General features: G+C 48.0%; 2 protein-coding genes across 2 annotated transcripts; both read left to right on the forward strand.

Moving 5' to 3' along the window:
• The first annotated feature begins 3,393 nt into the window (after window positions 1-3,393).
• LOC8030683 lies at window positions 3,394-42,282 on the forward strand. Its single transcript, XM_040498868.2, has 9 exons — window positions 3,394-3,576; window positions 7,963-8,085; window positions 12,293-12,594; window positions 13,605-13,723; window positions 14,420-14,631; window positions 15,798-16,003; window positions 21,110-21,230; window positions 41,160-41,299; window positions 41,866-42,282. The coding sequence occupies exons 1-9, from the start codon at window positions 3,409-3,411 to the stop codon at window positions 42,050-42,052; spliced, it is 1,578 nt and encodes a 525-aa protein (XP_040354802.1). The 5' UTR covers window positions 3,394-3,408; the 3' UTR covers window positions 42,053-42,282.
• Window positions 38,712-39,389, forward strand: LOC120850795. Its single transcript, XM_040223471.3, has one exon. It carries the CDS (start codon window positions 38,755-38,757, stop codon window positions 39,289-39,291), a length of 537 nt encoding a protein of 178 aa, XP_040079405.1. The 5' UTR covers window positions 38,712-38,754; the 3' UTR covers window positions 39,292-39,389.
• Window positions 42,283-71,438: the final 29,156 nt, after the last annotated feature.

The raw sequence follows: 71,438 nt of genomic DNA on the forward strand, positions 1-71,438 counted from the left end.
CATGCACTCTAACGAGGCGCGCGGATCAAGCGGGGAGTTATCAGCGTGGTTAGTCGATTGATATATTTGGCGCAGCGGCTTTTGCGTGTTACGTTTTAATGAGAGCGACTCGATCGGAGTTGTATTTTGTTTGGAAACTTTGATGGGAGGGGGGGGGGGGGGGGCAACACAGTTCAAGTACACGCACTGCAAGTCCAACTGTAAGCTGCAGAGTCTGAAACGTCCTTTGTGCGTGAAACGTCATTATCTCTTCAAAGGCAGCGAATTATTTGGACCGAGTTGATAAAAACAAAACAAAACAATAAAAAAACACGCCGGTGTTGTTGTTCGTTCACTCTTAAACAACACGTACCGCGCCTTGGGGCGCATTTAACGAGGTCGTAAAAGTTTTACAGTTGCTCGTAAAAGCCTGTATCTTTTTCTTTTTCTTTCGCGAGACAGCGCGGTAGTCTGCAGTGTTTTACCGGTACTGGATGGTTGTAATTCCGATTACAACGACCCCGTATCGCCGACGCTGGCGATTGATTTTCCGATTCGCTGTGACGACACTGTTTGGTCTGTTACACTTGTTAAGCCGGTTAGCGGCGCTCGCGAGCACGTGGTGTCGTCGATTCGAGCCCCGAGGCCCTCGGTTGGAGGCCTCGGAGACTTCGGAGTTCTCATTTGCCTGCTGCTTCTTCGCGAATGTTCGGGATGTTTACCCATTCGTAGCTCGTCGATAGGTTCTCGAAGTCCAATCCCGCGCGTGCATACTATAGAACCGATACCACGCGCGCACACACAGGACGACCGTGCGTGTGACCGGTGCCGGTTCTCGCACTCGGGCGCCCGGCACGATGTTGATTCAGACGGGACGGCAAGGTGTGAAGGACTGAGGAGGACGGAAGAATTCGCATCGAAGCTACGACGGCGAGGTTGGTAAAGCAGCACGATTCGAGACCGAATCCCGAGCTCGTATAGACCTTTCCAATGTTTACAAATCCACAGCTCAGCGTGCGATCTCCACAGCTCAGCACGCGCGTGTGCGTCGCTTCGGAAAGCGAGCGAATCACGCGCGATAGCCACGAACACTGAAAATGAAACCGGCCAGCAGCCCTTTTCTGGAAAGGTCTATAGATTTGGCGGTTGCTCCTGCCGCGAGGGAGTTCGTGCAGCCGTGATGCGTCCTTGCGCGCTTGTGGATTTAAGAGTACAAACTGTGCAACACACGATCCGAGTAAAAGAAGACATGCCAGACGACTTCGCTGTAATACCCTACACTCGGCACCAGCTATTTTGCGCTACGTTGTCGAAGCTATGGGTTAGCTTGCACGGTGCTCCAACGCTGCCCAAGCTACTTGCGCGAGCTCGTGCGAACGGGATGCAAGTCGAAGCTTCGTAGTCTCGCAGCCGTGTGGCGCTACAGCACTGTGCAAGCTGCGCTAGCCAGTGCTGTATCGTAGTACAAAATATCTCACGTTGAGTATAAATATTGATAACATGTTGTTAAGGTGAGAAATCGCATGTCCCCTCGTTGTCGACATGGCTTGTTGCGGTGATTCACATGATGCACCTTGGCCGACCTCTTGTCTCTTTTCTGAATACCTCTTTCTGTCACTCCGTATTTGGCGTGGGGTGTCTTGCAGATACATTTATTCGAGTACTTTAGATACTTTTTTCGTATTTCCTGTGATCTAACAATTATATCAGCGAGTAATAACCGAAAAAAAAAATCGTTCGGAATTCGTCTTGTAGGCGGTGTGCTGGTTTGGTGTCCATATCAGACTCCCGTATTACTCGACCGCTTCAGATCTTGGCTAGCTGTGAATGTAATGAGACAAAATATCAGAAATGATCGTCTCCAAAATATATTCGTAACTCGAGCACCAAGAAAGGGATATCGCGTAAAGAGAGCGGCCTCTTTGTGTTATCCTCCAGGATGCGCCATGGCGAAACAGGTCGCAATAGTTTTTGGCAGACTAACTTCCCGTAATATAAACATTTCTTCGATCTATTTTTATCTCGGATTTCGCCGAAGGCTAGAAAAGTCAGCGGGATCTGGCACAAGTCGAAGCGGGCCAAAACAAATGCCCGCTTTGTCCGCATTGTCGAAGAGCATGCGATGATTCGATCAACTGCGTCCAGTCAACGACCAGGCGCAAAAGAACGGTTTGACCCGAAAATGGTTAAACCGTTTTCGGTTTAATGAGGATGCCGAAACATATCGTTAGACCAAAATACGCAGTCTGAGTTGCGACATTAAGCAATGCAGGCGTGACGTTTTGCAGTGCTTCAGGTCACAACTCAGACTGCTCTTTTTGGTATAAACATATATGTCTCATGAAAAAACAGTTAGGGCGCAGGCGAGCTGGTGTAAGTTTACCATTTTTGTAGACCACCTGAGACTGGGTGGAAGAAACACGACGACGTCTAAAAAGTGGTTAGCTGTGTTTGAGACGTCGTCCTGTTTCTTCCACCCATTCTCAGGTGGTCTACAAAAATGGTAAAATGATATATGTCTCGGCATCGTCATTTGCTGAGCTGCCTCGGTAAATTGCGGTGATTGGCTCTCCGATTGTTGTGCGGGAAAGTAGACCCACGGGCTTTTTGTTTAGAGTGAAGGAGCAAAACAAAACGTCACGCTCACCGGGCCTGTCCACATTTCGTGCACACATTCGCTGGATGCGATCCGTCGATCGCAGTTCATCCACTCAACAGGATGCGCAGAAATGTTTTCTGTACTCCGTTTCACTTTCCGTTCGATCGCAACCCACGATCCGATCGATCCAATCGAGCCGGGCACCGAAAGTGCGGCGCCACGGCTCTCGATCACTTTTTGCGTCTACTAACACTACCTTCACCAATCACGCACGCTAAATGCGCCGTGATACTGTTTTTTTTTTTTTGTATGTTATTGGTTTAGCAGGCGGTAGGCAGACCCCCAGAGACATGGAGGTGGGAAGTTTCTGGAGGCGAGGACATGACACTGTGGAGGGACACGTTTCCCACAATGACCAAAACCAATAGACGCTATTGGACGAAAGGGAGACTCGACTTGGCGCCAACAGCTGCTTTGGTCACCCTCGGGAGGGTGACCAGAGGGTGACCGAAGCGGTTGTTGTCACCTTTAGTCAGCTCTACTTTTCGTCCAATAGCGTCTCTTAGTTTTGGTCATCGTTGGGATCGCCTCCAGAAGCTTCCTACCACCATGTCCAGAGACACCGAGCGTCGTGACGGTCCACTTTTTGGTGATCGGCGCCCTCGCGCCGTCGGCTCCGGCCGGACTTGGAAGTGAACCGGAGTTGTTTCCGCGAGGTGTCGCCCGTGGGATGAGCTCCGTGTGTGTATCCCGCAGGCGGCGGCTCCGATTCAGCCCCGGGGCAACCCTTCGGGGGAGGCCCGGCCTGCCAGCGGGCTGGGCGTCCCGGGATGGCGCTGCTGTACCGGTTCACGCGGCTCAACGACCGCTCCAACACGGGCGTCTTCACGTTCATCGCCACCCGCTCCGTGACCCGGGACCTGCACCGGGACGCCACGACCAAGGACTTTCCCTTCGGCTACCACCGATGGGCCGTCTCGTTCGTTCGCACCGACAAGGTCTGTCTCCCTCCAGCAGCCCTTTCGCAACGACGCCCGCGAAGGGACACTCGTTGCATGCTACGTTCCGATACGAGCAGTGTTGGCAGCAACGCGTTGCCAGCAATGCCGTTACCTGTAACGCCTTTTTTTTTTCCGCGTACTCACGTACGCGTTACTTTTCAGAACAGTAACAGAGAACATACTTGCGTTACTCGCTAACTCTTTCTCCTAAGACTTCAAAAAGTACGCTTCAATATTTTTTCCGTGTTTCTAGGCGCGTTTTTTTCTCGCGAGTATTTGGGTGGCACCATAAAAAAGAATAAGATAATTATGTTAAATGTTTACGTACCTATAATGTTTCTTAAAATATGTCCCTTATGCATACCTCTAACGCCAGAAGAGTAAAACGTTTTAATTCATCGATAAAAAGTAACGCAAAAGTGACGTGCGTTACGTTTGATCGGTGACGATTACGCTTTCCGTTTATTTTGAGGTAACGTCGGTCCATAAGGCGTTCCTTTTATTTGCAAGTAGCGAGTAACATATTGCGTTAGTTTTTCCGTAACGCCTACAACAAGTTAAGAATGCGCCGTGTGAAACTCCCCACGTACAGGCCGCGGCATCAAATCGCTCCGCCGACCAACCAGAAAAGGCAGTAGCCACGACGAATTACGTGACGTCATTTCAAAATGGCCGCACCCTCGATCGACACGTGGATTGCACGTGACTTCATCGCACCGGCCTGGTGGTCGTCTCCAGAGCCGTATATGTAGAGAGTTTGGCCATTCGTTGGGAAGTAGAGAAGGCAAATGAGGAGGCATCATTGGCCGAAAGCGGGCTGGGCGTGTTTCAGGGTGTCTTCGCAAATTCGAATGTGGCCAACCAGAAGCCGGAAATAATACCCTGGTGGTGGTCGCGAGAAACAAACTTAATAAGTGCGTCGGAGTAACTCTCGGTCGCTGCAAATATGGTGCACGTGATGTTTCAATTACGGTCATCCAAAATCACGATGGAAGAGTGCGACTAGCGAAACGATCGGCATAATCCGTACGCCAAGCGCCGAGGGCCGAAAATCTGCCGTCCGAGCGGTCACGCTCTGTCCGAGTAAAGCAGAGTTGAGCGGCGGATTCGTTTCTTACATCTTTCTGGATGATCATGATCGAAACATCACGTGCACCCTATTTTCAACCATGAAGGGTTACTACACCTCACTCTTACGCGCTAATTAAGACTATATACCAACATATACATTTGATTAAAATAGTTCCTTGCTGCCACCGCTAGGGGATTCTTTTATTTTTCTGGTTGGTCAAGAGAGCATGCCAAGCCCTAGAGCCACTAAATGAGCTGCGCTTAGAGTATCGGCACTCCGTTCCCCGGCATTGTTGTGGGCGCCGCCATTTTGGCTCGTATGCAGAGCAGACGGAACTGCCGATCGTCATGATTCAAAAGTGCGACTTCCTCAGCATTAGATTCGGTTGTGGAAAGGTCACGCAATATTGCTTTGCTCTGTCACGAACTATTTCAACATTTGTGGAGGGCGGAAAGGCGTTTCCTGTGAATTCAGATAAAGCTTCAGATAACTGGCAACCATGATTTTACGACACAAAATGGCCAAGTGGCGTTACTCTGAAGCGTAGCTTATTTAGTGGCACTACCAAGCCCCATTTCCGAGTCTGGTGCACGCCCTGCCTCTGCCCGCGCCTCCCATTGACCAAACTCTCTGGTCCTCTCTATTTGCTCTTTTCGTGAAAAACAAGGTGGGTGGTGCGAAGTGTGTGCTCCAGGAAGTGATCGCTCGGCAGCAAGGCCACCGCAATGGCCGCTGACGTGACGTAAGTGCAAGCCATGCGTGCGCAGTAGACTCGGTTTAAGCAGCTTTGTAAGCGGCTTGAAAGCAGTTGCCATAGCAACCCGCAAAACGATTAACGTCGCAAGCCGTTGCAGTCGCACTCGGCTGGACTCACGCGACTGTGCGAACCACCCTTTAGCAGCCTAAATGTTCGTCGCTTGCGGAGTGAACGAGAAACGTCAAGACGATGCCCAACGGCCGAGCAGCGATGGCTGCGGACTCTCGTCGAACGCGCAATTAAGACGTCTGTCTGCCATTTTGGGTTATCCGCGCTCGGGGAAGCGTCAATTGTCGTCGAACAGATTACGTAATCGGCAAACACCTTTTTCTTTCTTTCGTTTTGTGCGCTCGTTAAAAAAAAATGCTAAAGAAGTTTTCGAAAAAAAAAAAAAAAAAAAAAACAGCTAGAGCTGAATTTTTGAGTATTTCTATTCCGGGGAACATGATTATCACGTTCGTTTTCCCCCAAAATGTAACTCAACGCGAGAAAACGCAAAGAACCTCCGACCAATTGTTGCGTCATAAAAGGATCTTTCGGCCGCCAAGCGCGTGTCGGTCGTGTGGGCAGCGCGTGCAATCGCTCGCTTCCTAGGTATCCCCCCCCCCCCCCCCCCCACACACACACACACACACACTGACACCAGTCGTGACGTCTTTTTTTTTTTTTACCTTTTTAAAAATTACAAGAGTGCGCGTGCATAGCTTTGATAAGCGTTGAAGATGCGCGAGAGCGGAGATTCCGAAAACTCCATTTGTGACGTCACGCTCCGAGAAGGAGGGGCTTCGGCGGTACCTTGAAAATTATTTTCTACAACCCCCGTGCACGAAATCGAAAAATAATCTCGATATTCGTGATCCTGGTGGCCAAATGATGACAATTTAGGTGTTTTTACTCAAACACAGAACCGCTTCAGTTTTCCTTTAAAGGAGCTGTGCAACAATTTTTGTACTCTGCACAAATACCGCTTAAAACGGATCCCTAACGTTAATGACCTATGAAACACGCGTTCGTTTTTCACCCCACGCAATAGAAGTCCCAGAAAAAAAATTTAAGAAAAACGAGTAGCGTTCACCCCCTCAACTCGCAGCCAGAACAAGCGGCCACGTGATCTGGAGCCGATTATATGCCGCCAATGTTGATCATAGCCACGCGCTGGGGTTGGCAAAGCGCAGGACACGCGCTGAGTTCCAGACATTGTTATGGCTCGGCTGTTGTCGTCGTTGCAGCGATTGGACACGGGCCACTACCCGAACGCTTCTCGAGCTAGTAATTATCACGAGCCTAAGTCGAGTGCCCACGCAATGCTCGGGTCCAATCTATGAACCGCATTCAAATATCGTCACTTGGGTGTACTGCGATCCCCGAGTTACGTCATCAAATTTTGCAAGGGAGAGATTGAATGAAAATAATCGCTTTTGTCCTTGAAATTACACCGCAACAAAGGAGTTTCTTGGCCAATGGCGTTGCGTGTGAGTATCCTTGAGTCCCAGGTGTGCCAGTAAGCTCGTGTAGAGAGAAAAACATTCCAATTGAATATCGTTGCACAGCTCCTTTAAGGTTGACTAAGATCGAAGAGTGCACAACCTCAGCCTACCTGCCGAACTCTGCCGGTATAAATGACTCTCTGGGTGTTCTAGCAACCCTGATCACCTATGAAACCAATTTCCGTCATGTACGTCGCCATGCACTATAGAGTGACTGACGACGCACAACACAATACCACGGCCACCGACACCCGAAGACACGCAATGCTTGCTGAGTCTCAAGCATCTAATAATAACTCAACGTCCTACTGAGATTGCGTCATAGGCTAATAAGAACGCCGAAGAACACATCACGGAGCAAGAAGGGTGTGCGATAGCGGCGAGATGTTTCGGTGGCGCCCTCCTATGGTTCCCCTTTGTGACGTCATTACCTTGCGAACAACAAGTTCGATGGTGTTTGTAAATAGCATGGTGGAAGCCTGAAATCATTGCGCTCTCAAAGCAACACGGCCAACACCGTCGAAATTAAAGTTCTTTCATTCCTCTTATTTCCGTCGATGGTATACCCTTTCCGACGTCATAGTCAGCTTTTGGGCCAATCGTGGAAGGCCGACCACAGCGACGCTTTCGGTCGCGCACGTCGCCAATACGGCCCTTGTAGGTTTAAACGATTCTCGATTTGTTGATCCCACCGATTTGGCTGTCCTTGGCTTCGTATTTTCTAGTGTGTGTAACGCGCTCTTTTATCCCGCGCGTCTACGTTTCCGCCAAGCGCTTGGGAGAGCTATTCGCTGCAATCCACGGACGAGGCTGATGCGACATTTAGACCTAAAAATGAAGTCTACGCTGCGATGCTCGTGCAGCGAAGGCTGTTTATTTATTTTATTTTATTTTAGCTCTAAACTCGTTTTCAGTTTCGTCATTCGCCGTGGATCGCAGCGACTGGACCTCCCAGCTGCTCTGCGGGAAAATAGGTGCATCAGATTTCTTGGAGCGAAAGGCTGCGCGGCGCCGGTCTCTGTTGCCCGTCGCCCAGTGTGACGTTGTTCTGCGCACGCGCGAAACAGGTGCTGGGAGTGCTGCTGAGGATCCGCAACCCGGCGCCGGGGTCCAAGTGCTACCTAGACTTTACCTTCACCCTGCTCAACCGCGAGCACTTCTCCAAGAACGAAGCCATCTCCGAGAAACAGGTGCCCAGTTTCCCTCGGAGCTCTTGCTTTGTCTCGCCAGCTGCACGCCTCGACAACCTAGAGTGCCGCGGCGCACGCCAAGCGCGCGCCTGGGGGAGCGCTAACTGATTGCGGGGATTTGTTGTAGAACTCGAACGGGAGCAAACGCTTTGCTTTCCCCTTTTTTTCTACTTCGTTTTGTTCTGTTGTGGAAACAACGTATAGTAGTAAGTTTGCGGATCCACGTTGAACACAAAAAACTGATATTCTACTCGATCGCACAAATTTGTTTCAGCGCTGCGGCAAAGGTGCGGACTCGACAGCGTGATTCCGCAAAATTCCCGAACACTCGCGCATAGAAAGCGCTTTCGAAAACACCCGCTGGCGGCCGCACCTTTGCCAGCGTGAAAGCTATAGCTTGCAAGCTACAGTTAGGTGCACGTGGATTAGAAAACACTACTCCGGGTGCAGTGACGCAAACGCTCTCGCATAACCGTACTTCGTTCTCTTACGAGTCCGGCCGCATTCGAAGGAACGGACACATACGACCACGAAACACATACTAAAAACGCGAGTCATTAATTGGGCCTTCCCTAGATATAATTGGTCTAGCGATGCTAGAACACGCTCAGAAACATGACAGACACCGTGGCGTTGCGCTTTTGAGGCTGTTCGTTAGGTCCCTAAAATTCCTTCATCCGAGAAAGAGGAAGGCTTCCTTTCTTTTCTGCGAGAGTAGCTGAGAGCAAGGCCGCCTCGGGATATCGCTGATGTGAAGGCATGGCGCGTGGAGATGCTGTCGTATAGGCAAGTTTCTGTTGACACGAGCGAGAATTATTAGTCAAAAAAGTAATTTAGAAATCACGGACGGTCTAGGAAACAAATTTTATGGCACCGGAAACAATTGGGTGCCGCGGAACAGCGCAGAAATCTAGACAGTGCGAGTGGATCTGCCTGCGTAGGCGCGGGTTTTATTGAACCAGGCGGGTTTTATCAGCTAGAATTATTGATATACACGTCATTTGACCTAGACAAATGTAAACATGCAAATTATTACGCCATATAATTATTGACGTGCAGTGTGAAAACAAGTAATATATATATATATAAAGATGCCTCGAGAAAGATGCGTTTGTTTTTAAGCAAACCATTTTAGCGGTGTAAACATTGTGTGGAAAGACGGATGTTTTATAAACAATAATTCCCATGAAACGGGAAGACACAGAGTGATGTTACGTAACATAGAAAAAAGGTTTCCAGTTCCTAGTAACAACGTAATGAATACAGTACCAAATGATCATGGAAAGTATTGCCTACAAAAACAAAACCGTATTTTTCAGGAATTCCGTCTTATTTTCTAGCCAAAAAAAAAAAAAAAAATACCGAAAACGCAAAGGTTTTTTGCTAGAGAGAATGAAACGAACGGCGGATAAAAGTAGCAAAAGTTTCTCTATGAAAGAGTTGTTATCTCTCCCCGTCTTCCGTGTTTATTCTTTCCAGTTAATCAGTCACAACGCGCCTTTACTAAAGAGACATGTTAACGCTTACAATTTTTGTCACTTATCTTTCAATAAAATATTTTTGAGCCAAATGGCTAGTTTGCACCGCCACCGAAATATCAACAGGAGAACAGCAAACCCTTCATAAGCCAGTAACTCCGTCAAAAGTCGGAGACCTTAATAAAGATAAATATACGGACGCAAAAATAATTCTGCCCCAAAACCTATCTTCCAATTGCAATATTCTACTCGCGTACTGTCCCATACGACAAACAAAAGTCATAAGAAGTTCTTACCCACTAAAGACATCCATGCGATCAAGCCCGCGTCCTGAGTAAATTTGAGAATTACCATCCCAGACAACGGTCGCTTGATGCCTCTTGAAACCTCTCAAAACTCCTCGGGATGTCTTTCACCGCGGCCGAAAGATAACACGGAAGCCGTAGCATAAAATGATCACAGACGAACACGCACACACGACATTAACAAAACAAAAAAAGGAAGTCACAATCCTCTGTGCAGCGGAAACTACTTTGGAAGCCGACCGCGCGTTGCATAACCGAAGACGTCGTCGTCGTCGTGCTCAAGCTCGTCCTCGTCGGTTATTTTATGGATATCCTCTTCTTCTGCAGCGTCTCGACGTTCTTTGTAGACACTCGAATCTCACGAACACAGGAGAAAACGCCCAAAAGAGAGCGATTTAATATCTCGAGTCGATACGCACATGTTCATCCACCTCCCGAGGCTATGAAGGCTATGGCCACTGCACAGGGCGTCACAAAAGAAAATTTACACAGTCTTTTTTACCGCAAAAATAAACTAGGCATCGCCGAACGCTCATTCTCCGCCCAAAGGTAGCGCTAGAGGTCACAATCAGATGCCAAAGTTTCAGCCCGATCCGTCACCTTATTCAAAAGTTATAAGTGATTTTCTGAAAATTTCAATGGAAAAATGGCGGCCGACGAAGTTTTCGAACACATGGGGCTCTATCACACCAGAAACCGAAAACGGGCAAAAATGGGTTCCATTTTTCCCATTGAAATTTTTAGAAAACCACTTATAACTTTTGATTAAGTTATCGGATCAGGCTGAAACTTTGGCATCTGGTTGTGACCTCTAGCTCTACCTTTGGGCGGAGAATGAACGTTTGGCGATGCCTAGTTTATTTTTACGGTAAAAAAGACCGTGTAAATTTTCTTTTGTGACACCCTGTACTTAGGCAGTGATGCGATGACAGTCGCCCTCTGTTCGCAGGCGGTATTTTCGTATCTTTTGTTGTAGAGATAATATAGAAACTTGCAATCCCCAACCTCAGAAATTCATCAAAGATATATAATGTTTTTATTAATATAAAGACGCTTAATTTTACAAACGGGTGAATTTAAAGTGGCATTTGGTAACATTTTAAAGACGGCACTACGACGTTCAAATAGCTGATTGTCCGGAAACAAAGAGCGAACAAGTCCTGGGACAAGCCCAACTTCCAGAATTGCATTTTCCCCCTGGCGTTGCTGACATCATACCTTCGAGCACTCCAGCCTTGCCTCTTGGTGGTGCTGCTCAGAGACCAGCGCTCCTCTGAGAAAAGGAAGGGAGAAGTGTGCGAGAGGGAATGAAGAGAAGGAAAACGGGAACCGGTTTTCTGTCGGCAGAAGACGATACACTGTCGATCGGCCTTTAAAGGGGCACTGACACATCAAAATCATATTTTTTTTTATTATCCGAAACGATTGAAAACGATGCCGGGACATTACCCTCAAAATTTGAAATTTGGGAATTCAGTATTTGTGAAGTAAAAAAACAATTTCCAAATACCGCATTCGAAGTTCCCGCGCGATCGGCGCCGGTGCCTTGACGTCAAAAATTGTGGAGACCTGAGAGTCCACTTTCCTTTCACCACTCCCCGCTGTTGCCATGGCGACCCAAAGCGAGGAGGATAGGAGCGAGCGCCGGCTAGCGCCGGCGTTGCGGCGGACCGGTTTTGAGCGGTGTTGCCTGTTTTCCGTTGGAGGATACAAATCCAGGAGACGGCACCACAACGAACTCCCGATTTTTGGTATTTCAAAAAGAAGGGCCGTAGTGCGTTCGCAATTGCGTTAAAAAACATGTTTTAGGATTGCCGTCATTAAATGTTATAGAGATGTCGCCTACAAAGCTTCTAAATTTCCTGATTTTTGACGTCACCGATCAAAAGAAGCGAGGAGGCGAGAGGCGGGAAAATCAAACGCCAAAAATAAAAAGGCGCGCGCGCGCGCGGGAAAATTTTTTTTCGCGATGCGGTTTTTTTTTGCGTGTCTATGGCTGCAACTTGCATCGTTTTAGACAATAAAAATAAATACGACCTTTGGGGTGTCAGTGCCCCTTTAAGGTGAAAAAGAAGTATAGACGCTTTGCACAATCGCCAGACTGAGCCGCCATAGCTGACCTTCTCCTGTTTTACCGAGATGCCGAGCCACCGAAGCGGACGTTTATGAGCCTCCAAAGAGGTCTATGATGGGGAAAAGGACGCAGTAGCACCTAAAGTCGCAATAACCTGTTCTGCTGTGGCAATGAGGACGTGAAGCGAACGGAATAAGAGGAAACAAAAACTGAAGGTCGCTTATGGCGGCGCCCATGCACAGCTGCTGCAAAGCGTCTATACGGTTTACGGGCACGTCGGTCGTCAGCCGTGCTCGTTGCCTTCCAACCGTGATTACCGTTCTGTTTTGTGTTCCGGTGCCACCGCCCAGGTGCGGTTCACGTCCGAGGAGTCTACGCACGGCTCGTCGCGCTGGATCCTGATCTCAGACCTGCAGTCTCGGCGCTTCTCCGACGAGACCGGAGAGTTCCTGCTGGAGCTTTCGCTGTCCAACGTGACGACCGTGTTCGAGACGGACATCCGGGTGCCGCAGAACCTGGTGAACCAGCACCACCATCACCACCACCACCACCGGGGCAGCGCCACCGGACACCAGACACAGAAGGAGTGGGCCACCGTCACGATGCCGGGCCAGGTGGCCGTTGCGGCCAACGCCTCCTCGCAGCTCCCTCGGTGCGCGAATCTACAAACACTCTGAAAGAATGCAGCCGTGCGTCTGCTTTTCTGCAGAGCGGCTATGGAATTCAACACTGCCATCTGCAGAGGGAGATTGGCAATCAAAAAGCAGAAAAAAAAAGAAAAAAAAAACTTTTCTAGTTGAGTCGTGGTAGTGGGCGTGATTTTCCACGTAGTCTAGTCATGCTTAGCGTCACGCAGATAACTTTGCATTTAGGTAAAAAAGTTTCTTGCGGTTGCTTCTGTAGATTGCAGTCGTTAAGTTCTATGAGTGCGCTGCTGGAAAGTACACGCTTCGGGCATTTTGTAGGGCGTGGTTTCACTGCTCCACTCGTCTTATGTCGTCAGGAACACGGGAAATTACGTAAGAAGTCTGCGGTAAAGCGACTCACCGAACCGGAGTTGATGATAGCCAATAAGTACGCATCGTATATCAATGGTGCATAAACTGCAGTAGGGTGAAGCGTTAGGCGAGTTGGTTTTGCATATTGAAGAATTAAAAACAGGGCGAGCAAGACGGAGAACAGGAGGAGCGCTCTGTCTGTCTACGCTTACTCTTGTCCTTCGTCTTGTTCGCGCTGTTTTTAATTCTTCATTGGCGCATAAACTGCGTGAATCCTGTGCGGATCTGCTCTTTGCTTTTCAAGTTGACTCAGCTGCTGCAAATATTCCGGAAAAAGGGTGGGGGGGGGGGGGGGGGGGGGGATCGGGTCGGGTCGGGTCTCAGACACAGAGACACAGTTATGTCTATCTTTCTATCAGACATTCGGCTCCATGTTGCGGTGCGCGTTAGCTGTTCTTGAACTTGGAGTTTAGGGAGCCACTGATATGGTAGCTACTATGGTGCGAGGTCTTCAGTGCATGAAAGTCAAAGTTCAAGAAAATAATTTGCACCCCCCCCCCCCCCCCCCCCACACACACACGCACAGACTTTACAGGTGGTATACTTTTGCTCCTCTTATTTTTACGTGACTCAAAGCGTGTTGCGGCCCCTGTGCCTGCCCCAGATTGGAGTCCTCCTACTTTTGCTTCGGGGGCTTCGAGTGGAACATCTCCCTGCTGCCTGAAGGGTCTCCCGAGGACGGCGACAATGGCCGGCCCAGGGTGCTCCTCAACAGGCTGACCGGTGAGACCGCCGCGGCCCTTCATCCTGCTCACTCGTGTATCCCTTGTTGTAGCGTTGTAGGAGGGTTGGAGGGGAAAGTGAGAGCCAATCGGTCGCTGAACGTGAGGCTATATATCTACGTGCCTGCTGGACAATGAACCGGCTGCCTAGCGGCACGTGACCAGAGCTGCGTCAGCTGCCACAAGACCCGCTATTGATTGGTGCTTCGAGCGCGTCGTTTTCGCTAAGGAGTGAAGAGAGCGTGGATTGTAAGCCGTAATGAAGCGAGTAGCTCGCGAGCCGTTTCGACGATGCATCATTGAGACATATATACGGCTGCGTGTTCGGTACACTCGTGTCTCGTTAATTGCACCCCGTTAATATATGCATGAGAAAAAAAAAAGTTTCGGGAACGAACTGGGTAAATACGTGCGTTTTTTTTTTGTTTAGTTATTAGGAAACACTCCTAGTATGCACGAGCTTTTAAGGAACGCAGGCATCAATTTCAACGGGACATGACTGAATTGACCAACGCGTGGCTCCGATATCGGGCCGAAGCGGAGGCACCGCTTTTGGCGCATACGTAGACGCGTCACTCGACGCCAATCTGGTATCTGCGCTGTGGCCGCACCGCAAACGCGGACGTGTTTGGGGGCAGCGCGCTGGCGGTGAACTTTGGGGTCGAGACTCAGGGCCGAACGTTCTGTGCGCACGCAGGGTTTGACCACCCGTGCCGAGTGCAGTACCGAGTGGTGCTGGGCGAGGGCGAGCGCCGCGCGGACTCCGGGGTGCTGGACCAGATCTCGGACCTGTCCGGCAGGATCCGGGGCTTTTCACTCCGGGGACCGGGCGCGGCAGACCTCCTGCGCAGGGGCACGCTCCGGCTCCAGCTCCACATGCTGTCCGCCAACGCCATCTCCGAGGCCAAGGTATACGAGTTGCGACGGCACTTTAGACAATGAAAGTTTATCTTCATTCCCTTATTTTTTTGTTTGTTTTCTTTTTCATTGTCTCTTCGGGGCTGCCCAATATGACCTCGCGGTTGTAGCCGCGTTAAATGCACATTCCCGCTGTTCTGCCATGAAATAACGGAGGTCAATCTACGTCTTATCGGCGAGAGAAAATTTCGAGAACGCGTTATTGCACCGAGTTCGCCTGCCGCTTTGTGCGATTGAGCCCCGATTTGTAACACGAACCGTATTCACGTCCCTAATGAAGCGAAACACAACGCACGCGCGTTTAGACACACGCACGCACTCGCGAATGAGAAGAGAAAAGCAAATTAAACTTTAACGCTTGCTCTCGCAATCTGTGTCTGGTGAAAATTCTTCGCCTAATCAGGATACTCGCCTTTTCGAGGCCGTTGCGGTAATGACCCGCGGCGGAGGTAAAGCTCGCTGATTAGAAGTTTGACTTAACGACTCGATGGGCAAATGGGGGCCTATATTTGGGTTGCGGGGTACAACCTTTTTTTATCTTTTGCTGGTGGGCAATGATGCGATAAACCTACCAGCGCAGCGCGCGCGCCCGTACGCGAAAGTTGCGCCTGCTGACGACTCGCTTTGCCGAGGGATTACACTGTCGCAAATTACAGGTGCGCTTCATTGCGTAATCAGGTAGTTCTCTCAGGACTTTGTCGGTTTCTGACGGGCTCCGTACGAAGCGCGGCGCTTCTTAATTGCATTCATGCCTTTTTTTTTTTTTTTAGGTTTAGATCGGAGTTATCGCTTTTATCATCGAGATCCGTGGCGAGTGGTCACGCTTCCTGGGAAGCCCTTTGTAGAACATCCCTGTCACGATCATAAACACTGCAGTTGAGGGACCAGACGTAATCGTGCATCGATCTTCTTCGGGGAACTTTCGAGCATAATGGTGGCACTGATCAGACTGAGTTCTGTGTTTGGCCAATGATTTGCTGTCGCCTTTAGAAGCCGGTTGCCCTCACAATTTGCGGGTAAAGTCTTATCCAGCCGCCAGCTGATCCGGCATGCTCCTCTAAAACAGAGAAACGAATTTGTGAATAACCTGACCGAGTAATGGGAAAGAATATGCGCATCGGCGGTCGCGGTATGAACGAAAGCCGGTGCATGTCCAGGTATCGGCGACTGGCAGCGGCACAACAGACCCTTCGGGCAATGGGGCGACGGCGCCCAACTGCTACGACCGGGACAAGCAACCCTGGTGCGTGGAGGTAGACCTTGGCTCTGACTGCGTGCGGCTCAAGCTCTACTACGCCGAGCTGCAGCACATTCCCCGGGGACATCTGAGATACGTCGCCTGGAATGCCTACCTTATACGCAGGTGAGCCGGCAGGCCCACAGGCTGGCAAAGAAGAAAATTAGGCGCCGAGTGCTTAGAATGGGAAGAGCGCCTTTAGAGCGCGCGACACTAGAGCGCCGACGTTAGAGAGAGCGACACGAGGGCGCTGCGACAGTAGCGCGCTTGACTCTAGAGCGCATGTCACGAGAGCGCACGACCAGTTAAGCGAAGACCGCAAAATTTGTGATGTACTCGCGGCTTCACAGAGAGAACAAAATTGTGCTATTTATCGCATTGAAGCATTGGTGATATTTGATTGATTGAATAGGCCTTTAATACAAATAATAATAAAACGGGCACGACTCTTTCTAACCAATTTTTGACTGACATGGGAGAGAAAAGGGGACAGGGGAGTAGGCTGGGGCATATAGGTGCCGGTAATGTTTTCAGTCTAAGATTTCTTCACAGTGCTGCGGTGCGCCCTCTCGGATATACTATAAATGATTTACTTTTTGCTATATCTGGTCTATTCTTGACAGGCATTTGAACTCCGATATTTTTGGTAGCTATTTAGACATCCCTCGCATAAGTTAATGAAGAAAGCTCACCGCTAAAAAAACATATTAGTAAAAAACTCATCGAAGGAAAGCTCAGCGCAATTTTATCGGATGCAGATCTTTCCAGTCTTTTGATTCCAGTCTTTTGACGGATACAGGAAAACCTCCCCTGCAAATTTGTGATTTACAAAATCAAAGAACTAATGAAGCTATTGTATTCCTAACGAGCGTATTGGTAAGATGTACTAGATAACAGAAAGTATAAAACAGAGAGAGGGCGAAACACAGACGAGTACATTCTTTCAACTCCCAACAAAGTTTATTCCATGGAGTGCGAACGCACGTTCCTCTGCGCAGAGTTAGGGAAATGGGGAAAGGGCAGAGGCAGAGGGGGAAGTAAGAGGAAGGAAGGGAGGGTGGGAGAGGCGGCTGGGTGCGTGGACCCGTTGGGGTCGGGCCGCTCACCGAGGTCGTCTAATCACCCCGGACAGCTCTTGGCTCAGATAATCTATCTCTCTATCGGAGGCGGCTGGCGAGGGGGAAGAGGCATTGACTCCGTAGTTTTTTATCGCAAAAGATTCGATAACTTCCCTGCCGAATCTCTGAGGACGGCGCCCGAGCACGCGCGTTTTCTTGAACCTTGGCTCACATCCTCCGCATGTGCGGCGATGTGCTGCAGTCGGGTGCATCGTTTCCTCACTGGGATCGGCGACCTCTCGGAAGTGCTCTCTCAGGCGGTCATTTAGGCACCGCCCCCGTTTGCCCGATATATTCTCCCCCGCAAGAGAAAGGAATGGAATAGATTCCTTTTCTCTGGCAAAGGACGAACTGCTTTTCATGTTTCTTGGGACAGGGATTTGGAGGGGAAGGATTATTGACCTGACGGCACATCTGCTTCAGTTTGAATTTGCACTTGAAGACGACTCCTATGTCGAAACTTGAGGCGAGCGCCTTGAGGCGATGTGAAGTGTTGTGCGTGTACGGAATGACGGCGAATTGTTTTCGGCGGGGTCGGGTGTAGAGGGAGGTGTGTTGGAGGAGGTAATAAGCCTCCTTAGAGTATTTGTCAGAAAGTCTTCTGGATATCCGGCTTTCCGCTGCAATTTTTTTTTTCTGCGAAAATGCACGCTACAAATATGCATCTTATTATTATTATTTTTTTTTGTAATGTCAGCTTTTTGTAACACTTCTTGGGTTGTCACACGCAAACATTTGGTCAACTCATTTCGCACTGTCATTGCTGAATTCCGCGACACAAATCCCTGCCAGTTTTAAGTAAAACACGCGATGCCCGAAAAAGTGGTCGGTCCGGGCGGGCCACTCGCGCTGGACTGGTTGTGCGCTCTCGAGTCGCGCGCGCTGACGTCGTAGCGCTCTTGAGTCGCGCCCGCTAACGTCGCGGCACTCTAGTGTCGCACGTTCTATACGTCGCGGCGCTGTAGTGTCGCGCGCGCTAAAATCGTGGCGCTCTACTGTCGTGCGCTCTAGTGTTGTACAGCCCTTAGACAGCGAGGGGTTCATCTGCTCTTGAGATATGGCGGCTCTGTTTCACGCTCTGGATGAGCGATTTGGCTAGAGCGGCGCGACTCTTAACACGGTAGTGATACCACGTTCGCACATGGGTATGTAGCTGTAAGCCACACTCGCCGTGGCACAGAAGGGCTCCTGCGCTGAGAAAGGAATAAAAAGCAGGCGAACAGAGACGAGGTGTTCTTCTGCTATCGAATGGGAGATATGCTACTTGCTATAAATATATAGTCCTTCCAATTCAACAAATTTAATCAGCGAATGCGCCAGCTCTAGGGTCTTCGGACATGCTTTTTTTTTTTTACTTATTTTCTTTTCAGAAGCGAATTCCGCAGAGTTTTTGGTATAAAACTGTCTATTCTAGTTCGTACATAATGCATTACGTTAGCCGGTAGCGGCATGTAGCGGGATTTTGTAGGACAATTAGTGGACACTGCGTGACCAAGTTACATCGAACGCAGGTCAGTACTTTCCCGTAATTGTCTTCGTTCGAACTGACGTGGGGTGTCAGCGTCAACGCCCAAAACTGTGCCGCACGTGAACACATTTCAACACACTGGTGGTTATGATGGTAGCCTTCCGGTCGGGTGAAAAAAACGGAAACAAAAAAGCAGCAGCAGTCATGTGTTCGGGCCAAAGGAGTCGCGCTCTGTACGTGAGTGCTTTATAGTAGAATGAGAAATGGGCTAGGCGTATGGGTTAAAGCTCCTATTGTAATTTTTTAGATTGCCTCAGCTCATTAGCAGATTTCGGGAAAAATCTCTTTACAGATTCATAAACGGTAATCTAAATTCACGCTCCTATTGTTATCGTTATAAGCGGGTGTCGTACTGAAGTTCATTTGCGAATACTTGTTGCACGAGGCACTTTAAAATCGCCAGATTAGAAGATTCATTGCGCTGGCAAACTTTGGGCTTTATAGTATGGGGATAAAACGCTACTTTATAGGCGGACTGGATTACGGTTTCATTAGCATCCATATAGAATATTTCACCTCGTGTCCCACACAATTAGGATGTCTGACTTCTCCATCTTAAAACGACGCCACCAGAGCAATCATTCTCAGTAATCCGTTCAAGGCCCTTACCCAGGAACATAATACAATTGCCACTGAGCTTGTCTCTTCTTAATCCTCCCTGTCTGCCTTTAAGTGGATTATGCTTGCAGGGCCCCGTCCTCCCTCGAGCAATTTCGTTGCTGATCCATCGGACAAGCTTGACCTCGGACAGGCAATTACTTGCGTGTTCGTGGTTCGAATCGCCGTTGTAATTAAATCGTAGTTGTAATCGAGTCGTGGTTGAAAACTTAGCGAAAAGTGTAGTAGTTGGTTTAGCTGATTCGCCGAACACCTACACTGCGACTCGCCCAGTCAGCATTTAGGTAAGAAAGGGACGTGATTACGTTAATTGAAAGGGTAATTTAAAAGCGATATATTTATTATTTAATGCAGCACAAAAACAAAAAGGCGGCCGGAAAGTGTAAGTACTCGTGTACGATAATTTCTGCGTAGTTCTCAAGTAGTGGCATGGAGATAGGAATTCTGGGCTGGTATCTACACTTCTTCCGAAGTTGTCACCATCATCAGAATCAGTTGTTAAAGGGGGTGATGATGATAATGTCTGAGCGGCGTCGTAAATACGTTTCTTCCAAAAAATATAGAAATTAACTATATATATATATATATATATATATATATATATAATTTATTTTATCTAGACAAATGTCTAGTAGGATGGGGCAAAAGGTGACTCACGTCGCCTGACTAGGCCCCATATCACTGTTCAACGTAGTAGTATAACAGCAAAAAAAAAAAAATATATATATATATTAATAATAATCAAAACGGTCGCTGAATATATATTTTGACAGATATAAAATGTTATTTAACATTGCATAGAATAATACAGCTTTTACAATAATACACTATATATAATAACGTTTCTAGCGTGACAGAGTTATTTCAGTATTTTATGCTCAAGCTAAAAGATCTGCTTTTGAAATGGTTTTAAATTTTGTGTATTGTTTTTGTAGCTATAAATCATTGATATTATTTCTCGGGTGGTGTTTTAATAATAGTGACATTAGACAATATATTCTTTGTATGCCATAGTTTGATCGTGCTTTTGATTGGTGGTAATGCATGTGGCCTAATGGGTGTGCCGTTTGTTGTGGCGGTATAATTGTGGTCTATGTGTTGAGGATTTTATTTTATTTTCTGGAACATCTGTATTGCCAATTTCTGCGTTATTGATTATTCTATTGTTATAAGAGAATACTGAGTAAGCGTATGGGCGAGAGTGGACGTGATATGGGACTTTGGCGATTGATCGTATTGCTCGTTGCTGCAGAACTTGGAGTTCGTACGTAAAGGTCTTTTAGCAAGTACCCCACATCAAACTGCTATAATGTAAACGAGAGTGAACGAGCGAATAATAGAGCTGGCGCTTTAACCGAATCGGGAGGATATTTTTTACTCTATTAGTAATTACCATTGATCAAGAGGTGGCTGGTTGTATATGTTCGATGTGACTAATTTACATTTTCTTAAGAGTACACCCCTAAAAAGTTGAGGGAAATATAAATAACATATTTCGCCGTATCTCGTAATCTGCAATCGCCTTTAGTTTTGTCTCGCGCCAACGGATTATTCTCTCGCTGTCGAGCTCTAATCACTGACAACTGCGTCGTCGAGCTCTAATCACTGACAACACTGAATTGGGCGTGGCTTCTTATTTTCACGCTTCTTGCTTCGCGATTGGTTCTTCGGTGTTGTTATCGGCTAATGCGGCAATCTGATTGGCTGAGAGGCGATAATGAGATGCACGTCACGCCCCGCCTTTTTTTAAAGCTGTTATATAACAACGCACGGCACTGACGTCACGCCGCTACGGTGGCGCTGCTGTCGGCGCGGCGCGTGCGCAGACGCGCATATGGTTTCTGCGCATACGCACTGCCCACACTTGGAAACGCTGGCTTGTTTGTAAGAAGCGTGTTGGTCTTATAACCTCGTCCCAGGTTGGAGTTCGCGCGGTGAATCGCGTTGCCCCCCCCCTCTTGCGTGCAGGCAGCCTGGCTCCGGAGCCAGGGAGAGCGTTCTGGCGCTTCGGGCGCCCCATTCCAGCTACTACGTCCAGGACGGCATGGATGTCGGCGTCGTCATGGAGACAGACGTCACTGTCAGGGAGGCAAGTCGCTTGCCCTGCTTTCCCGATCCGTTGCACTGTTTTCTTATCTAGCCCGAATATCGGTTGTGGAGCGTGAAGAGACTATCCTAATACTAGTCTACTTCCAAAAATCCCTGCATGCAACACTGCGCACGATGCATTATGGGACCTCTTTCGCTATGCGGAGTGCAAGTCGTCTGTTTCTTGCGCAGGAGTTGCGGTGACGTCAGAACGACGCCGAGCTCCGATTGGCTTTGATGGAAAGGATAGTGGGTAGACCTCAATGGCTAGATGCCTTGAGGTCTACCCACTATTTTTTTTTTTCAATCAGCCAATAAGAGCTCGGCATTCTGATACCATTCTGTACAAGAAGCAGACGAATTTGCGCTCCGCATAGGTTCATCGCTCGACATTTGTTTGCGCTATTGGGGCGGTTAGAGCCGCGACGTAACTTAGCTTGTCTTGAATCTCTGGTACACCATACAAAAGACACGCTGTTTGCTGTAGACATGAGGACATGCCTCGAGCATGTTCCAAGCTTGTTTACCTCATGTATGCTCCGAACCTGTCTGCAAAGAACTTGCCGTATCGCGCAGAAGTAGAATGTCAGCTCTGTGTGTCTACTCACCTGTCTCTTCTCGAAGGAAGGGAGGAAGAAAGGAGAGAGCTGGTTCCACCCGAAAATGAATAGCCAGCTCACTCCGCTTCTATACTTGTCCTCCATGTTTTGCGCATTTATTTATTTCTTTTTTATTCTAGAATGTCCAAACTTTACACCTTGTTAAAAGCTTTTTTATTTTTTTTTTGTATGGCCAGTTTGACGAGACAAGGAAGATAAACGTTTCTGGCAGTTTCTGCAGATTGTATTTTGCATTGTGTATTACCAGTGTGAGCGGGGCATTATTGCTGGAGGCCCATAGCATTCCAAGTAAGCACAGCCGCTCCCGTCCGACATGTAATGCCGGGAAACCCTCTTCGGATTTGTGGGCTTACATTTGTCAGATTTGCGGAGTTGCGCAGCCAAATGAAATTACAATGCGAAGGAAAAAGAAAGCGACCTCGCGGCGATCTCCAGACAAGAGGCACGACGATCCCTGGCGTTTGGGCTTTTTCTTACGTCGTTGTCAAAGTGCGGAGCACCTGCCTCGCTCGAGAAGCTAACGCGATCCAACCCCGGGACCGCCATGATCGAGCCGCGCTTTCAGCTCGGTCGCGTTCCCTCGCGACGAACCACATCCGCGGCGACCTAACCCGGTCTCGATCGATAACGGAAGATAAGCAAGAGCGCCACTTTCCCCGTGAAATGACATGGGCGACGAAAATACGAAGAAAAGACAAAAAAAAACAAAAAAACCGCGTTGTTGTAGAAATCGAACGAGTATACTAAACAAGCAAACATAGCCCCCCCCCCCCCCCCCAGAGAACCCCGTGGAAGAGTGCATGACCGATCCGCCCGGGAATGCACGCAAAAACATCGCACGCACCCATGTTTTTCTTTCTTTCATCGTGAGGCTTTTCCCGCTCGTTTGTGTGTGTGTATGTGGCGCACGGGGGAGGTATGACGTTATCAGTAATATTGTGGCAGACAACTCGGCTCGGTGGGACCCCGCGTTGACTCCACTTTGTCGCCGTTTCTCGCGGATCGAAGCGTTAGCGGCTAATGTTTTTTTTTTTTTTTTATGTTTTCTCTTATACGCACGGACACTATTGCCTAGCGCGACACCTTCTGGAACCCGTGAGGGATCTCGCGCTGTACGTGAGTAAGGTGCATTATGAAGCGCGATCCCTCAGACCCGATATGTTGCGGTGGCTATCTTTTTTTTTTTTTCTTCTTTTTTTCCCGAGAATTGTTACCAACGAACACGGGTTTTCTCACGGGCTCCCAGAAATGAGGGAGTACACTAATTGTCACTCGAGCATAGTACAACTACTGGTACAGATATTCCGCGTTTCCCGAGGTAGAAGCCAGGGTGGGCGGTAACGCATACGGCGTACCGGTAACGGGTTGTCCGGTAACGCAGTAACGAACTCGTTACGTTTTCAAAACAGTGACGGGTAACGTACTTACGTTACTCATTTCGAGTAATGGATGACGCAGTTACGTTTCTTGTTTACTTGCTACTTACTATCGAGAGCTGTCAATCAAAATTTGTTGGGTGAGGGTTTCGGGACGTATCTTCAAATTTTTGAAAAACCGGAGACGACGGACGACGAAAAGGAGATACACACAAAACGTCTCAAATGGTACCGTTTGAAACGTTTCGTGTGTTGTCCCCTTTTTCGTCGTCCGTCGTCTCCGATTTTTTCATAAATGTGCAACATCAACCAGCTCGCCTGCCTACTCAGTCTATCTTCGTATATTCATTTTGTACAAAACGATATCTTCGACACATTCCTAAAAAAACGCCCTATGAACCACAAAGTACAAACTTGCGTTGCCGTTTCCATGTGCTCGCGGAGCGTGTAACCTGCGTAGATATCCGTTAAGTGTCAGGCGTACTTTAAAAACGCGGAGGAATATAAAGAATACGCACAAGCTGTCCCATTGCAAATACTAGATTTCACCTTTTGAACTGTGGAAAGTGTCTCCGTTATATACCTTCATTTCCATTCATTACTATTCCAGCTTGTTAATTTTAGTTTATGCGTTTGTAAATACGACGACCTTCGTACGATGTACGAAACCATATGAACTTAATTTTGACGTGTCTGTTTTAGTCAAGAGTGTTTCTATTTTCGACAGAATGCCCCACGGTGCTCCTTAGCTAGCATAACAAATATGCCTACAAGCAGTTCCCCCCATCCCCTCCCCCCCAATTCTTTATACAATTGCGGAAGGTGGAAAGCAAAAAAACAAAAAAACAGAAAAAAAAAAAACTGACTTGGTTTGATCTGATTTTGGGAGACTATTGCGTGAGAGCCGGGCCGCTGAGGAGTCAAACGGTCCGTCCGCGATCTTGTTTTATCATCGCCGAAAAAGGCGTCATGGCCTCTCGATATGATAAGACGAAACGACGAGGCCTTTCTGGTGTCATTGCAAAGTCGGCCGGAGATCTGAGGGAGCAGGGGCCCCGACCACCGGCCCAACTCTTCCAGGATAACGTGGCACTCGGCCAAAACTCAAAAGATGGATGGTTTTGGGGAGCTTTCGACCTCCCCCTTTTTTCACTCTTTTTTTTTTCTTTGTGCCCGCTCGTTAATGCGTGACGTCACAGCGCGGGATTTTGAGTTGAGTTGAGGAAACGTCTTTATTGAATGCCACGCGGGGGGAGCCAAGAGGCCATGTTTGCGCGAAAGAAACCGATGGATCTTTTTCAAGAAGAGTTCTGCGCATGCGCAGACCCTCTTTACGCAGCGGCGAAAGCTCGAACTACGTTTGGCGTCCAGAAGGGGAATTACGCTGCCTGCCCTTTCTTGCCTCCTCTCCAACTCGAGTCGCGGAGGAGGAACAAGAGGTAGAACAGTATCCGTTCCAGACGCCAATTGCACTTTGGGCTTTCGCCTGGCTGGTGTGGTCTGTACGTGAAAAAGGGATCCATTTGCTTTGCTGCAGCCGCTGCCAAGACTACGCGCGGACATAAACAAAGCGACTCCACACACTCTAGAAATGTCGGTGTCTCTATTGTCCCGCTCAGCACACGGAAAAATAATCACTGCCATGGAAGAGAGAGAGATAGAGAGGGAGCGATAGATAGAGGAAGGAAAGGGGGGGGGGGGGGGACTTAGGGTATGCGAGGCACAGAAAGTGGGTCTTGGCCTAGAAGTAGGAGAATCGGCAGACATGTAGAAGTTACTTAAAAAAAGTAATTAAGTTAAGTTACTGAGTATTTACGTCAAAAGTAATTTGAGTAAAGTAGAAATTATTGAAATAGAAAGGTATTGAGAAAATTACTAATTACCGTAAAAAAGTAGTGAATTATTTTTGAAGTTACTTTTATATGTTCTTTTTTATGGTAAAAAAAAAAGTACAGAGGTTTTGATCCGTTAGCGAAATTGTGCTTGCCAAATATAAATCGGCTTGTTTTGTTGTTGTTGCTGTTTTTTTTCACAGAAATGCTTTAATAGCTGGTTCTGCTTCTGCGTGCCTAATTGTTTTGTACTTTCTTGTTTGTTTGGTGAGTGATGTACTGCGAATGCGTCATTTCTACTTTGAGGTTTAGCACTGTCTGAGCCTGATTTTTTAGACAGTGTTTGCTTGTTTACAGTGTTGCACGAAGTACATCTAAAAAGTGCTTCAAGTAAAGTACAAAGTAAATGAGAGGTTACGTACTTCAAGTAAAGGAGTTTACCGGGTGCAATGTACTTGAAGTAACGTATATAAATACAATATATTTCAAGGTAAAGTACAAGCACTTTTAACAGAATCTTTCACAAGGCCCTATTAGTCTCTAAACAGTGTTATTTTAACTGGTATGCATTGCTCCAGGGGTAATCGGAGGTGCATAAGTTTTTTACGGAAATGGCAGCAAATATTGCATAAGGTCAAGTCGCCGCAGTGTCGTGGTTTTACTCTCGCTGACGAGCTATTTGACACAATCAACTTATAAGGCACTTATTTCCATCGGTCTTATAGCAGCCATTACTTCACTCAGATAAAAATGACCAGATGACGTCTCGAAAGAGCGCGTTTTCACCCGGCGATACCGCCATTTTTTTGTTTTCAGATTTAGAGACTGTACATTGAAGTCGGGAGTTTTACTTTCCCCCAAAAATACAAGTACATGTTCAGATAATTTACTTCAAGTAAAGAACAATTTTTCTGAACAGTAGTACTTTAAGTACCATGTACGTAGAGTACTTCCCAACACTGCTTGCTTATTATTTTTTTATATAAAAACGTTGGGGGAATAACCTCAGGTTTCTCGAACGATCTTTAAATCTTTATAGATCTGCATATCTTGAGCTTTGGGAGGAAAGGCAACGCAAAAGGGTAATCTTTGCATTGCCCTGTGGCACGCGACTCTTCGAGTACAGCGCAAACAACGGGAGCACCAGATGAATTTCAGAGCATGCAGGTGCTGCATTTTCTAGCCTCCTTTGAGTGAGGATGCAGTGTGTGCACCTCTTGTAGTGGGCGAGAGTTCCTACGTTGGGGAGAAGCGCGGACCAGCCCTTTCTTCATATGGGTCAAGTCTCCTTGAGCTTCGGGACACAAAGAAACGCCAGTCTTTGGCGCTATTCCCGCAGTTACTCGACCTCTCTTGCGTCGTGTCTGTTCGCTCCCCGCGTCTCGTAGCAATGTTTTTTTTTTTTTTTGTTTTTTTTTTGGGGGGGGGGGGGAGCTTGTTAAAATTTTGAGGAGTTTCGGACTTTGCAAACCATTCTGCCCCCCCCCCCCCCTTTCCTACGCAATATGCTTCCCCCTCTTTGCAAATATCAGCTGATCTTGCAACATCTTATCGCCTTTGTGCAGGAATGTTTGTTGATAGGCAAAACAACCACTAAAATTCGAAAGTAATTTGTTTAACTTGACTAGAATTTACTCAAAAAAAGTATTTCAAGTAAACTACTAATTACCGAAATAAAAATGTAATTGAAAGTTACTAAACTACTCGGAAAAGTAGTTAAACTACAGTAACTTTAGTAGAGTAGTTGGACTACGTACAAGTCTGGGAATCGGTGGCCGAGTGGGCTAAAACGCACACCCAGCTCGACGCACGTGGAACGAAAGCTCGCGCTGCGGAACCCCTGGGCTCGAGCCCCGACCCTGCCCGTCTCGATCTGGATGAGCATCGTATACCGGCGTGCGGTCGTGTATCACTACTGCGTGATGCACGTTCAAGACCCCAGGTTAGCAGTCGTACTGCACTGGCAAAATTGCTCATCTACAGTGTAAACCAGTGTCGGCCCATCCTTGCAGACTGACCTTACGCTGTATAAACACTAAACGTCCAATTTGACTTTTCATCTTTTTTTTTTTTTTTTTTTTGGGGGGGGGGGGGGGGGGCCTAGACGTGTAAACTGCGTTGGAACACTGAGCTATAGCCTATAGTTAAACCTGATGCTATGCGTTCTGGCGCCGATCATATTTACAGTGTGGGAAAAGGTTTTCAACCTCGTCGTTATAACTACGATCTTCCGTCAGTTAATCGCAGCAACTCGCTCACCGCCTGCTCTGCTAGAAGGACGGCTAATTTCTCAAATGCGGTTATAAGAAGAAGAAAACAAAAAATTCTTTTGCGTGCGATCACAATGAGAAATCTTCGTGGTCATGCGCGATAGCGCCCCATCTCATTTTCTTCTTCCAGCTCTCTCGTGCTTTTCCAATCTGTTCGCAAGCCGTTTGACTTTCTGGTCGAACTGACTCCGTCCGCCGTTCTGCCGCAACGGGGAGTCACTCGACAGTATACAGTGTGCCTCATTCGATTTCCTTTTCCGGGCCGCCTGCCGATGGGGCGACTTCTAGCTTATCGCTGTTGATGGCGTGAGGGTCGCCTCTCCCTAGCTCATTGTTAACGACCGCTTCATGGAAGCTCAACTCAGGACCGCACACTACTGGCGCTACGGGACAGGCGACCCGAATTTTGAGAGCGCCAGCGACTCGTCTTTTGGAAACTTATGAGATTATGAGGATGTCAATCTAGCAATTTCGACCTAACATTTAGGCCGTTCACTCAACCTTTTTCCATGTGTTTCTTTTTTTTTTACCAGGTTTGTATTTTTGTTTGGTTTAGTCAAAGTTTGATGGTTGTGACTGTTGCGTTTAACTAATCACTGTTTGCCCGAACCAGTCATTGCTGACGGGTTTATGGTCGTTGTGGTACTCTCAAAACTGTCCCGCTTTTTTATAACGGCGAGCTTCGAATGTATGATAATTATCACAAAGTTACCGCGTTGGGCATATAAGGAAGGAATCGGAAACATAAATTAATACAACTTCATTGTTAAAAAAAAAAAAAAAACTTTTGAGCGTCGATTTTATTGGCGCTTTTTTTTTTTTTGCAAGTTATAAATGAGCTTTACTGGACACATTTCCGCTTATACGCAATGTAGAAGTGACAGCTGCGACGAAATTATTTCCGTCATGTCGCTGACGAAAGAAACAAACAAAGAAAAGAGAAAAAGCTGACAACACAAAACGCCGACGCAAAATTAAAAAAAAAAAAAAAGCGAGACTTATCCGGTTAGCGACGATGTTGCTTTGGAAAGTACCAAACTCGCACAATCAGGAGGCTTGAAAGCGTACCAAATGGCGCAGAAGCCCGAGTAGCAGACGACGCAGAAATGTCAGGAGACGACGAAAACGCCCCACAGACGAATGGGCGTCCTAACGTGGGTGTGAGTGCGCCTGTGTCTGTGTGTACGCAAGGATCCGTCATAAGGAGGGGGAATCATTCGCTCATCGATTTTGTTTTGCGGCCGCTCGCCTAAGGACCCGAAGATACCGAAGTAAACAGAACGTCTACACATCTCTAAATCAACAAAAGAAACAGCTATCCCAAGGAACGACGAGAGGAGAGGAAACGGAGATAGAAAGAGCGTCGGAGGCAAAATAATGGTAGCACACCATTCCGCCGTAAATCGACAGGTTTGCCGACGTCTATTTTTGTTGTCGTTTTTCTTTTTGTTTCTCGTTCGTTGTGCCTCTTCTTGAGCTTTTCCTTTTTTACTTTATGGGGAGGGGGGGGGGGGGAGGGGGGGGGAGGAAGGGGGGCGATAGCCGGTTTAGGTCTCAGTTTGTTCGTTTTTGTTGTAATTGCTCTTGTGCGGGTCTTGGCTTTGTTGCCGGGAACGGGTATATATAATATATTTTCAATGGGAGAGATGCACTCGATATATTTACGAGTGTGGACCTGACTTTTTCTTTGCCGCTTTTTCTTAGAGTCCTGGCCCCTTCTGTGCGGAGAATTGCGTTCCACAGTTGGAATTGGAATCGGTATTGTGCATTTGTGCCTGCGTGGTTGCTTGTTGCAGTCGTGCCCGCAAGGGGGATTGGCAGCTGCGGTAAAAACTAAACCGAAGAGAGCCCGCCATTGTTGTTGCTCCGACGGAAGGCGTGGACGCAAGTGGCGAATATATTTTTGGAGTGTCTGAAGTGTTTACGAGCACCGCCAGAGGGGTAACGATATGTGCATTCGCCGTAGGCACTTTTTTGTATTCCACAATTGTTGCTTATCCCCCCCCCCCCCCCTTTTTTTTTTTTTTTTTTTTCTCGAGGGGTCAATTTTATACCGAATTTGCCGAGAAATGTGTTCCGAGGAATGTTTCTTTATGGCTACTGATGTGATAAAGTCGATGCGAACGAAATATTCGGCGTCGATAGTTTGCTCGGCAGGCACTCAACAGGAGCCCTTCAGTTCCAGCGAAGTTGCCGCACCGCACTGCGGCATTCTCGCTTCGGCTTTGACGACCTGATTTCTTGCTTTTGGTTTCAAGCGGTGACGTTTTCGGTAGCACTGGGTATCGCCGGTGTGTGCCTAGTGTTAAAGATAAACTCGTTTTAAGGCGTGAAATTCATTTAGACAAAACTAAACCTCAAAGATTCGTCCTCCATATCCGTCTGCCCAACAGTCGTTGCCCAGCAACTTTGCACATAAAAGCGCTGTGCAGGCGTAGCAACGGCATGTGCGCGGCTTGTGAAAGCCACGTAGCTTTCCCAAGTCATCATCCCGTGTCGCTTGCCTCTTTCTGATCCGTCTCGCCAATATTTCTCTCAAATATGATATACACGTGACCGTTGAATGGTACATGGTTGCGTCTACGAACGGAGTGGCGCCAGTTTCTACCGTGGCTCTGTTCATGATCGCGGCAGCTGACTGCGCCTGTTTCCTTTTATTTGGTCGTGTAACAACAATAATAAATTCAAGGAAATATGTTGTTGTTTTTTCACACTCCGTTACCATCGTGCAACTGGGTATCAGCACTCTAACGATGTGCGTAGCTTCGTTTCGCTTGAGAAATGTGTTTTGCACCGATAGAAATTTAAATGCGAATTTCGACAGCGATTATCTCGCACACGCCCACTTGGAAAGTTTTGTCGAGCGCTCACACAAGTTCACAATATGTTTGGGGGTCTTCTTAGTATGCATCGCAGCATTGAACCATGCAGTTGAGTTATGGTGTTATATTTACTCAATTCGACCTGGCTTATTAACTTATTAACTCAATTTGACTTGGCATATATACGCCTGGCACGACTTTCGAAGTCATCAGATTTGAAGCAAACGAAACTCCGCTTCGATGAAGTAATAATAATAATAATAATAATAGCTTTATTTACCATGTATAAGCATGGTGGGGGCTGAGGAAAAAAGCTGTCTAAGCAGCTTGACTGGTTTTCAACAAAGCGCCGAAATTCATCGTTTGAGCAGCTTGGTGGCTTACGAAAATCTAAGAGAACCGCTTATAAGTTCGCGTTACTGCGAAGTTCAGGACGTAATCGAACGGGGAATGCCGGTGAAGGGAACTCCCCGTGGAAGCTTTCCGCAGCTGTTCACACTGCGAAGCCCCATCTTGGCCTCGACAACGCCACACTCTTTCGTTTACTCAAACTGTTCAGAGGCTGGCTCGTTCTCTCATCGTGGTCCATCGTCCGCCCATCAGGACCTTGCACGTCTCGCCGGTCTTGCCTTCACTCTGCTCTCGTTAAAGGGGCACTGACAGGTAAAAATTGTATATACTTTTTTATTATCCTAAACTATCGAAAACGATGCCTGGACATTACCCCTCTATATTTGAAGCTTGAGAACAGCGCAGTGACGTCAAAGATTGAATCGTCCTTCAACTCGAGTTTCTCTCGCGCCTCCGAACCATCCCGACCGGAAGTGTCGTGTTCTCGCGCGTCCCGCGATCAGCCGCGCTTCTCCGTACGTGCCGCCTACCGCAGTGAGCAGACGACGCTTTAATTTCGAGTTTCACTTCTTTTAAGGCCCTTTCAGCGATCTCGAAGTCTTTGAAGCACTCTGAGGTCGAAGAGGACCCGCAGTGGACGTTTGTGAGCGATGTGATGAGCCATGTCGCGCCAGTGCTGCGTGAAAGGCTGCCCTTGGTCGTGTCACAAACGAAACTACGCTGCAGGGGCACCGAACCCAGCTGTCTTGACCGTTTGGCGATTTCCTTTGCCACGTCTGAGAGGTCGTCGAGCACCTGAAAAAGAGAACTTTGTTGGATTCCCCGACTCACCGATCATCTTCAGGGATGTGCCGAGCGCCGCCATGTTTTCCGAGGGAGGATAAAGAGCCAGGAGACTACATCATTTCAGGACTCCGACTAACTGCGTTAAAAAAAAAAGATGTTTTACGAATGCCGTTAATAAATATTTTAGAAATGTTGCTTACAAAACAACCAAATTTCATAATCGATTACGTCACAAATAAAGAGTCGCGAGGAGGTGAAAAGAGGGAGAGGAAAACGCTAAAAATAAAAAGGGCGCGCGCGCGCGTAAGAAAATGAAGTTTTTTTTTTTTTTTTTTTTTTTGCGTGTCTATGATTACATTTGCATCCTTTTAAACAACAAAAAAAAAAAAAGAGAGATACGATTTTCGCGGTTTTAGTGCCCCTTTAAACCTACCGGACGGAGCGAGCGCAACTCTCCGGCGCTAACTTCTGGCGCATCGCGCCCCGTATCCGCTCCTCGAGTTTTGTTTGGTAAAGTCTTCCAGAAGCCGCCGAGGTCCAGGAGATCTCGGCCGTCTTCTAGGACTGCGGTGGATGAGACGGCTGCATCCGTCACCCCACTGACAGTGCTGGGACAATAAAGTTGTATTCTTCTTCTTCTTCTTCTCGGCGAGCAGATCGCGGTCCGTCCTCTGGTCCTTGGGTACTCGTCGCCTCGGCCCCGCGAGCCTCGCCTTCACTTCGCTCACGTAAACCCTGTCGGACAGAAGCGAGCCCAACGCTACGGCCCACATCCTATACAACTAGCCACCCAACTCGCATCTGACAGGATCACGTGCACCCCACGTGGGTTCAGATATTGTTGGAACTTTTTTTATGGCTGGCCATCAAAGAAGTTCGGAAGCGTGAGCAATGTCCGTGATAGGCTATGGTTGAAAAGGGCCGTGCAACGATCTTGAATAGGAATGTTTCTCACTTTACACACGCTTACCAGTCGAACGCAACGTCGCTGATCAAGGAACTTCTTTTTTCTTCGCCGCGTAATCTTAAAGCAGCCAGGAAATGCATTTTGGGCTGCGATACGGTAAATGGTTTTCGATTGGGACTTTACTAATTGCATATCATTTAGTGGTCGAAAAGAAATAGGGTAGAAAGTCAAAATGCCAGCTTCTCGGTACGAACGTTTGAAATATAACAGACTATTTCGAACCTTCTTTCCTGCGAAAGCTCTCCGCCATTTTCACTAGGATGCATCCGCGGTACCCGAAACATGTCAGCCGATCCCAAAACACGCCAGCCGACCCCAGCTCACGTATTGAACACGAGAACTGACGTATGCGCTCGTCAACAATCAATCCGTCCACGAATATTCGGATTCGCGTTCGTGACCAATGAGTGCCCAGACGGAACTTATCTTCACTTGCGAATGACAAGTTCTACGGTTTGCTTAAAAAGCACGGTCGAAGCTCGGAGTCATCGCGCCGTGGGACCGGACATTTCATCGAACGCCGTTTCGTCGAACGCCGTTTCATCGAAGCCGTTTCATCGAATGCCGTTTCATCGAACGCCGTTTCATCAAACACCGTTTCATCGAAGCCGTTTCATCGAACGCCGTTTTATCGAACGCCGTCTTATCGAACGCCAGGGTGGCATTCCCGCTTCCTGAAGCTGGTCGGAGATGCCCATTCCGGGTTCTGGAAGTTTTTGACTTGCATCGCCACAGAACATCAACTGACGGAAGACAAGCTGGAGGCGATGCTGAGTTCCCAAGAGCCTCTTCGCCAGAAGATGACCATAGCGGCAAGAAATGAGAAAGTCCGCCTTTTTTATGAGAACCGACGGACCATGGCTGTGGGGAACTTTTTGAGAGCAATTGCTCATCATTTGAAATGGTGAATGGTTGTCGCACGAACACATGAACCCCCGAAAGTTTTCAAATAAAATTTGAAGTGACGTACTTACTTTTGGCTTCCTTGACCCTTAAAAAAAATGTTTCGTTGTAGTTTCTTAAATAGCACCTCAGCTTTAGCTACTGCAAGCTTCGGGCACTAAAAAAGTATCAATAGAAAGACATGAGAGGCTAGGAGGCTCACATGGCTAAAGTTGTTGCGCCTGCGCAAAACATAAGTCGTCTTCTGGCCTCCATGAGTTGGAGAGCGCTCTTACCGGGAGTGCGACTTTTTATTTATTTGTTAAAATACCCTCAAGGCCCATCGGGGAATACAGAGGGGCTGAACAGATAAGCAGAATGTGCGAAATTAGCATAAAGATCGGTACAAATATCCTCATGGGTTACTTGCATCAAAATAAATTGTAACAGCTACAAGTTTGGACATTAAAAAACCTGACGATGGAATGGGGGAATGACACGAAAATGCACTCGATCCGTGCATAAAAGAGCATCTTTCACGCTTTTTATTTAAAAGACATTCGATGAAACGGCCGTCAGCAATTCGATGAAAGGGCGTTCGACGAAACGTCCATTTTTTCGATGAAACGGCGTTCGACGAAACGGCGTTCGATGAATCTCTGCCTCGCAAACTTGGTTATTATTCGGGATCGTAGCGTTGGCGCAGTCACGGGGATTACCATTGACGACGATATTTTAACGCGGCTCATAGGAACACGAGCACTGCTTGGACACTCGACTTGGGCTCGTGACAATTCGACGAGCAATCGGGTAGCAGTTCGTGACCTCGTGCCCAATCGCTGCGGTGACGGGAATGGCCAAACCCTAAGAATGTCAGGGACTCAGCGCGTGCCCCGTGCATTGACAACCCCAGCTCGTGGCTGCGATGAACATTGGCGCCATACGCATGATCGGCACCAGATGGCGTGGCCGCTTGTTCTGTCTGCGAGTTCAGAGGGTGACCTTTGCACGATCCTTTCTCGAAGAAAGGGTGAAGACACAGGCGAGCTGGTGAAGAACTTTCAGAGTAATCGGAGACAAGGAACAATAAAAGAACGGACAAAACAACAAGTCTCAAAGTTCCTTTCTGATTTTCTTGTTTTCCGGGACTGTCATTGCGGGGAGAAAATCCTAGGGTGTGTTCTGCAGGTTATGAACGTCGAGAGAGAGAGAGAGAGAGCAACTTTAATGGGTCTCCTGCAGTAACCCCTATCATCCCACCCTCTGAGGTGGGTTCTTGGGGCGACGTGGCCGGACGTCTTCTTAGCGGGGAGAGCCGCTCGCGGCGGGCTTCAGCGTACTCGGGTTAACCCTTTCTGCTTCCATCCCGTCCGGTCGCTGCTTCTCGAGTGCCGCTAGGATCTGCTGGACGGCCGTGTGTTGGACGCCGTAGTCTTCGGATCTCTTCGCCTCCTCCATGAGGGGCGGGAGAACGTCTGCACTGTTGTCCGCGTTCGCGCATTCGCAGTCTTCCAGGATGTGGGCCAACGTGGCCCTTTCCTTCCCGCACAGTCTGCATAAGTCTGTTACGTATACCTCCGGCCACAGGTGCTTTGCTAACACTGGGGTTATCACGGAGTTAGTCTGTAACTGGCGGAATACCACCGCCTCCTCCCGCGTCAGACGGGGGTGGGGCAGGGCCATCGTTCTTCTGGCTAACCGGTACCACAGGGTTACCTCGTTGTAAGCGTCCATGGTGTCCTTCTCGGGGCGATCCACCACGTCGGCGGCGGCCGTTACCGGGGCGCGGCCGGCGAGTCCACGCGCCACGGAGTTGGCCGTCTCGTTGTGGTTGGTGAGCCCCAGCGAGCCCGCCACTTCCGCGCCCGCGTGGGCGGGAAACCACTTTATCACCGCACTGGTGATGACTCCGTTGACTTCGGCCTTTCGCAGGATGCGCGCTGCCGCACTGCACACTCGCTGTTTCGCAAAGTTGCGCACTGCCGTTCGCGAGTCGCACAACACCGTCTTCGTTCTGGGGTCCGCGATGGCGAGGGCTACCGCCACTTCTTCTGCCTGGCTGGGCACAGTGGTCCGCACGCTGGCCGCCATCCTGATCTCACCCGTTTTGGCTCCGATCACGCTGACGCTGAAGGCGTCGCCGATGTTCTTGTAACTGGCCGCGTCCACGAACACGGCTCCCTCATCGCCGGCGTGTAGCGCGATCAGCGCCTTGGCTCTCGCCTCTCTTCTTTCTTGATGGAATGTGGGAGTCATGTTCCGCGGGATTGGGCTCACAACGATGTGCTTGCCCAGCTCCCGCGGTATCTGCTCCTGCATCCGGTGGTCGTCTTCCTTGGCTCCGATGCCTAGTTGTTTGAGGATAGATCTGCCGGTCCTGGTTCCCGACAATCTGGTGAGCTGCGCCGTCTGCTGTGCCTCGGCGATCTCTTCCAGGCTATTGTGGAGTCCCAGGGCTTCGAGCTTCTGCGTGCTCGTGCATCCTAGGAGTCCTAATGCTGATTTGTAAGCTTTGCGGATCATCGCGTCGATCTTCTTCCCCTCGCACTGCCGCCAATTATGGAAGGCGGCGACGTAGGTGATATGGCTCATCACGAAGGCTTGAATCAGTCTGACGAGCCTTGCTTCCTTCATCCCGCTTCTTCTATTGCCGACGCGGCGTATGAGACGCAGTGCCGTGCCGGTCTTAGCTTCGAGCTTGGAGACCGTTGCCCCGTTGACTTTGCTGCGTTCGATGATCATGCCCAGCACTCTAATCTTGGCTACCTCGGGGATGATGTGCCCCCCTTGCGTTCGTATGCGGATTTTATCGCAGTCTCGGATAGTTTGCTTCTTGCGGTTCGCTCCCCTGGGTGGAATCACCATCAGCTCCGACTTTGCGGGGGAACACACCAGCCCCGATCCCTTCAGTTGGTCCTCTATCGTTTTTATTGCTTCTTGTAGTGTATTCTCTATGTGGCCGTCGCTGCCGCCGGTGACCCACAGCGTCACATCGTCGGCATAAACCGTGTGACGTACCCCATCGACGCTCCGCAGCCGGTTGGCGACTTCGATCATGACCAAGTTGAAGAGCAGCGGAGAGATTACCGCGCCTTGTGGTGTCCCCTCGCTGCCGAGCGTTTTCTCTGGTAGTTGGAGATCCCCGGCGCAGATGTGAGTCGTGCGGTCGGTCAGGAAATCCCGAATGTAATTGTAAGATCTCTGTCCCATGTTCAGGTGCGACACTTGGGCGAGGATCGCAGAGTGCCGGACTTTGTCGAAGGCGCTCTGCAGGTCCAGGCCCAGTATTGCCCTGTTGTCGCTGGTGTGAGTTTCGTAGTCTACTATCTCCTTCTTGAGTTGGAGCATGGCGTCTTGCGTTCCAAGCTTGCTTCGAAAGCCGACGAGAGAATCCGGGTAGAGCTCTGCCTCTTCGAGGTACTGTTGCCATCTGGTCATTAAGATGTGCTCTAGCAGTTTACCCACGTGCACGCACGATGTTAAGGATATTGGGCGTAGATTCTCGATGTCGGGCGACTTGCCTGGTTTCGGAATGAGGATGGTTTTGGCTTCCTTCCACTGGCGTGGTAGCTTGCCGGCCCTCCAGCATTTATTGAAGTACGCCGTCAGTGCCGTCACGGCCGCGTCGTTCAAGTTTCTGAGCGCTTTGTTGCTGACGCGGTCCGGGCCCGACGCCGAACGCCTGTTCAGGTCTTGCATCGCATTTCGGACCTCCCATTCCTCGATGTCTTGGTCAACCTCGATGTTCTCTGCCCCCTGGTATTTTGGGTGCTTTTCCTTTGGGGAAACCGGGAGGTATTTGGCGTCGAGTCTCCTCTTCACCTCCACTTCCCCGTGCTCCGCTACCGCCTTGTGTATAATTCTGCTGAGCTTGTACTGTTGTTCTCCCTTGGTCTGGGTGTCGTCGAGGAGGTGCCGGAGCAGTCGCCACGTCTTGCCCAGATGGAGTTGGCCGTCCGCCTCTCTGCACGTTTGCTCCCACTGCTGCCGGCCGAGCTCCTTGCTGTGTTTCTCTATTTCCCTGTTGATTTCCGCGATCTTTTTGCGGAGCCTTCTGTTTGTTCGTTGTTGGTTCCACCTTCTCTTGAGGGCAGTCTTCGCCTCGATGAGGTGGGCCAATCTGCTGTCCATTTCGTGTATGTCTTCGTCCGTTTCTATCTCTGTCGTCACCTCCTCGGTCGTTTCTACTATCGCCTTCGACCACGCTTCTATATCTTCAATGTTACCATGCTGGCTTGGGAGCTGACGCCGAAACTCCTCCCAGTTCGTGTATCTGTGTGTTCGTTTCTCTTGGCTTGCACCGTTCCCCAGCGGGACCCGGATCTCTATGACCATGTGGTCGCTGCCGAAGTCGTGTTTGGTGTTTTTCCACGTTGCGGTGTCGTTCCCATTTATTTCGACGAACGTCAGGTCCGGGGTGGTGTTCCTGGCGACCGAAGTACCCGTTCTTGTGGGGGTCTCCGGGTTCGTGATTAGCGTTAGCCCCGCGTCCGTGGCGTCTTGCAATAGGTCTCTCCCCTTTTCGGTTGTCTTATCGTATCCCCAGTCGTAGTGTGGTGCGTTAAAGTCACCCCCTATTACGATCGTGCCTTTCTTCGTCGCACGCAGTGCCCTTTGCATGAGCGTGCGGAACTTTTGCTTTCTATGTCTGGGGCTGCTGTACACGTTGACCGCGAGCACGCTGGTTTTCCTCTTCTTCTTCCCAACGATCACCTCCACCGCGCTGCTATCGGTCCAGCCGCCGGTGGTCAGCTCGTGCTCGAGGAATACGATGCCCTTGCAGACGAATGTGCACACCCCGCCTGTTGGTTTGCGTATTCCAAACTTTTTCTTTTTTTTGTTTAGGGGCTTGGCCGCCTTGGCGTGTGCTCTGTATCCTTGAAGTTGGGGTGTGTCAGTGCATAGTGTTTCCTGAATCATAATGACGTCCGGTTTCCTCTCCATTCCCTGTAGGTGCCGTGTTAGCGTTGCCCTCTTATTGTGATAGCCGTTACAATTCCACTGCCAAATCAGGAGGTCCCTGACCGGCTGCTGGTCTGTTACTGCCCTTTTGTCTGGCTTGGCGTTCGATTTCGCTGTTGGGTTCATAATTGCTGTATTTGGGTGGTGATCTGGGTTTGGGCGTTCTGCACGAATGTCTGCATCTTGGCTTCCATACTCTGCAGGAACGTTTGCATCTGCGTTTGTAGTTGTAGCATTCCGCTTTGTATTTCTCCCAGCGTCACCTCTACCTTGTTGAATTTTTCCTTCATCGAATGTGCAATTTGTTCCCGCTCTTTGTCCATGCGGTCGAGCCTGGCCATGAGCTTTCTCTCTTTGGTATTCTCGATAATCCTCTTTTTGTTGCTGGGCCCCTTTGGCTGTTCCTCGTCGCTTTCGATGCTGCTTTTGGTAGCCTCCTCTTCGGCGATGGCTGGTTCCTCCTTCCTCTTAGGTGGCTTTGCTGGGGTTTTCTTCTTCGAGGATGGGCGGGGTATCTGCTCCACCTCTTGCTCCTGTTGCGGGGTCGGCAGTGACTGTCGCGCTTGACTCGCCCTTATTGCTTCTAGTAGTTTGTCGATCCTTGCGTCCATCTTCTCTTCCATCTTCTGTAGTAGCCTTTCGTTGTTTTCGTTGATCATGTCGTATATTTCTCGCCTTGTCACGGGCGGTTCTCCGGTGTTATGGTGTTGGCATGGTGGCTGCTGCTTGCTGCGGGGCGTTTCTTTCGACTTGCTTCCCTTAACTGCAGCCAACCACTTAAGCTTCCCGTCTTCCTGCTGCGACGGCGGCAGGTGTTTTTGCTGGCTCTTGTGTCTTTCGCGGCTGTCGGTGCGCCGTTGGCTTTCGCTGCACTCGCTTTTCTCCCTGCTCGGCAGCTGTGGAAAGTCCGATGACGTCATTGGTGGTCTTGTCTTCTGGAGCTGTTGCTGTTCGCGTTCCTCTCGGCGCTCCCATTGTCTTTTCGTGACGACGAAGGGGACCTTGAACTTGTTCTTGCAAATTGTATCTGCCGTCGGATGCGCTCCTCCACATAGCTTGCAACTTGGCTTGCATGCCTTCTCGTGGTCCGCGTCGGGGTTGGCCTCCCCGCACGCGAAGCATACTCTGGTCTCCGGGGTTGGACATACGTCGATGCGGTGTCCGACTTTTCCGCAACATCTACACACTTCATGATGTTTCCTGTAAAGCCCGCACTTGAGCAGTGCCGCTCGGTATATTACGTACCGGGGCACTCTCTGTCCTTCAAAGAGGACGATGACCGCTGTAGAATTTCCAATCCTGTGCGCCTCTAGCGCCGTTGGGTTATAATTTGTCACGACCGCCTCATTAATTCTAAGTTGTATTTACTCAAAAAACAAAAGACAAAATGATTGGAAAATGTTGCTGAAGCACATGTATTTCTTCGAACGCCTTCAAAGTCTACTCAGTATGCAGAACGTCGCTAAAATTTATTTATTTATTTATATATATATATATAATGTTTTTATTATTCTTTTTTACAGTTACTTTGAGGCAAAGTTTGGTAATCCCTGATATGCATTCGTTTGGCATTTACAATGCCAGAAGAGAAATAGTCAAACAAATAACGTAGAATTAAAGAGTAAAAAAAAAAAGAACGAATGCATTTCATGCACCATCAAACTCTGTCCCAAAGTAACCGTAAATTTTTATGATTCAATTTAATACTGATGCAGGTAGTAAAACTTTGGGCCCGTATACGATCCCAATGGGAGGCGCCTGTTTGCGAGCCGATGCTGGCTCGTTCCTTTTTGTGGATTGGTATGGAGCCATACTTTCTTGTCCAGCTTAAAAAAAAAAAAAAAAAAAAAATCGCTGCGTCTCTTTGGCGGTTCTTAATCTAAATGGACTTCCATTGATCCCGCGTTGGTGCTTTATTTCGGCGATTCAATCGTTGCAGAGCTTGATTTTTAGAGCTTTTCCGGGCTCTCGTGTGGGAGCTATTCTCCGGATGCTAACTAATAATAGTAATAAAAAAATCTCTTCAGTCGTCGGCATGGAATTGCTTTGCTCCGGGTGGCTCTCGTGCGCTTAAATGAATGCCGAAGCAGGAAAATCGTTTTTCGAACCGAATGCGTTGTCCTTTCGGGCAGACATCGTCGCTAAATTGGTTTGGCCGAGCGTAATGTCGGCAAATCCGCTTCGATTTTGTTTTGCGTGCCGTCTCGTTCGTGGACTTGCTGCTTCCGGCGCTGGCTGCTATTGAATGCGGGCCAAGCCTCCCCGGCCTGTGCCGTTCATCGGGTTGACAAATGAGCCTGTGTTTCTGTGCCCTCCGAGAGCGCGGACTCGGATTCGTTATTGGGCATGTGCTCTGGCCGCGTGATGAATGGACGTGCCCGTATCCCCCTGAACGGCGAGGAATGCCTGCGCGTCGAATTAGGCGGGTTTGGGGGGCTGGGGGTAGGAGGCGAGCCGAGCACCCTTTCCGCCGGGCGACAGTTTGCGGCCGGATGCGTCGACAACGAGTCCCGATAACGCGTCCGCGGACGGCTGCTGCTCGGCCGGTGGACCGGTCGGGGGAAAACTCCGGAGGTCATCTCGGGGTTTGGAGGCATCGGGGCACCGGAATGAGTGCACGCGACCGTTACTTGACTTTTTTTTAAATTTTGTTTTGTGCCTCGATGAGTGTGCTATTGGCGGAAAAGGAGGGGAGCTCATTTTGGAGGGAATTGGAGACATAGAGATCGAAAGTTGATAAGTTGGGACCTTTTAGCGTTCAGTTCTATTGTTCTTTGAAAAATGCGTGACTTTCAACGCAAGTTTATTTATTTGTTTATTTGCTTTCCTGTTTGTGCGGTGTATTCGAGGGGCTGCGTGAACATTAGAAAAACATTGCCGGGTCAATAATGACCCTTACCACCAGCTGAGAGTTGTAAACACGCGACCTTTTACGTTTCTTATATTGCCGGCGATTGTAAAAGCATTTGCTGCTGGGCTGTTTTTTTTCTTTCTTTTTTTTTCGCACTGTGGCAATACGCTTTTCTTCTTACTTGGTATTTCGTTGTCTCGTCTGGAAACAGGTCCGTGAGTCTGCAAGTATGTATCTTGACGGCTCGGGCAGCCTGACGGTGCACGTGGAGTGGTTGGATTCGCAGCTTCTGTTCGGTTCCACCTACCACAAGTACGACGACATCGCGCGCACCCAGTGCCATCAGATGAAGTGAGCTCTGTTCGTCGTTTATGCACGCTAGCTATTTTTATTACATGCCTATTTATAGTAAATATCTTATTGGAATGTAATGCTCCATTTTACCTGATGACGATCATAAGCTACCAGCACGATTTTTTTTTTCGAACTTGAAATCTATCTTGCAAAGCTCACGTATACTGAAAGCCGTTCTAAGGCCATAGTTGTTACTTTAATCAACAAACGTCTGGGGAGGAACGTGAAGACAGCTGCGCAATCGTGTTTATAGGGAAGTGCAAGTAATAAAAACGTGATTATACTTAGACATCCCCTTTTGTGGGTTGCTTCACCTGGAAATTCGCCGTATTTAAAAACCACCCTCCACTGTTTTTGTACCAATTAAGAAAGAATATCACTTCGTGTACAGAATAATTTGTTTTTCTCTTCCTGCCTTTCCGTTTCTTGTTCTTCACAAGTCGCTAACATCCGTCTTTCTTGTTTTATCCCATCATTCCCTCCCTTTTTATCTGTCTCCGTTGGTTCATCGGTCCTTCTCCACCTGCGTGGCTGGACGCTGCCCGGGAAATGATCGGCTCCAGGCGCGAGATAGCGGCCCTGCAGGCGGAGAACTACAACCTGGAGCGACAGGTGTTCAGCTACCAGAAATCCATCTCGTACGCGAGCGCCAGGGGCCAACCTTCGGAAGACCTGCCCGAGGACTACTACGCCAACCATGTTCGGCGCCTGTCCGAGACGCAGAGCCTCTCGGAGTCCGAGTACGCCTAACTCTCTCGGCTCCATCCCCGTGGGACACCGCCGCCCGTCCTCGCGTCCCTTCTTCAGCCTTCTTCTGCACAATCGCCATCCCGATGCCTTTACTCGGAACTGGGCGCTCCCGCGACCCCGTGGCCTCGACGCTCCGTCGAGGTCGCCTTGACCTTGTCAGCCTAGGTCGGCACCGCCGCCTGGACAACCACGTCCGAACACGCCGGGGACAGACCACGGAAAAGCCGCTCGACCGGCTGTCCAAGCCCCGACGAGCGCTCTGGTCTTGCTTCCTGTCCGGTATTGCCCTGGTTCTCGGATGACCTGATGGTTCCGTTAGCCGTTGATGAGCGGGCTCGCACCCTAGTTTCTCCGACTGGCCTTGTAGTGTACCACGCGGTTGATACGGTAGTTTCAAGTCTCTGGACGAGGGCGGTGTGTAGGTTGTCACACCTGCCTGGTTTTGACGACGCGAGTTGAGCTGCGGAAAATCCTGTACTGTGGCATCTCGCATCGCTGTCGCGACAGGGCGCGGCCATTACGCATCGTGGCAGTCGATGGGGATTGTTATCCAAGCCGCATTTCTAAGGGCAAGTGGCAATTGGCGCGCCGTTTCATGTCACTGGTTACAGATGTTCATATACGGATCATCGCGGTGATAAGTGTAATGCTTCACGTGCACTATGACACATAAGGTGATTAATCGCAGTTACACTCTTGCCTTCTCTTTGAGGCTTCCTCTCAGCTCTTGAACGTGAATGAGAGCAATGTGCGTGCGTGTTTGTTGGATACTTGTTGCTCCCGCATTATGCTGCTTCAAACGATTGCCTCGCCATGTCACTAAGTAATACTAGAGCTTGTCAGGTTATGCCGGGAGTTACGAAATTGATCGTGTCGATCGCTTTGTGCGGGATATACTGAATCTACAGGCTGGCCGTTTGAATCGCGAGAAGTCGCGTATTCATGTGCGCCAAAGTTGTAATGCATTTTTGGTAGTATATTGCTGCGGTCGCGAAGGAAATTAGTTGCCTTCCCGAGTCTCAACCGTTTTTACGTTGTCGTTTTCAACTGTATTCAAACATGGTTCGTTAATTCAGTTTTGGTGCTAAATACTCATTTCATCTAGTTTTTGTTTTAGCGATAACTGTGCTCGTCGTCCTGAGCTGTCCTTGCACGTGAAGACAATAGATCGTTTTCTACGTCGCTGCTTTTCTTCTGTTTTCTCACCTACGACGCCCTTGCAGAAGTTCACGGAACTAGAGCCTGTGGGCATTCTTGTTGCGAACGACCATCTGTGTAGTGCTCCGTAAGTTATTTCAGTTGAATGTCGGACTCGCTCCTTAACTGTTAAGTGTGGTTGGACATGGCGGATTTTCAAATATTTGGTTGTTTCTTTTTTTTTTTTTAACGATCTTTTTTATGGCAGCAAAGAAGGATTTTTTTTTGGTATGACGAAGTGCTAAGAAAGAAGGCCGCACACGACGAAAAGACGTAACTTTTTTTAAACCTTATTTCTCCTCGTTAGCTACACAGAATTTGCTTTCTTTTAATCTAGCATGTTTTTATTTGTAGCTTGAGAAAGCAATTTTGATTTGAAACAACAGTAAATTATTAAAAACTGAAAATAAATCTTATAAATATAACAAATCCACGCGCTCCAATTCCCAACCTTGTCTTTGCCGACAGAAGTTTGATTCCTAGCCGGAACATTGGCGCCCTTGCCTTCCCAGTTTTGATCAGATATTTGACACAAGTCGAGATCTGTGCGATGTGGCAAGTGTTGATTCCCAGTTCATGCCTTTGTGTGATGTTTTTCTGAGGCGCGCTTTGAGTAGCTTCGCTGCGACTAGAGAAAACAACCATCAACGGATGTGTGGACGTAAGAAGTATCAAGGCGGCCCTTAGATGCTCGTTCCAGCCGAGTATGTGGGAAGCGCTGACAGCGACGACGTTGCAACGAAACAGTTCACAGCAAAGCTCTGATTGTTTCCTCTTGTTAAGGTATAGAATAACGCTATCGATACATAATGACACCCTTCACAATACCAGCAGTAGATTGCGATTATCAAGTCAGGTAACCGTTAAGCAGAAACGCGCCTTTATGTTGGAGCTTTGTATGCATTAGGCACATGAAACCTCCCACGATGGTTTATTTTTAGGTCAGAGAAACGTCCCGTATTCCGATTGGGTCCAATCGTTCGTGAAAACTTCTTGCTTGAATCTACTCCTAAGGCGAGGGACCACGCTTTCGTTGAACGTTTCTTAGTTGCTCCGTGGCTGCAGTAGGGGTTTAAACAAAGATTCCAGAAACATTAAAATGATAGCTATCGAGCACGTACCGCGCACATGTCAGCAATGCGTTAGCGACCGAATTTGGCGACAGGTGAGGCAGGTGAGCGCGGCCCAGAAAATTATCACGGGCACCAGTGGTTCCGGCAGACATCCGCCAAACACAGAAACTCCTGTCTCGTATCGGCTGGCGGCCTTGGTTCTTGGGCGCTCAGTTAATCTACGGAGCTCACATCCACATACGCACGCGCGTTGTTTTGTCGGTTGAAGCCATGGGACCTGCGACAATAGAGATGGTTCTCGTGCCGTTGGCAGACGCGGTAGAAAAATGGCATATATTGCACGACACTTTCTCAGAGCAAAGATTCAAAGTTCCGCTTTTAAGAACTAGAAACGCGTCGTCCGTTTTTTTTTTTTTCTTCTTCTTTTTAACCTTGCATGCTGAAGTGCCTGGACACTTTTTCACGTGACTCCCAACTTTTTTTGCACTTTCAGCGTAGAATTTCATCTAGGCCTTCCTGGAGTAGAGAACGGACTGCCTCCACCGTACCCAGTTGCGCCTGTATATACACCATTTCACTACGCCGAGGGCCCACAGAGCGCCCGTGCAGCCGCTGTAGCTCTAGTCTCACTCTGTCGATGCTCCAGGGCCCAAACAACAATCAGAAATTCGGTGTTCAGCAGCCGAACCCAAACAGGACCTAGGGGTGCCGCCGGAAGTCAGTATTTTTGTAAGCACGCTGTTGGCTCTGCCCTTTCGCTTTTCCGAGTCAAGGCCTTTTGTCGTCCACTCCCTGTGCTGAACCAGCCCTGGGTTCCAGGTGAGGTCTGCTGTTCCCCTTTGTCCCCTTGGGAACTGGAGTGCTCACTGCCTTTTCCATGCTCTGCGGTGTATATTTATGTTATTAATTTTCCCGTTTGTGAGGACGTCCTTGCGGAGTCGATGACATAAAGACTTGTTTCGAGGCGGTTTTCAGAAATTGAATATAGTTCCTTCCCTTAAATAGGGTTCTCGATCCATAGGACGCTTTCTGGAGCTCCTTCTAAATTACGATTGGAGAGGTAGTAAATGTGCACTATTAACACCGCGATCTCGACTCTCGCTCTCCGAAAGAGAACGCTTGGTAGATTTTTTTCCCCCCTTGTCAGACAGTTAGTGTAGCCCTGAAAGCTATTTGTATTACTTCAACGGCGCTGTGAACCGTTTCTGGCGAGCTATAAATGCGAACGCTCGAATAAATATTGCGAAATCCTGCCAAAGCCCCTCTAGGACTTACGTTTCAACGCCCACGCATTAGCTTTGATCATCTGTGCTAAGCTGTCAATCGTCAAGCGTGGTGTCCCGCATTTAAGCGATAGAGTCCAGTTTCATCTGTCTAAAACAGGGTCTATAGTTGATTCTCGTGCCAAGCGCCCGTAGTATACCCTAGAGTGTGTCAGGTATGAAGGCCGGTCCGCGCGTATGCGTTTGAAGGCATGCCGAGGCGTCGGGTCCCCTCAGAGCCCCCCTGCGTTACAACTTGGACGTTTCAAGAGCGTTTTGAAAAGCCTGATATTGAACCCCGCTGCAGCCTAACGTATTGCCGCACTGCCCAGGTACGCCAACACGTAGATAACGCTGTGTACATACTGAGGTAAAATGGCGGAAGCGCAGCGATAGTTTTTGTGCTGTTTTACCTCAGTATGTACAGTGAATACAGACTGGCCCAGCTATCAACGTATTATAGATAATGCAACTTTTGTTCATTCCCCGTGACTTCAAACACATCGACCAAGCGCGGCACACAGATCGGGCGCGAACACTGCACCACCATTCGATCGGACAATGTTGATGTTACCCATCCAAATGTGTCTAGAGTGAATCCACGTTTCATGTTGTGTTAGAAAGTACACTTCATGGCGCTCATCCGTCGGTCATGCGAGGATGGACATTGCAAAGGTTAACTTTATTGAGCTTACCATGCACCGACGCTTTAGTATTATTTTTTGTCAACATTCAGTATCTCTCGAGTTTCATGTTTTAGGTTCTTTTTTTTCTCTCTTTTTTTACTCCGCAGTCAAAGGCAGTCGAACGATTTTACTCCTCAGTCGAACGCTTTATGATCTGAAATTGGCAGGAAAGGGGCGATCAAACAAGAAAATGAACTATGAGTGAGTAAAAGCACCAAGAACCAGTGTAGCATGAAATTCTTTGAGAGTGACTAGCTTAAAACTGGTGGTGAACCTGTGCTATGTTTGGGAATGCATTAAACAGGGATTTACTCACCCTGTGAGTCGATAGACCGATCTCACCAGCTAGCTTGAGTATGCCGCCGCTGTCGCCATGCATCGTGGGAACTGTAGTCATTCTGTAGGCGCACTAACCACGCTGTGGGTCTGCGCAATCAGAGCACGATATGGCGCGAGCTGTTGTCTCGTGCACTGGCATCTGCCTTCTGAAAACTACAGTTATGGCGGCATCACGCATACGTGGAACATGTGGTGAGATCGGTCTATTGAGTCGCCGCGTTTCATTCAAATGGGCCGCTGTTGCTTGAGTCGATACATTTTGAGTCCCGCATCAGTTTCGCCCCGGCATGTTATCAGTTCTGATCTGCGCTTTGCTTAACCTAACTATAAAGTTATGAATTTTTTTTTTTAGTTTTACTGGCAATTTATTTTGATGGGCGTGAAATGGCAGATAGCCATAAACTATTAATGACGCCGAACTGAGAGGGTTTGTCATGTGCGATGAGTCAAGTGCGCCTTCATTTCGAACCAAACTCGCTTCAAACTGCACACCGGAAAAAAAAAAAATCCATCGTTTTTTCTCTAAAAAAGGCAAAAAACAAAACAAAAAAACTTCGTGTATTACTTTGTTTCTGTCGGCGGAATCTTTTTTGTTGTTTTCTTTTTACTGCGCGGCGTTTGTTTTAGTTTGCGTCCTTTATTTTGCGGGGAGCGGGCATTTCTAGTGCATTGACGCTGGAAGCTGCGTTTCATTTTTGTGTCGTTGAGAAACCACGCATTGTGACATTCAGCCGCCTCTAGCCCATCCCATTATCACTATCGAGAGAGTGCGGTGCAACTCGCTTGGGCCCAAGTAGTGTTGGTGGCGTGGTACGGATGCATGCAGTGACCCTTTTGATCCCATCGTGTGGAATAACCACGACCTCGTGGAATTTTCGAGAGACCTCGGAAGAACGCTGTCTTCAGAAACCCGTGGCCTCCGAGTCGTCCCGCTGACTGTCGTAAAGCCTTCTTGATATCTACAACTCGTTGACTCGCTCCACGCTGTAATGCGAACCTGGCTACGTTGCGAACTCGATTTCTGATATTCTACCCTGCCTAGCGTGCGGCGTTCATTGCGAAATGTTAACAAATCCAGAAACATTGCGACGACAAGCGTGAGTTTCATGTTTTCTTGGAAATGCTTTGAATGTATACACATTTAAGTGTTACATTATCTTCGAAGTCTCACAGCCTCCTTCTCAAACGAATTACGCAGCATATTTGCACCGTTAAATATGTATAAACTAAGCAGCTTTACAGTGGTGACAAAAACTATACGCGTTAGCGGAATGCCACTTCAGCCACGGCTCAACCTGGCTCAGTGTATATCGCGATAACGGATGACATTTTAAAATAAACTTTGACGGCGATACGGAGGTAACTTTTCGGTGGAACATAATTGCCCTATTTCCGGCTGTTAGAGGATTAGGATATTTTTGCTGTTACAGACTATTTAGAACTTTTCAGACAGCATTTCACCAAATTCGAGTTCAAACTGGCCAAATCAGCGCATAAATGCCGTCGAAGTATCAGAGCTAAGAGAGCGAGCCGATTCTCCGATCGGCCAAATGACTTTCGTCTGAAGGCATTTTGAAAGGCCAATGCTGCAGGAACATTCAATCAGTGTTATTTATCTAATAAAAAAGAAATAACGATCATATACAAAGGTCGAACTATTCGTGTTCGCGAGAGATCGTTGAGGAGGAACAGTTTGCAGAGAGTAAACCCCCCTTAAAATTCGTAACGGGTTCAACTGATAGATGTTAAATCGAGGTCTCGAGAAATAGCAAGCAGGCGCTCTAATTTGGACAGTTGGCGAAAAATTCGGCGAGAGATTTGACCGCCGTGATTGGCTTGCGCCAAGGTTCCTCGCAGATTCCTCGCCGACATTTTCGTCGAGGGTCCAGATTAGTGCCCCAGGTCGTGGACAAAGCATTGTTAGCCGTCTGTCGCACTTGCCCGTTTTTATACATCCGAACCGATTTCTATGGTGTGTATATACTCCGGCTTCAGGCCTTTCCCCTCTGGCCAACGGTTGCATCTAAAAAGTGCTCGCATTTGTCTTCTTTTGCTTTCCTCCTTTGCTTGGGTGGGCGGAAAAAAAAAAAAGAAACACGACTACGATGCAAACGTTGCAGACCTGAGCCTAACTCGCCCGTTTCGTTGCTCGTTTAGATTCCACCTGTTTGTTTTAGATGCTGCGGCAAAGTGTCGGCACGTTTCCTACATTATGTGACGACGACCTGTTTTTCTATCGACCGCACCATTCATCTATAACATGTACACATATGACGATGCACGTATAATAATCTACCAGCATTTCTCATTCCGCTCACCGCAGGGGTGCAATGCTCGTTCGCTTTGTCCGCGTGTCTTCTCTGTCCTCTTTGTACGCGCGCCTTTACGCCACCAGCCAGAATACAAGGTCTTCTTACTGACGCTTCATTAGTGGATCGTCCGCGTGTGTCGAGCAGACGACGTGGCGGGCAGCGACCCGCGCGGTTTGCATTCCGGGCTCCGGGGAATGATGATAATAATGATGCTGATGCGGTGGCGATCCCATGGTTACGCTGCTTGAGGAGGAACGCGAAACCTTGTGTCCTGAGTGGCGTGAGGTCGCGACCCTGGACGCGAACGTTTCTTCTCAACCCCAGCATGGATGAAGGTCGTATTCAAACTGTTTCTATGAGCCGCCTGTTTATTAGCCCTGTAGTGTTTCCTTGTCTTGACACGAAATGTTTCGGTGTCACTTGTTATTGCATGCTGATACGCTGGCCATGCCTTTGTGAGGCGCTGTGCGACGTTGCCAATCAAAGTACGTATACTAATATCCATTGTCGTGCAACTTGCACGCACACCTGGAGAACAAAGACGAAAACATTGGTATTCAGCAGTTTATTTGGTGTATAACTAGATTGAGCCCTGGTTTTGTTATAACGAGAAATAAGAGCTTGTCAAAAGGCAAGAAAAAAACGTTTTTTTTTGTGTGTGTGTTTGTTAGTTTGTCATCTTGAGATGCAAATATAACAGAAACATGTGATTGTGGCGTTTTTGACATATTTGGAAGCTATAGGAATGTGGCATGTCGCTCATTGAGCGCCTGAACTGCAGACGTGGCAAAGCTTGGCTTCAGCCGATATGCGGGTTCTAACAGAAAGGTAAAGTTCCACGACATCTTATGTTTCCCACAGAGGACTCCTGAATCTGCGTTTTCTAAGCCTTTCAAATCACCGAGAACTCCTGCGTACCTTACTACTCGAAACGAACGGAAAGGGGGGGTCCAGCAATACCGGACCATGAACCCTTTTATTGTAAAGGCTGGTTCACACATTTTGCGTCGACCGCGTTGCGCTGCGTGGCGTCGGGCAGCACCACGCCTCCCCATTGGCTCGTCCTAAGTGTCGCCATAGCAACCCTTACGTTGCAAGCCGTTGCAGCTGCACTTGGTCCTCGACGCAAGTGTGTGAATCGCCCTCGAGACTCGAACCAAATCCAGTGTGAAGAATTCTCCTTTTCCTTCAGGTTCTTCTTATCGCTCGCTTCTGGTGGCGTGCAGCCTTGGGATGTGTGTGCCCTTCCCAAATAAACGGCCACAAACGTCCCTGTTTTCGGTCTCATAACTCGAAACGCCGTCGGAGACGTCGGCTTGCTCCTACTAAGCGTCGGCTCGGACCTTGTAAAAAATAAGTAATATATAAAAAAATAAAACGATTGATTCTTTATGTTTTGAGGGCGGTAAACAAACACTCAGCCAGACACAACAAGTGCGAGAAAGAGCAACTGTATGAACGTAAGAACACTTTTTTTTCGGCGTGGTTACGCCGCATTGGCGGCGCGAGTCGTTTATTGAACTTAGGTTCAGGCCACTAACCCTACCTCAGGCACATGGACATAAAAAAAGTCAAAGTTCTTGTTAATATTATTATCATAATTCGCTGATAACCAAGGCAAATAGAGAGTTAAAAGCGGCCTGAATATTTTGACTACTCTATACCACCTCTATTCTACTCTACTCAAAGTAATTAGACACAGCATTAGGGAAACCTGATCGTCTTATCAATGACTTTAAGAATTAAGTTTGTTGTCTTGATTGCGACTGCGGATGTATTTTTTTTTACATTTTATTTAACTTTCGTTTAAGTGTGTGTTACTTAATTTAATGGTCGCTGCTAGTGTGGCCTTCGAGATGTTGTGTTGTTAGAAACATTTTTCTTCCGTTTTTTTTTTCTCTTTTCCTTCCTGTTTTTGTTGTGATGTTTCAAGTTGTGGAAACTTCACTATGTATTATCGATCAGACTGGACAAAAACTCGATCTGTTTCACACAATACTCTTCTAGTCAAACTTTTAATGGCGTTTAAAAGTTGCATAGAGTCATTTCTTTATGCATGAGAGGCGACTAAGGCAGTCCTATGCTCACAACCTGATCAATAGTACTGCACCCACCTACAAGTAGGGCATGTCATTGAACAACTCAATAAACAGCGTCCGAACTAGCCTTGCCTGTACTTTTATAGGAATGAATCTACCTAAATTAACCACATTACAAGTAAGTCGGTTAAGTTCTGAATAGGACACACGCAAACCTGGATTTGATTTGATTGTGTCCCCGGATATCTTTAGTTATTCAGTTGGTCTGGCATGCATGAACACGTTTAAAGAACCATCAGAAGTCTACAGTCAATGTGTGTCTTTCTGACACAATATCTCCAGCGTGAGATCGCGAGATTTGATGGCGCTTTGGGAACATGTCCACAACTGCGCTGCCGAAGAGCTGTCGAACGACAGCTAACGGGACTCGGTTTGGTCTCCTTTGGGAGTGCTCTTGAGCGATGCGAGCAGGGGGTCCTTCAAGACCCGTGTGAGTTCCTCCCTGGCGGTTTCCGAGTGAGCAAAACCGGAGCTCACGATGTTTCCGGGCTCGGGCGATCTGAAGTTTTTTTCGGAACCATAGCCGCCCTCCTTGCCTCTGCTGGCCTGAAAGCCGGTAACGTGCGACGGCGTAGACTGGCCTCAGATCCATGGCTAGCTGCGTCTGCGAAATCACGTCCATCTGGATTAAGGCTTATAATTACGAACGTCGTCATCCGGTCTCACTTTGCAAACTGGCAGTTTCCAGCTCACTCTCAGCATATGGCTGAGATCAACGCGAAGGTTACAGCCGCATCAAAACTAACTCCGCTGTAATATGACCGCCGACACTGAGATGAGATCCTGGGCTTGCAGCGTCCTTTATCCTTCTTGGTTTGGTACTTAAACAGATAGACATGTGAGTCGTACTTCAATCGAATACTTATCGTTTGCTGCTTTGGTGACCCCTATCATAAGAGAGGAAAAGCCCGCTCAGGACACGTTGAAATGTCCGTTCAATTCGTCTTGAGAGGGCTAGCGTGGGGTGCGGCCGGTCATGTAGTAAGGAATTCTGCTGTATGAGAACGGTAAAATTTCAATAGAACAACTTATTATGTTTGCTCACATGGTTTCAGGTTTCATAGACACGTGGAAAATGAGCTTCAAACTTTTCACCGACATTGCGTCCGGCGTGGCAGTCGTCAAACGTCTCGCATCGTCAGACAATAGTCCCATCGAAAGACTTGAACAATTTGGAGACGCGCGAGAGCCACGAAGCGAATCCTCTGGGGAAATACGACCGATCTTTGCTTCCGGTATCGCAACGCCTGCTAGAACTACGATAACGAGCTTTGCCGTCTCCAACCATTTCAGGAATCATCCCATTTCCTAACAATTGTAGGCGGGTGTGTTTTAGCTTTGCATTTTTCCTGAAGTGCGTAGGAGTGGACTGCTGACGAGCAGCAGGCTATCCCTAATATACTAAAGCTTGATATTGTGCGTCGCCACTTACAATTAACGACAACCAGTACGTCAGCCGAAGCCCATTTTGTGTGAAAAACATGATGCCTTCAAGTTCATTCGGCAGCCATATACTGCCATTAATATTTTTTTTTCTAAAACATAAACAGTCGTTCTTGTTGACGCTGCAACGAAAAACGCGTGCACGCGGAAAAGCCTAGAGGAGTATGTTTGTGGGGACGGGCTTGACGATGTGGACGTTGTTCAGCGACCATAGAGCGCATGCCGCTGGGCGTGAGTTGAACGTGCACATCTCGACATACTGAAACCCGAGAGGGGGCAAAAAAAAGAAAAAAAGAACGAAACACAACGTATGTTTGTCCTTTTTTGTCCCTTTCTCGGGTTTCACTATTTCGGTTAACAACCAGCTGGCCTGCCTAATAACGTTTCTTCGTTCACTTCTCCCTTGGGCCACACGAGGAAGGCAGGTAAGACAAGCACGGGTTCCTCTCGCTTGCGGATCATGCCCCGGTAGTAGCAGTAAATCCGTGCAGAGAACGTCACAGAGAGATTTTCCAGTCCCAGAATGACCAGGATGCGAAAATTGAGCGGCAGGGGCGTGCCAGTAACAGCCGTTGGAGCATGAAAAGAGCTTAGGCGCCGGGCAGCAGTCACGTAGAACGACGCGGATTCTGTCTATGTGGGTGATGCAGTCTGAACAGAGTGTAGACAAGGTTACAAAGGAAGGGCTCGAGACAACGCACGTATACATGCCCAAGTTTATTGAGAACAGACGCGTTTTGTTTACAAAACACGTAAGCACCGATGCAATGGGCATCGTACTCGCACTTCCGAGGTCAGTTCTTTTTATTCTTCTTTTTTTCTTTCTTTTTTAGGTTTTGTTTGTAAGCTTAGTTTTGGGTGATAGGCGGTTAATTAGTGTGTCAGACAGGTCACATCAGCTACGCTTGTTTTCTTGAAATATGTTAATCGAACAGCTCTTGAAAAAGCAAAGCAGTTATTTTGTTGAATTCTGTTTCATTCCAACGAGAAAAGAAACATATTTTTTCGAGAGAAACTTTCCGTATTACTTAATTTTTATTTTCCATTCAATATATTAACATTCCCCAAAGATGGGGCTTTAGGAGATATCGCTTATTTTCCACGGAGAACGGATTACTGCCTTCTGTTTCGACGAACGAAGGTCGAAAGAAATCTGATCACGCGTCGGCGAAAACTACGTGACTTTTTCCCACAGAGACTACTTCACGTGGCGACAGCCAATACATCCTCTCAAATTCTCACTGTAAGTATCAAACCTTTTTTTTTTTTTCTCGTCGCCCAATTTTCACTTTCTTGCCGCTACCCGCATTTAGAGTCCTTTCGACGGTACTTTTAAACATTCAATCGTACCGGGGTCTTGGGCTATGTGCGATCGAATACTCGCTGAAACAGGAACGAGAGGGGTTTGGTAGAGTTTACGTAAAAATATAGGACATTTTACATTTCGTCTAGGACCGTTTCATTCCCCACATTGAAAAAACGCTCAGGGTCGCAGCGCACTTACTGTGCGTGATTGGTTTAAAGTTGGATCGAGTAAATTTTGGAACACGGTTGGAGACTTCTCCTCTCTGCGGGGCCCAGAGACCTTCTTTTGTGAGGAGAGCAGGAGAAAAGAGTGCGAGAAGGAATGGAGAGAAGGAGACTGGGAACCGGTTTTCTGCACGGCAGACGACGATTCTGTAGGTCGACCTTTAAAGTGAAACGGAGTGTAATATAGGAAAGAAATAGGAGAAAAGAAATGGTATGAATGAAACCCTGCTGCGTCATTCCTAGCCACTGTAGTACATGACAGTCTCACTCTAGATTGCTTATTTTTGCAGTGGACGTGTCGGATCAGGAACTGTCCCGCATCAAGAACTAATTGGCAAGCGATGTCGGTCTTAAACCGTTGGGTTGGCGGTATCGTGGAATCAACCTTGACAGCACGGACGCGGCTGCTCGTGGCACGTGGAGTTTTCTAAAAAGAACCCGTCGCTGTTGTCGCCGCAGCCTGTTGACGTGGTCGCAGCGGTAGCCTCCGTGGATGCACCTCGGGTAGTTCTTAGTCAGGATCTACAGAGTTGATTGCGAGGATAAAAACGAGTACAATCAACTTCGTGCAGGTAATTGCACGCAGATAACTTCACTTCCTGTGAAGTTATCTGTTATCTTGCGATTTATAAAATTATATCATTTGGGAAAAATGTTCACAGATAGTTTTTCCAAATGCACACGCCCGCCACCTGTAGGGATTAAAACGAATATAGAGTCACTGACTACAAAACCTGTAGAGGTCTAGCAATTGGACGAAGATAGCCGTCCCCCGCTGTGGTTGGCGGAGTTCGCGAGTTTCCCTTCCCTCCGACGAGCGGCGGAAGCGCGCCGGTCCCGGCCGCACGCTTTTGTGGCTCCGTTTCGTGCGTCCGACACAATGCGACGCAATTAGCCCGAGCAAACAACCGCTGATTTTGGTTTGTTTGTTTGCTTGACTCAAATGTTGCCATCTACTATGGGCGGTAAAATGTGCTCGCATGCGGTAACGACTCGGTATTTAATACGTTTTGTGTTTGGCCAAACTCCGTCGCGCAGCTACACTTCTAACAGTGTCTCATTATTTTTTTTTTGTAGGACAGCTTTTATAACGCTATTCTCGTGGCGCCTTTATTTTCTTTCTTTTTCTTTTATGTTAAAAACAGGGACACAACCGGTAGAGTGTGCTCCCCCGCCATTACGTACCTCGTTCCTGGCAGCAGTCATTAAAAAAAATAATTATAATAATTAATGAGCTTTCTTGTTATATCTTTTCATTCTTGAGTCACGTTTCCGATGCTATGTTCGCTCTACGACCTTTTGTATTTCTTCCCTAAATTTAAATAAAAAACGAATCCTATTGTCGCGCGCTTTTTTTCTCGTGTTGTCGCTGCCTCCGTGAGTTTGGAAGCTTGCGTACTAGCGTTACGTGGTAGGGTCCGTAACATCAATACCGAAAATCTGACACTCACTTTTCACAGGCAAAATTAAAGTGGTACCTCGAAAACTACTGCTAGGTGGTAGGGTCTACGATCTTTTCACGAAATAATTATTTTTAGTGAAGGTAAGAAGGGAAGCGACACGTAGATTTGCACTATGGACCGACACGCTGTTTCCAAACAAGCCCGCGTTTTCCCACGCCGGGTGTGGGCACTGCGCATGCGCAGAAACCAAATTCGCGTGAGGTGAAGCTTCTGCGCATGCGCCGTGGTGACAACTACTCCCCCACTACTCCCCCGCGAAGTTGTCAACAACACGATCACACGGATGAGCTCCAGTGAGACGATCGTGTGAATCGATTATTATTTGCTGTGAGCTAGATCAACCACGAGCTATGTCGAAGTCCACTTCGGAGTTCTCCGCGTTAGTTATGTTAGTTTTACCCCTACACCCTTAACAAAGCTGCACGTATACACAGCGCGACGCGGCATCCGCTCTTTTTCGCATTTTACTTCTGATTGCTTTTGTCGCGCCCCCAATTTTACAACTTCGGTTTGTGCCACATTTGAAAACTTCACACTGCTCTAGCAGTTTTTTATGACAGATCTTCTAATCATAATCGAAAAAAAAAAACTTGATATTTTTTTTGCGTTAGGAGTGTCACTCGCGGTATACGCATGATCGCTGTGATGGTAAACCGTCGGTCCTTATTGACGTCTAACATTTGCGCGCTTAAAGTAACCAAACAAGTCCATTTTTCGCTCGGCGAAAGTATTGCGTTTCCATACTTCAGACCATGGCTAATGATAGTCCAAACCTATTCTGGGATGCGTACAGATATAGTCATGTGAAACTGTGCGGTCGTCCTTCCGGCGGGTGTGGTACGCTCCAGTGAAAGCCAGCGCCAGTGCCGCCAATGCTCTGCTGATGCAGCAGGGTTGAAAGCTTGGCTAGTTGGTAGTGGTTCATGATAAAATAAAAAGCGCTCACAAAACCAGAAAAAAAGAGGGCTCGTACGGCAGACAGGTGCTTACTCACAACTGGAAGTTTAATACGACTTCGGGAAAAACGAAGAATAGTCCCTTCCCCGGCTGCATATACGCTGAAAACAAAACAAAAATTCTTAACGTGCGCGTGGCACTGTCGCCGATAAGCATTCTTCCACAGCATCTGTCAAAGTAAGCGACGGGTGGCTTATGCAGCCACCACCAAAAGTTTTGATGTTGAAAGCCTCCAAGACCTCCGGCTCCCACTGCTCTTTAAATCGTCCTAAAATATTTGTATATTCAAACACGGGAGCGCACCCACAGCTGCTGCAGTGGACTGCTAAATGCCCCTTCGGAATCGTATGAGGAGAGCTGCAGCGCCCCCTCAGTCTGTCATTAATGCAGCGTCCCTTTTGTCTCACATAGGCCTTACCACAAGACAGCGGAATGCAGTATAAAACACCCAAACGACAGTGAAGACAACGATTTACATGTTTCTTCCCACATAAAATAAAGTCATTTTCCTTTCCTGACAAGCGAACCTTCTTGCACAACTGCAGCAAATTACTAGGAGGGCTGAAAACAACTGGTACATCAACCGCACAGTGACGTCTTTAACATTGTGGAACACAACGTGGAGGCACGGAAACACTACCGGCCTTGCATTTCTGTTCCGTGGCACCCGATTTCCTGGCCCCTTCAGAGTTTTTAGCAACCCCCCCCCCCCCCCCCCCCACACGTCCTCCAGCACCCGTGAAGGAAAACCTGCATCTTTTAATTTTTTTTTTCACCTGGTCATTAAAACTCTTTCCCACGCCTTGATGGCATAAGTTGTTCAATGCCGATCCAAAGCAGACACCGTGATGCCACTTTTTATGAGTTTTCTGTGGGCAGACTCAAGAGGTAAAAGGTATTTCTTTGAAAGGGGACTGTATGACAAACAAGAATGGTTTTGTCTCAAACAAAGTGAGATATCTAAAAATTGCAGACAACCGTCAGAATGGGACTCGAAAGTAAAGTTTAGCCCATTCCCATGATTCTGAAAATGGAAATCACACGTTCAATGGCATCATCGACTTCGACAAAAATCAAGAAATCCTCCACATACGTGAACGCTCTTTTTTACACCCTCACTTTCCAGGGGGTCTTCCAGAGAAACGTCAAGCTGGCCAAGAAAAATGTCTCTCAAAACCGGAACTACTGACGAACCAATACTGGTGCCATTCTGTTGAACAAAAATTCCCTCTTCCCACTCGCCCAGCATGAACTTTAAGTCGAAGTTAAGATGCTCCAAGAAACTTTCGGTCGACACTCCGCTAGAGTTCTTGAACTTCCCTTTACCGGCAGCTGATGCCTCTGGCCGCCACAGGCTGCCTACCATCGACGTAGCTGGTGTTGACGCTTCTCGTCAGACTCTCTTCGAAGAAATCGGACAGAGGGTTGTTGGCGAAGAGCTTGATTTGAATCGAGTAGCTGGTCCTCCAGTGCAAGACGCTGGTCCGGTGGACGCTGCCGCAGTGAGCGTCCCTGTCACCGGGATTGGAGAATCTCGCCATGAGCTGTGAATGCGACGTCACTGGCACTCGCTCTTTTGTGAATGTCTCCAAAAATGCTAGAAAATACATATTTCCAACTGTTTGATTTCAAAGGCAATTGATTGTAAGTTTATGCCGTTTAGACTGTTCACTAAACGAATTCTGGTTAGTGCCATCTTGGGAGTTCGTAGGCCTCGCTCGCATTCCGGGGCAAAGAACACGCATGTGCTTGCGTGTGAAGCTGCACGCTGGAATGTATAGCGGAACGGAATATACATGGCTTGCACTGACGTCAGTTAGCGCACTTTTGGCCACCTTGAAAAAGAGAAAGAGGGAAGCTGTTTTTGTAGGAGTTTTGAGTGACTTTTACATTCTTCTCGGAGGAGAATAGCGACGTCTGGGCTAATCCGGGATAATCTGGGAGACAGAAAGGAAGGTATTGGTAAGAGGAGAGCTTCATCTTCCCCTCTTCTCTGGTGGCCATCTGAGTGGCCTTTGAATGACGGCACGTGCAAGCCATGTATACGTGACAGCCTAATCAATCACGAAGCGTTCACCGAAACTACGAGCTTGCGCCGAGGTCCGCCAGAGCCTTCGGAACATGAGGCTTCCCAAGTGGTCGGACGACGTCGGTGATACTTGGGCCTGAAATTAACCGAAGTTTCAAATTTTCAATGGACCTTTCCCCCAATATGTGCTGCCGCCTATCAGAATATCTGGGTTCGAAATTGAGTGGATGGAAAGCAACATGTTCGTAAGGCTTGTTCGACCCTTTTGACCACGGTATCTGAGTACATTTGTAGCATTTCCAGGTATTCTAGTCATATCTTTAGAATATCTTCTGGTCCGTGTTTGAGGCAGACCTGCGAGTCGTCAACCACCAAACCGTGCGAACCCGCTCCAGGATCGCGAGATTTTCAAACAAATCCAACGTTCCTGCGGAACGAGTTCATGCCGTCAGTCTCACAGTAAAAACACTGTTACGATAGAAGGTGATAGCCGACACCGCTCAGACGAAAACTATTTAATGTCATAAAATAAATGACAAATCATTCAACTGAAACAGGTAGGCTAACGAAGTGACGACGCCATGATTGTTGTTGCTTCGTTCCTTCCACGCGATCAAAAGTGTCTTTCTCCTCTTCTTTTCGTGAATGCACTTGCGTGTGCCACCTAGTGTTGCTATTCTTTTGACATTTGACTAGACTGAACGGCTTGGTTTAAAACAAACTGGCCCAAGCAAAACGAAAAATGCCCTTCCCCGCGGAAAGGGGTCGGTAAACAAAGCTTGTGCACAACATACAAGATCGCGGATCTGTTTTAGTGGCACGCAATCTCGAACCCAGGAGCGTCGAGCGCTGCGCGTATGCGCACCGCACATTTCAGAAAAAAGTGGATCGTTGTTGTTCATTGCCCAAAGGGATGGCCCGTAAGCCTGGCGGAGATTGTTCGAGGCCTAGGGCTTGAGTGTAACGGTGAAGGGTGCTCAGCCCTCGTTGGAAAATATGCTGATGCTGAGTGTGGTCTAGATTGGTGGCCCAGAACACCACATCATCAGCGTAGATTCGGAATTTAAGGTATTCGTATTGCGTTAATTGCCATGCAAGTTGAACGAGTGAAAAAGTATGGGAGCCATGGCAGAGCCTTGAGGCACCCCACAGTTTGATACAAAAGGAACTGAATCTTCCCCTGCCACTCGCACCGAAAAGGTGCGGTGTGTCAAGAAGTTGTGAACGGCGTTAATCCTTCCACGTGGAAAATATAAGTTTACAATGGCTTCTAAAATCGCGTCGGGGTTAAGGTTATTATACGCCTTCGAGATATCCGTCACCGCAATGGTGGGGATCCATTGAATAAGTCCCGATACCTTTGTGATGTCTTCGGCCAGCCGATGTAAGCCGTCCTCAGCATCCTCCAGCTGTCGGAAACTAATTTGAGACTCGTGATAAAGTCCTTTTCTTTCGAGCCACCCGTTGATGCGTGTAGCAAGGATGTGCTCAAATATTTTACATGTAGTATGTGTGAGCGATATAGGGCGTAGAGCTGTCACATCCTTCACCGCTTTCCCCGCTTTGGGGATCGGGGCACTATTCAGATGCTTCCACACCGGTGGGATCACACTATCCGCCCATAATTCATTTAGGACCTCCAAGAGGTTGTCCACCGCCAACCCATCGAAGTTCTTGAACACTCCATAGGTGATGCCATCATGTCCCAGGGCGGATTTCTTCTTAGTTGCCACAGTCATCCACAGCGCACATTATTGCGAGGCTGTCATGTTGCGGAAAAAAGGCCACGGCCGCATGCCTGGCGAAATCCTCGCTGAATAGACCCATGGCCAGTTCCATATTTGCACGGCTGAGGAATAGCAGCCTTATTGGTTTCCATGGAATGGTATGTGCGATAAAGTTGCCTGGAAAAAGACGAAGTGACAAAATATTCACACAAATCTCTTCACCCTTGTCTGCTCAGTTGCGTCTTATATTTCTTTGCTTCAGCAGCTAAGCGATTGATTTCCTACTGAAGCTGTTCGTTGTGCGGGAAGGAACGGGCTTGGAATTTCACCTGTTTACGTTGGTTCCAGTCTCCAGAGACGAATGAGGTGAACATCTGGATTTGGCTGATCCTGTTTTATGTTCATTTATGTTTGTACTTTTTCCTCGTCATTCTTGTCCAGCTCACTTGCACCTCTGGATTAATTGCATTATTATCATAACCTGATTTACTGTTTGTCCTGTGGTGTGCCTATGCACCACCTGTTAGAGGTCCAACATGATAGAAGCCGCCGTGGCTCCCTCTAAGGTGGTATGGGTTTGAAGCTCCGTACAGTTGGTAATTTTAGTGAAATGGCGTTGTTTCTTGACTAGGTGATTAGGTGATACGACAGGTGAATGTGAATGGGCGTGTGATCACTGCCCCAGCACTCCGGTTCAGCTGTCCACCTGGGATGGCCGCGTCCCTGCCACCATGTGAGGTCAGGCGTATCAGGAGCTGTGATCGGTCGACTGGAGACATAAATCTCATTGAAAAGGACGTAAAATGAGTCGTTAAAGCAGTTGTACACATGTCAGCCCCGAGCGGAGTCGGTGGTGAAACCCCAACTTGTGTGTGGGGCGTTGAAGTCGCCCTCCATCAGAACAGGAACTTGGACGTAGCATTTTCGAAGGTGCTGGAGCCAGCCAAAGTTAAGCCGGACGCTTCCGGGGTTTCCGTATACTGACACCAGGATCACATTAGTTTGCCTGCGTCGTACAGGAATGGCTACCACATACTGTTGTTGTGAGCACCACTTGGATGTATCGTTCTGCGTTTGCGGGTGGCAGTACGAACGTAGATCGCCGCCTTGTCCGGAGCAGTGTCGTTCGTTCCAAACCGCGTGTCAATAATGGAGGGGGAGTGATACCCCGTGAACTGAGAGACGTTGGGTAGGCCATGTGTTTCTTGAAAGAGAAAAGCCCAGGGCTTGATGAGGCCGTATTGCATACGAAAAAGAAGCTCGTTGCGTTTGGCAGGAAAGACACTGCAATTACACTGCAACACGGTGTCTATGACGATCTCACTCCATTACGTTGTGGGGAACCTTTCAGAGGTTGATATATGGCCAGAAGAAGCTGGTGGGTTGTCATTTGGACGCCCGGTGTGTCCTCGTTAGCACTGGGGTTGTGTTCGTGACCCTACGGAAATCGGGCTAAGGCTGTCCGAAGTTCTTGCCCTTTGACTTGTACCAGTTGCTGTAATTCCTGACTTCTGGCGATGTTCCGTGTAAGGCGCTCAATTTGTTCGTTAATCTCAGTAGCCGACGGTTCTTGTGCAAAGGCCTTCTGCACTCGGCGTTGTGTCTTCCGTTTCAGTTTCACGACCGCATTAGCATAGGAGAGTGTTGGGAAATCTCCCCCTTCGTCGCCCCCCCCCCCCCCCCTCCCTTCCTTGTCTGCAGTCAGGAGAGGTAGGAACCGATTATTTGTCGGCAATGGCCGCTCTGACAGCCGGTGTCTGTTGTCGGGAGCGCAGTGTCGCCCGATGTTTGCGGGGCAACTGGGAGATGGGATATGGTGATCATCTGTTTTACATAGGCCACACTAATACCGGGGTTGAACATCTTGCGTGACAAGGTTGGCGTTAATTGGGCTCAGCCTGGGGGCAGTAGGTCTGCATTTGTCCTAACTGGCAGCATTTATAACAACTCAGGGCCCTCGGCCGGTATAGCACCGTGGGCGGAAAATACCACCACAGTGGTATACAATGCCTGGAATGGCCTGGGCGCCCTGTAGCATAATCGGGTACGTATCTCGTTTGTCCAGCCGGCGCGCGGCAACGACTTTATAGGAGGACCAATGACGATCTAAGTGTATGTCCTCACCTGGGTCCTCTGGGTGTAGGCGATAGACCAAACACCTTGTAATATCAGGCCCCGAAGTCAAATATGCGTGTACCGGGAGTTGTTTCTTGTCGGACAATGACAGAGCCGAGAACCGGCACATCCGCACAACGTCCTCTAGCGTTGCAACGTGCAGCGTGATGGAATTCGACTAGCGGTGCGCCTCATAGCCCCGATATCCTGTCGTTTCTAAGCCTTGATTGGTAACCACTTACAGCACCTTGCCCTGCCCTCGTGTCATGTCAAAAGGCTCTTGTGACCTGATGTGGACTCGATATGGTAGGGTCGGCGGTGGTGTCCAGTAGACCTGCAATGACGGCGAGTGTCTTTGCGTCGGGATCCCGGCGCCTGGCGAGGCGGCGGCGGCAACAGCATTTGGCGTGGTCGCAGAGCCAGCCGGAGCTAACGCATCCGCATCGGCTTATATGTCCATGAAAGGAGGAGAGGCGTCGTCAACGTTCAGGTTCCCGGCCGCGCCGGGTCCAGGAGCCGCGATGTTTACATCGGCCGAGCTAAGTCTACGTTTAAAACCGGGTTCGAAACCCGCCTCGGAAGCGGAGAAGGTCGATCAACCGAAGCAGGACTTCAGCTTACGTCACTCTGAGAAGTCTTCGCCGATTTTCTTTGCATCTTCAGATTCGTAGGGGGGGATTACGCCCGAGTTTTAGATCCAAAAGCACGGAGTTTGTCGTAGACGTGGTCTCCTTCATAGGTGAGCAAACCCCCCCGTGGTGAATGATGTTGACTGGGGCGAAGCTTGGGTGGTGCTGATGATACTGATTTTGGTCATAGGTAGTGCTGATGGTGCCGTTTTCATTCATGTCAGTAGGAGAATGTGTGGTTTTCTTTTTCTTTTTTTAAGAAGACAGATGGGATGGCAACTTAGAACCCCCTACTCTTTTTTTTTCCTTTTCTTGATACTGATTTTGGTGTCATAGGTAGAGCTGATGGTGCCGTTTTCATTCATGTCGGTAGAAGAATGTGTGGTTTTCTTCTTTTTCTTTTTCTAAGAAGACAGATGGGATGGCAACTCAGAACCCCCTAGTCTTTTTTTTTTTTTCTTCTTTTTCTTGATACTGATTTTGGTCATAGGTAGTGCTGATGGTGCCGTTTTCATTCATGTCAGTAGAAGAATGTGTGGTTTTCTTTTTTTTTTTTCTTTTTGTAAGAAGAGAGATGGAATGGCAACTCAGAACCCCCTACTCTTTTTTTTTCTTCTTTTTCTTGATACTGATTTTGGTCATAGGTAGTGCTGATGGTGCCGTTTTCATTCATGTCAGTAGAAGCATGTGTGGTTTACTTCTTTTTTCTTTTTGTAAGAAGACAGATGGGATGGCAACTCAGAACCCCTACTCTTTTTTTTCTTCTTTTTCTTGATACTGATTTTGGTCATAGGTAGTGCTGATGGTGCCGTTTTCATTCATGTCAGTAAAAGAATGTGTGGTTTTCTTCTTTTTCTTTTTGTAAGAAGACAGATGGGATGGCAACTCAGAACCCCCTAGTCTTTTTTTTTTTTTTTTTTCTTTTTCTTGATACTGATTTTGGTCATAGGTAGTGCTGATGGTGCCGTTTTCATTCATGTCAGTAGAAGAATGTGTGGTTTTCTTTTTTTTTTTTTCTTTTTGTAAGAAGAGAGATGGAATGGCAACTCAGAACCCCCTACTCTTTTTTTTTCTTCTTTTTTTTGTTACTGATTTCGGTCATAGGTAGTGCTGATGGTGCCGTTTTCATTCATGTTAGTAGACGAATGTGTGGTTTTCTTCTTTTTCTTTTTGGAAGAAGACAGATGGGATGGCATCTCAGAGCCCCCTATTTTTTTTTCTTTTTTTTTTTTTTCTTTTTTTGCTCTTGCTGCTGAACTCACGAGCAGGGGCACGCCGGACGGACATACGGACATGGCTAGCCCCTAAGGAGCTTCGCCCCTAAAAAAAAAAAAAAAAAGAAAAGAAAAAGAATGGATTATCGAACCCAAGTCGCCATACAGGAATGCTGGGTCGTACTCAGGGCTACGTAGTCGATGCCCGAGTGGTTCAGAGGTTCCTGTCGAAGTTTCATCTTTTCCACGTCGAGACGATGAGCCCGGTACCGCCCGCGGCAACCAAGGCGCATCCCCCGCCTCAGTCGGCCCTTCCTTGGCGAAGCTCAGACGTGGTCGTGATGATCGACGACATTGCTGCCCTCGTGTCCTTAAGCTCCTGTTGACCGCTCTGCTTGTAGCAGTGTTCGTTCAAATTCACTGCAACATGAGCAGAAAAAAATGTTCAATGAAACTAGAATGCGTACAGAAACCAAAAGAAAGATTAGAAATCAAATACGCATTACTTCCGAGCTCGTGAAAGGGAGCAGAAGAAAAATGTGCGCCTCGCGAGACGAAAACAAAATTACATTAAAAATGAAACATTTGTTGTCAAAGGCTCTGCTATAATTGGTGGCCCTCTGAGGTTAAATTTGTTTTTGATTTGCCTCGCTTCTTCATAATGGAATCCTGGAACCGGAGAATCACGGAGACAGCACCATCCAGTGCGCTTCGCATTTTCCTCTTTATTTTTATTTTAATTTTTTTATGTTTTTGCTTTTTCGTAGCTTTGTGCTTTGGGGGGGCTACGTGCATAATCAAGTTTCGGCGTGCATTTCTACGTAGTCTTCGAAAAAGGAAACACCCAAAGGGTAGGAAATGTGCGCGCTCGAAAACGGGAAAGCTCTTGTTGTTGTTTCTTTTTTTTGTCTCCCATTTTTTTTTAAGAGGTATATTGCTTTACGAAGTAAACCTCCTTCTACAATTGATCCCAGGCACGCACTGCGACCGATCTTGAAAATGGCTACGCCCTTTGAGTTCTAGCCTTGCTGAATTTTCATCGGTCTCGAACCAATAATATTGATCTCTCTTCTTCGAGATTCCCGGAAGAAAAAAAAGGGGGAGGGGGTGGGGGGTTTAAACGACCCTTAGTTTAAAGGAACAAACGACCGAAACCCGACTCAGAAACGCTTCTCTCAACTTCGTCATCGTGGTCGACTCCGCCATTTTTTTTTTCCTTCGGTAGAACGTAGCGGAACATTTTCCAAAAGAATTGTTCCTGAGCTGCCGAGAGATTTGGGGCACGAGCCGGAAAGCGAATTCAAATCAGAGTTGGTACCGCGAGTATGCAAAGGAACACCGAGCCCTCAACTATGTAGTAGATTCCTGGGCTCGTCCATGCTCTCACCCATGCTCTCATCCACAACTTTGTCGTCGCCCTCGCCCGTTTGTCTTTAGTGCAATTTAGCGATTCGCCGTTGAACGGGGCGTTTTACCGACGCTGTACGACGGCTAACCCGGGGTCTTTAACGTGAACCGCGAGGCAGGGACGTCAAGAACGCACGGTGGCAACGCGTCCGTTCGTGCCGCCACTAGAGCCACTAAAAAAGCTACGCTTCAGAATAACCGCACTTCATTCATCTTGTGCATAAAATCGTGGTGTTTGTGTTTTGTGTGTATGTTCATACAGCCTGAACTTAGTCTGCCTCAACGGGCGACCTGTCTCTCAGCTGTAGATGAGAAATTTAGTCAGTGGAGTACAACCGCTAGCCTGGGGTCTTTAACGTGCACCACGTAGCAGTGATCCACGACCGCACGCCAGTACTATGCTCATCCGGATCGAAACGGGCAGGGGTGGAGATTCAACCCAGGATCCCCTTTAAGGATCCCCTGGTTCTGCAGCGCGAGCTTTCGCCCCACGTGCTCCGAGCTGGTGTGCGCTAGCCCACTCGACTATGGTGGGCTAGAAGGGGGAGGTGCGACGATCGCGCTTGCGAACGTGACTTATTAATTCAACATGCGGAGCTGTGGTGGGTTATAGCGGCGCGGAGAGCCATCGATAAGTGAATAGGAACACCACCCAGCTTTCCAGGGAATAGTAAAGTCCTGGATCCTGGTAAAGTAGCGCCATTGCCTTCCCCACCCCTTAGCCGGACACAAACAGGTACTAACTATACAGACGACCAAACCTCGCAAGGCGATTGGCTAATCTGTATACGTGGCCATGGAAATCCACCATCTTGGTCCATTCAAATCTTCGAAACTTCCAGAGGGTCGTTTAAACCAGTCGCTCCAAGATCACCATGGAGAATCATCGTACTGGAAGCGATCCTCGCCAATATAAGCATCTTTGACACTGTGCATGCAATCAACTTATCAATCATGCCCACCTCCACGAATCTCTCAAAATTATATTGTTCTCCTTGCGTATTTCAAAACAATTAAATTATTTTTAGTGCCTCCAAGCACCGACACATCATGCGGTGGTGGTGGTACGAAGATGCACGATTGTTTCGGCGGTGTGTGGATAGCAAACTCTCGGTATACAAGAAACGTCTCCATAAAGCTACCCGTCACCAGCGAATTTAGATCGACTCACCAAGAACGGAGGGGTGGAGGAGAAACTGCTCATTTCACGGACCAAAATGGCGGCCAAATGGGGAGCTTGGCGCTACTTTCCCAAGATCCAGTGACTTTAGGGAATAGGAGGTGGAAAAGGTACATCGAGGGGTTTCACAAGCCCACCATAGCTTCACTGCAGCCTGTTTTCCCTGCACCAAGCTCAGTGCTCCGTGCCCATTATCGTCATTGCTAACAAGGAAATATTCATCGTGCGGTCACTTCACGGTTGTGATCAACGGTAAAGACATTTTCTTCTTTAGTGTTCACAGTGCGTCGGAGTGTCGCTGCGGCGCTGCTGCGGGCATATCGATAAAGTCCCTCTATCCTGGGAAAATTGGCGCCATTCATCGTTGTAGAAGTGCTCAAGGCACGTGCCGCGCGCCACTTCTGGGAAATTCATGGCGTCTGAAATCTAGCTCAGTGCTGCGCTGTGCCGCCATGATCTTCCCAAGGGCTGCACGTTGCACGTGCCTCGTGCATTGACGCACTTTGCGCTACTTTTAAAACTTGTAGGGGCTTTACATCTCGATGCTAACGCTGGATGCTGAACATCCTTGCCATTTTCTCCCTCTGGACGAAGCGAGCGATTGTCACACCTCCGCTTCTAGCCCATCATAACTCGGTCACCGATCCCCCAATTTAAAATCAGTTGCCGGTTATCTGATGCTTTATCTCAAAAAGGCCATACGCAAAATCCATGTCAGCTATTATCATCATGCTATTCGGAGCCGCCATATATATATATATATTTTTGTTTTGTTTTGTTTTTGCCATCTTTCGGTGGACAAGGCGCACCTGCATTCAACTCGGTTTACATGACATTAGGACAATTTATTTGTACATTCAATGGGTCACTGTTTAGTTTCGATGCCACGAAGAAAAGAAAGACGGCCGCGCGAGATTGTTGAAAAAAAAAAAAAGTAATGTCAGCAACGAGGTCGCAGGACTCTTCACTGAAACAATGAACCCGGTCACCCAGGTAAGTCAGCGATTTTTATCAAAGACGCTGAGTGATACGTTCGAACTGAACTGACAGTACGTGATCATGCTTTACTGTCCAGATTCCCACCTTGTCGTAACCAGTGCCTCTCGGGTGAAATTGTTGGTACATGGATCCCACAATATGGCGGAAACTTGATACATGATTATACGTACACTATTCTCCGTTTCACAATAACTTGGCGAACTGTCGAGTCTACGGCCCTCGCGACCCCAATAAGAGCGTCGGAGCGAGGCACGTGACGCTACGTCACGGGACGCGTGTGTCACTGCGCCAAATACAAGGACTGGAGGAACCTGCTGTCCTCTGTTCGCCAATAGTCGTCTGCTGCGAAACCAACCAACTTCGGATGAACGGCCACTGCCTCAACATTGCCATCGCTAGAGTAGCGACCTCTTCGGGAACAGTTCATGAGATAAACATACGCTCAGTTTAACTGTAAATCTGTGGTGGGTGCTAATGCCAGGACGATGATTTGAGCGGATCCAATCAATTAAACGGCTGCCATTGCAAACGGCCATGGCGCTACAAGAAGAAAAAGAGCGAAAGCGGACACGGATCTGGGCTTACTTTTATGGTTTAAAGATTACTGAAAATACAAAATTTATGTAATATTTGTAGATGGTTAAGCATGTTATTTCTAATTTACGATAATGAAAAAGGGATATTGAAGACAAACAGACAACACAGGCTTTCGACTTTCAACGAAATGTTTTGTTGAAAGTCGAAAACCTGTGGTGTCTGTCCTCTTTCGTTATCTTAAATTGTGAATTTTTATTCCTTATGTTTATATATTCTCGAGAGAGATGGAATCGCGCGAGTTAAATTGCCGTTAAAAGAAAAAGAAGCCTAGAACTACTTTTTGTCGCGGACAGCGCAGCTAATTACTGTAGCGGTAACGACGCTTTCGTTGCCTCGACCATGGAGTGTTGTCTCATGCCTTGCCCTGACGCTCTTATTGGGACGAGGGGGCCGCAGCCTCCACAGTTCGCTAGGTTATCGTTGGAACGGAGTCCATCATGTTCAACTCACATCAGCTCGGGATACTTGGAAAAGCAGCCTGAACTTAGGGAAGAAACGTAGAAAGAAAACAGGAGAGATGAGACGAGTCGGCTGACCACCAACGAGTTTTAGTGAAGGCTTCTTATTTGTGCTGTGGCGTCCTCCAGCAGAGGCATTTAAAAAATAATTTACAAAGAAAAGTTTTTTTGTTTTTTTTTAAGTAAAGCGGAAAACAGTTCGTCTACACTGTCCCACTCTAGCTCATGCTGCCCGTGGTAGGGCACACCGGAGAAATCGTTTTTATGAATGGTGCAGACAAATAGATGGTGCATTAACCCAATCTTCGGCGTTGTCCTCGATGGCAAGCGCCTCGAGTACCTCGCGGCACTGGGAATTCCAAATCTAGCTAGGATGGTGATGACCTCGAAAGCTGCACTGCACTGGCAATTTCTGCAATGGAAAGCCATGTTACTTGCTCCCGTTCCCCTCAAAGACGCTGCATGTTCTCGAGCTCTATCGTTTATGCATCGGCCAGTTTGCCCGATGTAACACTTTCCGCAGGAGAGGGGGATTTTGTATATCACCTCTGTTGCGCATGGCACATACTATGACCGGTGGGCCGTGTTGCAAGATTCTTCTTTGGGTCTTTTCCTGTTTACTCTGCAGCACATTGAGTAAGCTTTGTTAGCAGCAGAACACAGAACTTGAACGTCGTTCCGTTCAGCTATCTTTTTTAACTTGTTCGTGATCCCGTGGATTTTTGGTAGAACAGCGATCTTCTTGCGAGGTCTGCCTACCTCTTCGTTCTCCGACGTAGCAAGCCTCACGGTTTTTGCATATGGTCTCACCGACTGTTATCAGGAGGGTTGCTGGATAACCGGCTTCTCGTAGCCGTGATACTTGTCGGCCAAAGCTTTGTGATAGTTGGTGTCGACAGGATTTGTGTAACGCAGAGACTAGAACCGTGCTAGCGACACATCTTTTGATAGTTCTTGAGTTCCCGGATGTGAAGGAAAAAAAAACCTTAGCTGTCCGAGGCTCGTATCTCCATCACACGCATCCTGGAGCGAACGTAAACGCAAGGTCTAGGAATTTTGTCTTTCTGTCGACCGGGGTTTATGTGTAAAAGCGAGGTCATGCCAACTTTCTTGGAAACACTGGAGAACTGCATCTCTCCATCCGCTTGTGTGATCACCAATCTCCGCGCCACGAAGTACTAAAAAATCATCCACATAACGGAAGATGGGCCCTTGAATGCTTCAAATTGTTCTCAACTTGCCGCAGGCTGCCAGGAATAGATCACATAATTTCGGCGCCACCCGACAAACTCCACTTCTTTGCACATAGTGTTTACTCTGATATTCGACTACTGTTGCCGACAAATAGACATCTGATAATTCCAAGAACTCGCCCACACTAGGGTGCCTTCATGTACGCTTTGCTTAGGGCGAAGACATCTGGCCGTTTTGTCCCACACGTTTATTTTTATTTTTTGTTCAGAAGCGTGTGAAAGAGCGTGTCCCTGCACGCGTTTGTGGCACTGACTGTGCTATGGCGACATTTTGTCTTCGTCGATTTCTTTGTATTTTCCCCATGAACGCGTGCCGTCGGCATTGGGTACTACAAAGGGTGGTATCACCCTAAACAGAAGGACATTGAGGCACCCTAGTTCACATATCCCAACTGCGCCCTTGCTAGAAACAGGAATCCTCAGTCCCGCGAAGTGCTCGAGGCGCTTGCTATCGTGAACAACGCTGAAGGTTGTGTTAGCGCACCCTCTATTTGTCTACACCATTCAGAAACCTCTGCTGCGCTGTACTAGCGCACGCAGCAGAGGCTGGTTGCACTGTTTCTCCACGGGGCGCGGAGCCGTCGGTGCCGAGAAACGCTCCGACTGCAAACCGGAACTTAAAAACCCGTCGAAGTTGTGCGGTTTTTCAGAAAGCCGTAAAGTGGTGCGACTACCTTTTATCGTTCTGCAATTTGTTGGTTTAGTGTTTTTCGATGATGCTCCCCCCCCCCCCCCCCCCCCCGATAATGTTCTAATTGAAACCAAGCCCCTAAACTCAATATTTCAAAAAAAAAAATTTTCGCGAAAATACTTAACAATTTAATTACCCCGAACTTAAATAATTATCCTAAATATGCCCCTGGCCTAGAACCAAAACGACACAAGCCTTTTTTTGGTGCGATGCGTAGTTTTCGCAATATATATTTTGTCCACCGTGTAACACACTGAATATATACGTAAATATGTGCGCTTTAAAAAAAGGATATGTTACCTCTCTTATGCAGGGCCCTTAATTATAATGTGGTTCTATGCAGTATGATTAGAATGCGAGAATTAAATGGCAAAGTGTCTCCCAGAAACTAGGTGTATTTACCTGAAGAAAAAAAGTGTCACCGGATTTCTTAGGATGTCGCTTTCTTTGCCATTATTTTTGCCATGTTTTTACTCTTTTTTTTTACCCACAAGTTAATGTTTTGTAGCAGCGTTATTAATTATAAGAAAATGGCTCACATCGTCGAACTTTCTTCGACAAAAAAAAAAATAAAAAATACCCAGGGGAATGGCTGTGCTATCTGTGAACATAACATGTGATCCCTAATATGGAAATTTCGACACGAAGGCTTTTCCACCATCCTTTAAAAGTCAATCAGTGCACCCTTGTTAGGACGTCCCTAATGAGAGTTTAATAACCAGGCTA

The sequence above is a fragment of the Ixodes scapularis genome, unplaced genomic scaffold, assembly GCF_016920785.2.
Source record: "Ixodes scapularis isolate PalLabHiFi unplaced genomic scaffold, ASM1692078v2 PGA_scaffold9__187_contigs__length_104089568, whole genome shotgun sequence".
Classification (NCBI taxonomy): domain Eukaryota; kingdom Metazoa; phylum Arthropoda; class Arachnida; order Ixodida; family Ixodidae; genus Ixodes; species Ixodes scapularis.

What these genes read in the sequence shown, in the direction of transcription:
- LOC120850795 (XM_040223471.3), top strand. Translation starts at nt 38,755, where the DNA reads ATGTCGTATATTTCTCGCCTTGTCACGGGCGGTTCTCCGGTGTTATGG.
- LOC8030683 (XM_040498868.2), top strand. Translation starts at nt 3,409, where the DNA reads ATGGCGCTGCTGTACCGGTTCACGCGGCTCAACGACCGCTCCAACACG. An exon ending in GCTCCTCAACAGGCTGACCG is followed by an intron (nt 13,724 to 14,419) that starts GTGAGACCGCCG and finishes GTGCGCACGCAG; the next exon opens with GGTTTGACCACCCGTGCCGA. An exon ending in AATGCCTACCTTATACGCAG is followed by an intron (nt 16,004 to 21,109) that starts GTGAGCCGGCAG and finishes TCTTGCGTGCAG; the next exon opens with GCAGCCTGGCTCCGGAGCCA.